Source organism: Castor canadensis, chromosome 2 (assembly GCF_047511655.1).
Source record: "Castor canadensis chromosome 2, mCasCan1.hap1v2, whole genome shotgun sequence".
NCBI lineage: Eukaryota > Metazoa > Chordata > Mammalia > Rodentia > Castoridae > Castor > Castor canadensis.
Genome location: NC_133387.1, coordinates 67,709,039 through 67,781,127, shown reverse-complemented (window position 1 = coordinate 67,781,127; position 72,089 = coordinate 67,709,039). Strand labels below are relative to the sequence as shown.

The 72,089-nt window shown below is 38.3% G+C and overlaps 2 pseudogenes; both read left to right on the top strand.

Annotated features, from left to right (window-relative positions):
- Nucleotides 1-23,158: 23,158 nt before the first annotated feature.
- On the top strand, nt 23,159-24,041 carry LOC109701059 (heterogeneous nuclear ribonucleoprotein A1-like 2; annotated as a pseudogene).
- A 7,554-nt stretch (nt 24,042-31,595) lies between these two features.
- On the top strand, nt 31,596-31,961 carry LOC109701056 (SRA stem-loop-interacting RNA-binding protein, mitochondrial pseudogene; annotated as a pseudogene).
- The last annotated feature ends 40,128 nt before the right edge of the window (nt 31,962-72,089 follow it).

The following is a 72,089-nucleotide window of genomic DNA, read 5'->3' as shown; positions in this document are numbered from 1 at the left end:
CCATTTTTATGGAATACATCTCAAATGGTTTTAGTTTGTGTTTCACTGATAACTAATATCATTTAGTACTTTTCTTGTACTTACTAACAGTCATAGATCTTTTGCAAATATATGTTTAAATTTCTTGCTCATTTTAAATGTTTTTATAGATTTATTTTAAGCATTAAATTATTCTGCATCTCATTTGTTTTTATATCAGTGGATGATTTGAAATAGACATTAAAATTGTTACCAAACATTGAACTTATCCCAGTAGGTTTTTACCCCTATCCTTTGTATTTCCATTGATTCAAAATGTTATCTTTACATTATATCAGATATATTAGGTTTTGTTTCAGCTCTTTCTTGCTTGCTCCATTCTAATACATATTCTTTTACTGGTATAATATAATTTTATTTATTAAATATTTAGAATACATATTAAAAGTTATCAGAATAAACCTACTCTCCTTTCTTTTTCAGTTTTATATATACATATATAATTCTTTCTCTTTCATTTTTCTAGCTAAATTTGAGAATCACTTAGCAAAGTCACATTCTTTTGTATCTGATGATTTGGACTGGAAATCCTGCAAGCTTACATAAGTTAATTTGAGGAAAGCTCTCCCTTTTACCTATTTTGCTTTACCATCAAAGAATATTGTATCTTTCTCCAATTATTCATGCTTTCTTTAATTTTATTGAGTAAAAATTAAGTTTGCTTTTTGGTGTTTTGTATTTGTCTTTGATATTGTGAGGCTTTCTGGTACTTGGACTTGTATTTCTCTTTCTCTTTGTAAATACTTTCTGGTCCTTAAGAGAAATAAGCAAACACTAAATACCCAGAAGGTATTTTCTTTCTTAATAGGCACATCTCAGAAACTGGTCATAATGATCTTTTTAGTTAATCATCACTCCACAGAGGAGCATCAGATAAATACAGTCACAGATGCCAGACAGAGTCTGATCATCGTTCTCTGTATAGGGATGGCCTGTTGTTTACCATTCACTCCACCCCCAGAGAAGAGTAATTCACCAAGACCAGCATAATGTGTATGATGTGGTGATCTTTAAGTCTTTGGAGTCTTTTAGTCTTGAAAAACCTTTCTACCTCTAAAGACAATGGTCCTATATCAGTGGTTCTCAACCCTCACTGTACAAAAACTTTTCCATCTCCAGAGATTCTGATTTTAATTGGTTTCAGATGGGACTGGTACATCAATGTTTTTAAAAATCTCTCCAGATAATTTAATTTGCTGCTACATTGAAAATCATTGTTTTAACTTTTCATCTAGAGAGCTGAGTAGAGAGTTTTCAGTAGTAATCATAACCTGTGGATGTTTTCCAGGAGGCTTTTTGATAAACCAGAGAAAGGGAGGAGGGAATATTAATCCTTCCCTTCAAAGGGTCAAATTCCCAAGCTGGCAATGTTGTACAAACAGGCATTCATACTCACACCGGATGAATAGGCTTGGGAGGTGGGCATAAGAAGGGACTAACTAAGAACCAACCTAAGAAACTGGAAGGTTCCATTGACATTAGCAAAATGGCAGAAGCTGGGGACTTCCTTCCATTATGAAAATCAACCAAAGTTGGGTGAGAGACATGGTGGCTGAGGGGCAATGAAGTTTCATTATCAGGCCACTAAATTCATCACAAAAGTGACTATAATTTGAATTTAAGAAAGATCAGGTGCTGAGGCTAGGCAGTCACTCTCTATGTAAATAAAATGGGCAGATGGGCCTCCTTAGAACTTGGAGTCATGGCCCACGCATGCTCTGCAGAGACCTGCCCATGCTCATGCTGTTCACGCTCGGGTTGCTTGCTGTCCTGGCATGGTTAGTCAGGCAATGGGACAGTCCATTTGGAAGGCAGTTGGAAGTGAGCATGGATTTATGCCAGTAGTTGCAAGCACTGCTTACATAGTGCTAGAGGCACTCGGTGTGCTTCTAGTAACCTGTTTTGGCATTACACAAGCCCTAGCTCAAGGTTCTTGACTGAACATATGACTCCATATCATTCCCAATGGGAAATTTGGGAAGAATAAGCAAAATTTGACTTGTTTTCTGCCCTAGGCAAAGCTAGCTGTGGCCTTAGTTACTTGGGACCTCAAAAGAAAAACATAATAATATTGTGATTTTCAAATGGGGCTTGTGTGGACAACTTGTAAAATGTTATTTAAAATTGCAAAACACAATAATGATCAGTTAGTGCAGTCCTTTCTATGTATCAGGCTTTGTTCTAAGTGCTTTCTGCTTATTGACAATTTATCTTTAATACCAATTTTAGGAGGGATGTAATAATACAACAAAAATGAAAACAAAATTACATTCTATGCCCACATCTTCCCAAACCCCTCACAAACAGAGGATGATAGCATCTACTTCATATGATTGTTCAAACAGTAAATAAGTTACTCAAGTGGTAGAGTGCTTGCCTAACAAGTATGAAGCCCTGAGTTCAATCCCCTGTACTACCAAAAAAAAGAGTAAAATTGTTTCTAAAACACTTAGAACACTTAGAGAACATTATTTAAATGTTTAACATTTATATCATCTGTGGTAATTTATATTATCATCAGTAGAATGGGCTAAGGAAAAGTTGATAATTGAGTATTATCTACAATTCCTATAGTAAAATTGAGTATAGGCTTATTAGTATTATTATGGATCAGTTTTATATTAATACTATAAAAATGGTAGTAGCCAAGAATGACTAAGGGCACAGATGGCAAGCCAGATCAGTTAAGTTCAAATTCCAGTTCTGCCACTTACAAGCTATAGAACTGGGGCAAGTTACTTAGCCCTCTGTGTTCACTAGGCTAGAATAGCACTAAGGATTATGATAAAAATACCCAACAGGGGTGTTTGGGGGCTTAAGTGAGGTAATCCACATGGGGTCATTAGAACATGGCTTGAGATATAATAAGTGCTGCATGAAAACAGCTATTCTATGAAGAAAGTTGCTTTAGTCATTAATTTTTTCTTTTATATACTTAGCTTTCTTCTTTTCCTGTTCCCCTGTATCAGCTAGTGCTCACACAACTCTTTCCTCGATGCTATTTAAAGTGGTCTCTTCAACATTTTTAAGCAGAGTCTTCTGAGGACAGTTTAGAAATACAAACTCTGCCTTCAGAGCACTTCTGACAGCTTAGGAAAGACTGCAACATGCACATTTGTGTCATAATTGGTATCTCAAACATCCCTCAAACGTCTGTGTGCTTGGTCCCCATGGTGACACTGTTGAGAGGTAATGGAATCTGTAAAAGGTAGGGCTCCTGGGAGGTCCTTAGGACATTAGGTGGGGATGAGCCTTTGAAGGGGATTGTGGGAACCTAGCCCCTCCCTTTCTCTTTTTTTTTTTTGCTCCCTGGCTCATGATTTGAGTGGTTTTTGCTCCACCATGTTCTCCCACCATGATGTGCTGCCTTGCTACAAGACCAAAGCAGCGAGGACAAATAATCATTGATTGGAATTTCCAAAAGTATGAGCCAAAATAAACCTTCTTCCCTACAAGTTAATTACTTCAGGTATTTTGTTATAGCTGACTAATTCGATCTGATAATAAATCACACTGTGATAGACATTCTAAGAGAAGTACCGTGATAAGAGTTCCTAGAGGCTGGGAACAGACATCCTGAGTAGAAAGGTAAGAAGGCTTTATAGCTTGAAGTATGAGTGAGCTTTTGTCAGGTCAGGTTGAGGTTAAAAATAGGGTCGGAAGATGCTGTCAACCTTTAGCAGAGCCTTAGAATTACCTGGAGGGCATATTAAGACACAGACTTCGCACCCTATTGCCAAGGTTCTATTTAGTGGATCTGGGATAGGGCTTGATTAGATTGAATTTATTCAATTTGTCAAATGACAGAAAAGATGTGCCCTGGATTCTCAGTGTGCCAGTGGGAAATGTGTATCATTTTGGGTGATGCTAACTTCTATTACTTGGCTAAAGTTGTGTCTGCTCCAAAGTTGTTATTTTCCTCTTTTAATTAATCAGTATCTTCTATGAAGACATGTTAAAGCTATGTGAACATTCTGATTTTTACCATGCTTTTGCCCACTAATTTTAGCATCCACATTAGCTTTGACCTGTGATGTTATTATTGAGGTATCTGTCTAATGTGGTTTTCCTTTTCCATCATTCTAGAAGAAAGATTTTATTCTTTCTACATTCTCTCTCTTAAGCTCCAGGCGATGACTTGAGGTCTAATTGATCACCTTCTCTAGTTGGTTTGTGTCACTTCAGTGGTTGTGCTTATCACACAGGTCCTGTCATTGGTCTCTATCTCCCTTCAGCTGCCAAAGGATGCTAGATAATAACTATTGGGTTTCAAGTAAGGAATTGTCACATTTTTACCTGCCTTTCCAGCAGTGCAGTGTCTCATGGTGTTAGTATGACCTGGAGCCATTTCAAGAGTCTTGAGCTCAAGAACCTGAACATAGTAGAGGGTGCTGAAGGATCCTGCGGGGCAGTCAGCAAGTCAGGTTGAAATATGGGAGGTTATGAGAACTGGCTTAGAATGAGGTGGGGAAGGACATTTGAATTTCCTCAGTTTTTTTGGGTCCATTCCAAGCTGAAGTGGGAAGTGTAGTACTGAGACCTGGTTATAGTTGTTCCCTCAAATTTGAAATGATCTGAGAGAACCAACCAGTCCTTGGCCCTGGGATAGATCCTATATTTGACAGGATGACAGACGAGTATGCATGTGTGTGTGTGTGTTTGTGTTTGTAGATAGATATAGAGAGGTATAGATATATATGTATGTGTGTGTATAAAGGTAGATATAAGGGGCCTAGATACATTCTAGGATATCTATATATAAATATTTATATATTTACATCATCTCTTATTATTTTTGTTTCTCTGTATCACCAAGAGATTTATTACATGGAATTGGCTCGCATGATTATGGAGGCTAAAAAATCACTTGATCTGCTACCTGCACCCTGGGGCCCAGGAAAGCCAGGGTGTAATTCCACTCTAAATCCAAAGGCCTTGGAATTAGTCAGGAGTGCTAACGTAAGTTCCAGTCTGAGGACAGAGAGGCCAATATTTCAACTCAAATGGTCAAGCTAAGAGAGAATTTTCTGTTTTTCCTTTGCCGTTCTGTTCTACTTGAGCCCTCAATGAGTAGAATGATACCACCCACACTGGGGAGTCTTACTACGATCTAGGCACCCCATGAACAATCCAAGTGACATAAAACTACCCATCACAGTTCCCAAGTTTGTTTTGCTCTCTCTGTTCCATACTGGTAACTACATATCTGTTTCTTCTAGAAGAAACATAACTGAAACAAGCCCACTGCTGGAGATGGGCATGAGGGAAAGGCCTGCTTTATCCACAGCCAACCCCAGTGGTCACCCAAGAGGTGTGACTTTGTATATGACCAGGAATTTCCTGGGGGTCCTAGAGAAGTGAATATTTTGATTCAGTAAATTTTGTTTGGGACCTGAAGTTCTGAATTCTAACAAACTCCCTGGTGATGCCTGTGTGGCTGGTTTCAGGATCACACTGAGTAGCAAGAATTAAGGACCACATAAAGTTCTGATTATTCAAAAACTCATTATCCATAAAGTATCTAAAACATTACCATCTGAAATGTCTTCTCTTTCTAGCATTCCTAGACCCACCAGAATACAAAGACTCCTGTCACTTTATGAAAGGAAGAAATATTGGGGACTAGGCCAAATGCACACTGTGATTGCATTGTTGGATATGGTAAAATGGGATGATCTGGCGGTTGGGTCTTTTCAATTTATCTGATATTTATCAAGAACCTGCTTTGTGTGAGAGATTGTGAAAAGTGCTGGATCCTGTTGGAAAAGCTTCATAGCTGTGTATTTGCTCCTGAAACTAAATATGGATGGCAGTGTTTATGTGAACATAAATACAACTTTTTTTCCTCCCTCTTCAGAAAGAATGTGAGAATGCAAGTGAATGAGATAGATAATCTTGAATCTTCTCGATAGACTGTGGTTATGATACTTTGAATCCTAATTACAGAATATCTCAGAACTGATCATGATGTGTCATGTATGCCATATGCATAAAATAACACTGGATTCTGAAAACTTAGTTTGAAAACATATTATAAAATAAGTCATTCATGATGTTGCCAAATGTGATTTATCCTTGGCATGATTTAGACTGAGGTGATTCTTTTTTTTTGGTAGGTTGTCCTGTGCTATAGGATGTTCAGAAAACCTCTGACCTCTACCCACTGGATGCCAGTAGCACCATCCCATTATAGGCAACCAAAATTGTTGAGTGTACTCTGGGGGACAAAAACAGCCCCAGGTAGAAACCACTTCTTTACAGAAACACTGCTTTTCATTTTTAAAATGGGATCGAGGAGATAGAGAGAAAGAAGTAGGTCCTAAATAAGTGAAATAGAACATTAAAATTTGGAGTTGTGATTAGACTGGGGCATGGCTAAAAAATAATTTTCGTCTTCTGATTATATGTTGAAATGACAATATTTTGATATATTGGTTAAATAAAATACATTAATTGTTCTTTAACCCTTTTAAACATTTTTAATGTGGTTACTAGAAAATGTACATTTTCATATGTGGCTGCCATTATGTTGGTCAGCTGGTCTATGTGGTCATTATGTGGTCTATGCTGGTCTTAGAGCATATGTCCTCTCCCTCTACTCCAGCACCTCATTCTGGTACACCTACTTCTGAGAAGCTTGGCACTGGTACCTATCTGGGCCTCAACCAAATTCTCAGGGTTCTCTGTGAGGAGTGACCTAGGCAGCTATTGTGACTTTTCTTCTTTTTTCTTCAGGTGCAGAGATTTGAAACCCATCCCATAGTATGGCTTACTTTTATCAGTTCCTTAATTTCAAGTATACATGTGTGTGTGTGTGTGTGTTCTTGAAAGTGCTTTTCAAGTCTACTAGGGCTTAGCAAAAGTATTGATAGTAATGGCATCCTAAACTCTGGGGGCCCTTTGAGCACCATGGCAACCATGGACACAGAGTTCAATACTTTTCTTGTTCTACCCATCTCCAAATTTAGTTTGGCTCTCTCCCGACTTTGATGACTTGGGGAGAGGGGTAGGCAGCACTTCCTGCTTAGGTGAGGTTTAGGGAATCTGGCTTGGCTTTGAATTTTCCAAGCTGTGTACTGAGCGGGGCCTCATCAAAGTTCAGAGGTACAGGGAGTCCATTTGGGCTCTAAGGCCTCTTTCATCTGTCTCCCTTTCAGTAAACCCCACAGGACTACTCTTAGCACCCAGGCTCTGGCTGCCACAGACTCAGCTCCAGAGTGCCTGGCCCCAGCTTGCTGTCCTCTGTCCTACCCTCCAGGTGTGAAGCACACCTGCCATTGCTCCTCACAATAGGTGTAGTTGATTCTTACAGTAATGAATGAATAACCAACCTTTTTAGGTAATATTCTTAAATTTGAGCGTTCCAATGAGGTAGGCCCAAGTTATCCCCTCCCACTAGAGGATACGATTTGGACAGACTTCGGGGGCTAATTCATGTCAGATGCTAGGTAGCACTAACTAAATGGCAGAACCCCTAAAAGCAGCAGGAAAGAATGAGACTGACCTTAGTGGCCAGGAGAGAAGGCTATGTGGGAATGATTTGAGAGTGTGGAAAGTTGTTCTGTCCCCAAAACACTTTCTCTCCCCTGCAGAAGCAAATAACTTTCTCAGAGCAGTAATGGGAGGGGACAGATTCATGGGATATGGAATGTTCAAGAAGAGGAGCCCAAGAGAGTGCAAATAGCATTTCACTCCCTCCAGATAAGAATGCACCTCCAGGATGGAATTTCCCTCTCTCCTCTGGAAGGCATGAGCATCACAGGTGCTCAGTACTCACCAAATGATCAACTGACCAAGTGACGAATAAAGGAATACATGAGAAAGGCATGGTTGATTTTGTAGTCTAACTGCCATAATCTCAGCAGACTCACAGACCTTGAGAAAAAATGGCATTGTGTGGCTTTTGCTGCCATTATGCATAACAGTGAAAAGTTCTTGTGCATGTAAACATCTCTGACAGGGACCTTCAGAAAGACTTAGGAATATGTGCAAGTGCTCCTTGCTAAATCACACAAGTCCAACACAGCAATCCTCATGATGTCAGTGAGGGCAGTGTGGGACAATGGCCACTCAAGAGGTTCACAGTTGCGTTCTCTGAGTTACAGAAGCTCATACTGAAAGGGTCATCAGTGAAGAATGGGAAGTGGCCCTTCTAAGTAGTTCTGTGCATAGGACACTGTGCAAGGCACCTTGTGAACCAAATAAAGCCCTCTACCTTTTGGCAATTCTCCACTGAGAGCTTACTCAGAAGAAATTATTTCAATAGAAATATATTTGGTCTTTCATCAGAATGTCTTAGCTAATTTCCCTCTTCTCTCCTACTCTTTTTTCCCCTTATATATAGACTCTAAAAACTCTTCCTTTTCACCTTGCTTTGGATCATAGATGGCTTTTTTGGATTTTCTTCTTTCTCATAGCAGAAGCTAGCTGAATTGCTTTTTCTAAATCACATGAGCATGTAATTTTTTTTGAGGTTTACTTGTTCCCCCACTTAACTCCAGGTTTAATGAAAATGCCTAGGTCTTAAGTCACTCAGTAATTTACCTCTTGCTTATGTTCTTTCTTTTAAACCAGTGGTTACCTGGCTTGTTTCTGGCTGGGTTCGAGAGAGTTTCTAATGCTATGACTCTACTCCTAACACTGCTCATCTATACCTGGATCTGGCTCAACAGAAGAGACAGACAGGGCTCTGCACAAGAAAGTAGGAACCAAACCAGGATTTGGTGGTATGATGTCTGGGGTTACCAGTGTCTGGGATCAGCAGTAAACTAGCCAAGAGGGATAAGCCTTTGACAAAGTCTTCAAATACAGAAAGAACTCATTGTGACTGAAGATATGTGTAAATCAGGGTCAGAACAGGGTGTATCTTGGGCCCAGGCTCCTGTGCTATCCATGGCAAGTACTGGTGCAGAACAGTGATGCTCAGGTATAGGCAGATCAGTCTGTACAGTGATTTCTCCTTTGTCTTGTAAGTCATCTGCTAATCTGAGGGTAGAAAAGGTCAACACTTTGGCAATCAGCAAAATTGGCTTTTGTTAAGTTTGCACCCAGGTGAGTGATGTTCGACTCTTATTTCCCCAACAATCTACCCCAGGACATACTTAGTTGTTTTCATTGCTGTTTGCCTACAAATGATGAGGAGCCATGCTTAGATTCCTTCCTAGACATCAATATCTTAAATAGAACAGATGGATAGGCCCAGCTACTGTAAGAAACAATGGTGTCAAGCAGTCGAGTGGCGAACAATTCTTTCATTTCTCTGACAGCTATTTTCTGAGTGTGCCTGAATGCTTACGCCTGCAATTAGAAATGCAATAGTGACTGCAGGAATGGTTCTTCCTTCCATGAATGTACATCTTACCAGAAAATACTGAAAACTCAAGGAGATTACATTATAAAAATATTAACTCATGATTAGGACCTTTTATATTTATTTTTAATCTATATGAATTCAATATATCATTGATTCACCTGGAATTATTTTGGCAAAGGAGTGAAGTAAAAACATGTTTTCCCTGAAACACTGGCCAGTTTTCCCAGTGTTATTTATTGAATGCACTCTGATTTTCACCACAGATTTAAAATGGCACACTTACCATATACTAACCTCTCATACCTCCATGGGGTTGTGTTCACACTCTATTCTGATCCATTCATCTGTCCCCCTATTTTAGGCTCGGTGTTTTTTAATTTCTGTAAGTTTATACAATATTAAAGCAGGCAGACAAGTCTTCCTTCTTTACTTTCTCCCCTCTTTCCCTATTCCCCTTCCTTTTTCGGTGATTCCCAAGTATGTATTTTTCTACATGACATTTAGATTTTTTTTTCAATTTTCCTTTTCCTCAAACTCTTTGGTGTTTCATAGGCTATATGAAGTCTTATTGACAAGACATCTACTGCAGATGTTTTTTTCACCTAAATAAGAAGTCTAGAAACTCAACATATATATGTTAAACTAAGATTATTCCTTGTGGAGAAAAATTCCTTCAGTACGTTATACTGAGTAGTAAAGCTTATAAAAGATGTTCCTTTAGAAAATTTTAAAATATAAAAATCAATTCCAGATGCAGTTTCTAGTTAATGCCTTCTGCTAACAATTCCCTGTTGTGCTATACATGTAATATAGCTAAGGTAAATTATCAACTGCCTACTCAAGTCTGAAAGAAAAATTTTCTTATAATATGTATCCTTTATGGGAAGATAATTAATATGGTTAACTGGAAAACAATGTTATTTCTTTAAGCATTTTCCTTAATGGTCATTTCTTTCATACACATTCAATAATATATCTCTGGTATGGAACTTTAGAATATTCTTTGAACAACCCAGAACAATAAATCAACGAAATATAGCACTGAAAATTCTGGTGGAAATGACACAATATCTTCTAGCATCTGTTGTAGCAGCTGGTTTAGGACATCATTTTCCAAGCTTGTGGTTGAATATGTAATCACATATACCAGGGCAGCATCCAGGGTGACATAATTAAGGTCTTAGGTTTACCCTTAAGTGGAGTCATAAAAGAGGCTTAAGATCATTAAAGGTGCACATACCTGTAATCCCAGTTGCTCAGAAGGCAGAGACAGGAAGATTGTGGATGGAGGCCCGCTCAGGCAAAAGAATTATCAAGGACTCTGTCTCAAAAAACAAGCTGGGCATTGTGGTATATATCTTTAATCCTAGCAATGTGGGAGGTAGAAAGATCACAGTCCAAGGTCACCCTAAACAAAAAGTGCAACACCAAAAAGCACAAGACCCTCTCTGAAAAATAAACAAAAGCAAAAAGGGCTAAGGGTATGGCTTAAGTAGTACAGCATCTGCCCACCAAGCACTGAGACCCTGAACTCAAACACTAGTACCACCAAAAAGTCCCAACATAATTAAAGACATAGAGAAATCATGGAACTTCTTGACTCACACACTAGCAAGGGAACTCACACACTAACTGGAAAGAATAGTACATTAAAAACCCAGTTCTTTGGCTTGAGCCCAGTACATGCTATTTAATATGACTACAACCTCAAGCAATATACTTAAACTCTCAGACCATCAACATAATAACTGCTGTGTGTAAATCATAGGGTTCTTCATGATGCACAGCAGAGACTGAGAAGCCAACACTTCTTGATGCTTTTACCCTGAGATTCTAGTACCCATCAAGTCAGGTAATAAGCTTTCTGTCTTTATGAAGAAAAGTGTCAGGAAATTGAATTTCTCTAAAAAAAATTTAAGATCTCTCTTTTAAGCTGATTTTAATAGATTCAAATTAAAAACTGAAAGCGTCTTAAAAAAGTGTAGTTTCTACTTAGGCTCATCATTTTGCCTTGGAGTAAACACTAGTGTTGGGGCATGTGTGGATTGTGCTGCCATTCCCAGTTATTCAAAAGGGATGTATTTCCTACCCTATTGATGGCGAGACACTCCTGACTCCACATCAGGACATCTGATCTGCTTTGGCCAGTGAAAGTGGCATGTGACCTTTTAGAACATGGTGCTAAGCGCCTGCATGAAGCTCGTTTCTTTTTTCCCTTCTATGCCCCTGCCACTTGAGGTTTATATCCCAAGATATGAAATACCTGCACTACACCTTGATCCTGGATTGAAACCGTGAAGCAGAGTTGTAGCTAAATTGTAGCTCATGTCTACTGTGATCATCTGTTCCTCTGCTATTACAAGTCTCATTTTTCTTACCAATAATTGTTTGAAAGAAGTAAATCTGTCCCGATTCTGTATGAGCACTTCCATCTGTGTTTGAATTTCTGACTGGAAAACTTATTTCCAGACCTGTTTAATGCAGAAGAAAAAACAACTGTATTGTCTGCCAATAAACTATCCAGAAAAAATCTTCTCTATATGGATCTTACGGTTTGTATAAGCAAGAGAATATCCCCCCTCTGTAGTGGTATGATAGTACAGTAGATAAATTGTTATAGAATATCAGAAAGAAAAAAAATCTGTATCTTTTAAAGGATAACAACCAATCCCTGGATAGATGACTATTTCAGGATTTCAACTGCATGTTAGTCCACAGAATTTCTCATAATCCTAAGCTAATTCATAAGAGAAAATATTGACTAATTATTTGTCATTCATCAAAAAAAATCTACCATGATAAAAAAAATTTTGGTGATTGTAAGTCTTAAAGATTTAAGGGCTATGTATTATCAAGCTTATTTAAGTTGACTAATACAAAGCATTATTCTAAAATGTTAGTTTTAATGTTAAATTTCTACTTCTTCATTTAGATATCTGATTTCTAAAAGCAGTATAGGATACTTTTATTATTTCCTGGATTTATCTTCTGTTTATTCCATAATTAGGACTTTGCTGAAATATGATGCTTGGGAATTCTAGACAGCTGCTTATGGAAAAAATCCAAAGAAGATACAAATTCATGTAGTAAGGTATTCATCTGTCATAATTCATAATTTTTTACCATTTACAGTAGTTTTACAAATAAAAAGCTGTTAAGTGTGTTAGCAGCTTTGTGTCACTTTAACAAAACAACTGAGAATCAATGAAGGAAAGATTTATCTTGGCTTGTAATTTTAGTCATTGGTTTCAGTCAATGGTTGGTTGGCCCTGTTGATTTTGCACCTTTGGTGATATCATGGCAGAAGGGTGTGGTGGAGCAAAACTGCTCACCTCATGGCCACCAAGAAGCAAAGAGTGACAGAAAGAGGCTGGGGTCCAATATCTCCTTCAAGGACACACCCCCAATGACCTACCTTCCAATTGGTCCCACCTCCTAAATGTTATACTACCTCTCAATAGTGCCACAGGCTGGTGACGAAGCCTTTAGCATATGGGCCTTTGGGGACATTAAGATCCAAACCATAACAGTAAGACTTCGCAAAAACAAATTTGAGAGCTTCTGGGTAGCAGAATACATGGAAATTTCTAGAGCGTAGTCTGCCTGGAGAAGGCACAGAAGCTCCACAACTCTTCTCCCAGTCCTCACCCTGTTCATCTGTACGCTTTGTAATGTTCTTTATAATACACTGAAACCAGAGACCTGACCAGAACCTCCCCGGGGGCCAATAGCATACTTGTTGCAAAAGAGGAAGAAGGATAGATTCTGGGGACTTACTTTTGTATCAAGTGCTTTTTTTTTTTTTTTTGTAATGCCTCTAAGGTGTGGAATGTCCCACTTGAGCTACTGTCCTGCACTAGTGAGTGGCAAGTTCAATTCTTTTTTTTTTTTTTAAGTTTTAGCAAGGATTTATTTTAGTGTAACAGGATAAGGTAGGGAGTAGTGGGGTAAGGAGAACGTTTCCTGTTCCTCAATTCTTTAGGGACTAGGAATATAAACGACCAAATCACGTCCAAGTGCTCGAGGGTGGCAACTGGAGTCTGTGCCCAGAGGACTGCACTAGGTGCCTACCTTTCCCACGCAGGAGAGAGACTGCAAGCCTCTTGGGAATCCAGCGCATGGCGATTTGAAGGAAGAGATTCCACTGCAGGATGTACTACTATCCATTGCTGTGAGGAGCGGAACCACTGAGCAGCACACAGGACCGGAACCACCTCGGTGGGGAGACGAGGAGTGCACTTCCGGTCCGGAAGTTCCCGAGCCTGCTCTCAGACTGGACTTGAGAAGGCGTTTGTTGCCTTTAGCAGAGTAAGGCCTTTTTCAAAGCCACACAGAACTTTATGGAAAAATTAAACAATTGTGACTTAACAGTGGAGGAACCAAAATGTCCTCTGAAGATCGAGCCGAGTTGGAGGCAAAAATGTTGAGGTAACATTGCAGCTGAGCAGACTGGTAATAGAAATACACAGATGAATACATTTTCCTCTTGGTTCTGAAATTAAAATGACAAAGTTCTCTTCTACTCCTATAAAATAGCCAACCAGTCTCTCCCTTGACCAAAGCAGGTGTCAGGGAACCAAGGATGAAAGTGGAAAGAACACCTTTCACTATTACTTCTAATGATTGACTTATGAAATGCTTGCTTCTCGTCCCCATGACACCGGCCTTGCCTGCTGGAGAGCCCTGACCCAAGGAGGGAAAGCTTCCGCTAGAGCACACAACAACAGCCCTACCAAATCGAAGCTGAGAGCCATGCAGTTTGGCCTTGTAATACCATTGGATAAACAGGCAAAAAATAAAAGGGGATTGGTTGGGGTGAGCTCTTCTTTTCTAAGGAAACTGGGGTAGGTCTGGTGCGGCTAGTTTTTCTGCTATTAATACTATGTTGGATCCTCTGTTGTACCCTCTAGTATCCCGTATCTTACAGTAAAAGTTATTGGAACACCATAACAACCTCAGACAGGCAGAGCTAGTGAGAGCTCAATCCTTTAGGAAAGATAATATGAGTCACCCTACCAACACCCCTCCCCTCAACCACCTGAAGTGCTGACCAAGGACAAGGGGACATGGAATGGACAGTGGGGAAAGTCATAAATACCAGCCATGACCTTGTAGAATAGTGTCTCCTCATAGCCACTTTCCTGCTGTAGTATTTAAATATATATTGAAATAATTTTCCCTTTCCTATTTTTAAAACTTTTTATTAGCATAAATTAAGTGTACAAAGGAGTTTCACTGTGATATTTATATATATGCATATAACGTACTTTAATCAAATCCACCCCATCTCTCTTCTTTCTTAACTCTCCTTTCTCTCCCCCTCCTTTTTAGTAGTTTTTAGTGGGATTCATTATGGATTCTTTGCCTTTATTGTTGTGGGGGTAGGAGTACATTGTGGCATTTACACAGGTTCTTACAATGTATCAAATACATCATGACTTCACCTCCTCAATAATGTACTTCCTCAGGTTTACCCCCTTACCCTCTCCTTCCCCTCTCACCCCTCCCACCAGTTCCTCCACGGAATAGTCCCTCTTTTACAATAATGTCATCATCGTAGTAGATGTCTAGATTCTGCATATGAGCAAAAAACATGTGATATTTGCTTTCAGAGCTTGGCTTATTTTGCTTAACCTGATCTACAGTTCTTTACATTTTCCTGCAAACACTGTAATTTCATTCTTCTTTATTGCTGAACAATACTTTATCCAACCATTGGTTTTTGGCTTGGCTATTGTAAACAGTACTGCCATAAACCTGTGTATCTCTATGGTATGTTGACTTACTTTCCTTTGGATATATGGCAGGAGTGGTATAGTTGGATCATATGGGAACTCTATTTTTAGTTTCTTGAGAACCTGCATAGTGATTTCCATAGTGGCTACACTAATATACATTCCCACCAACAGTGTATAAAGGTCACCCCCATTCACCCACATCCTCACCAGCCCTTTTTGTTTCTTTTCTCGATGATAGCCATTCTGACTGGGGTATGATGGAATCTCTGTCCTTTTGATTCACATGTTCTTTATGGTGAGTGGTGTTGAAAATTTCTCCATGTATTTATTAGTCATTTGTATTTCTTCTTTGGAGAAGTGCCTGTTCAACTCATTTGCCCATTTCTTAATTGAATTATTTGCTCTTTTGCTGTTTGTCTTTCTAAATTTTGTATTCTGAATATTAATCCTTTGAATGAAGAATAGATCACAAAGATTTCTTTCCCACTCTGTAGGTTGTCTCTTGATTCCAATAATAGTTTCTTTTGATGTACAGAAGCTTTTTAATTTGATATAATCCCTTTTGTCAAGTTTTGTTCTTATTTCCTGAGTAATTGGGGTCCTATTCAGAAATCCTTGCCTGTGCAAGAGTTTTCCATATGTTTTCCTCCTGTTGTTTCACAGTTTTAGGCCTACAATAAGATATTTGACCCATTTTAGTTGATTTTCTATGGGTGAAAGGTAGGGATCTGGTTTCAGTCTCGTGCATGTGGACATCCAATCATCCCAACATGTTTTGTTGAAGAGACTGCCTCTTCTACAATGTATGTTTTTGCTTCCTTTTCAAAAATCAGATGTCTGAAGCCATGGGTTTATTTCTGGATTCTATTCTATTCCATTGGCCTGCATGTCTATTTTTGTGTTAGAACCATGCTGTTTTTGCTGCTATGGTCTTATGGATAATTTGAAGACCAGTATTGTGATACCTCCAACATTGCTCTTTTTGCTCAAGATTACTTTTGCTATTCAGGGTCTTTTATGTTTCCATATGAATTGTAGAATTGATTCTTCTGTGTCTATAAAGAATGACATTGGGAATTTGATGGGCATTACATTGAATCTGTAGATTGCTTTTGGTAGTATAGCCATTTTCACAATATTAATTCTGCCAATCCATATACATGGGAACTCTTTCCATCCTCTAGTGTCTTCTTCAATTTCCTTCTTCAGTGTTTTGTAGTAGTCATTGCAGAACTCTTTCACATTCTTAGTTAAGCTTATTCCTAGATATTTTATTTAATTTTTGAGGCTGTTGTGAATGGGACTGTTTTCCTGATTTCTTTCTCAGCTTCTTCATTGTTAGTATATAGAAAAGTTACTAATTTTTGTTATGTTGATTTTGTATCCTACTACTGTGTCAAAATTATTTATCAAATTGGATATTCTGATAGTCTTTAGGGTCTTTTATGTATGGGTTTATATTATTTGTAAATAGGAATAATTCAACTTTTTTTCCTATTTGAATCACTTTTATTTTTTTCTCTTGCTTTATTTTTCTGACTAGGAATTCATGCACTACATTGAATAAGAGTGGAGAGAGTGGCCTCTCATTCATGGCCTTAGAGGAAATGGTTTCAGTTTTTCCCCATTTAGTAAAATGTTGGCTATAGGTTTACCATATATAGCCTTTATTTTATTGAAGAATGTTCCTTATACTCCTAGTTTCTTCAGAGCTTTTATCATGAAGGGATGTTGAATTTTGTCAAAGGTTGTTGTGTCTATTGAGATGACCATGTAATTTTTGTTCTTTGTTCTGTTAATGTGCTGTATTATGTTTATTGATTTGCATATGTTAAACCATCTTTGCATATCTGGAATAAAACCAACTTGATCATGATGTATGAGCTTTTTAATGTGTTGTTGATTAAATGGGCAATAATTTTATGGAGAATTTTTGCATCTATGTTCATCAAGGAAATTGGTCTTTAATTGTCTTTTTTGTTATGTCCCTATCTAGTCTGGATATTAGGGTAATGCTGACTTTATAGAATGAGTTTGGTAGAGTTCCTTCCTTTTCTATTTTATGAAATAGTTTGAGGAGCACTGGTGTTGGTTCTTCTTTAAAAGTTCTGGTAGAATTTAAGCAGTGAATCCATTCAGTCCTGGACTCTTCTTTGTTGAGAGACTCTTTACTTCTATTTCAAGATCTGTTTAAGTGGTTAATATCCTCTTGGGTCAATGTAGGCAGGTCATAAGCATACAGAAATTTATCCATTTCTTCTTGATTTTTCAGTTTGTTAGAACATAAGTTTTTCAAAGTATTCCCTAATGATTCTCCAAATTTTATTGGTATTTGTTGTGATGTCACTTTTTTCATCTCTAATTTTATTAATTTGCATCTTATTCTTCCTTCTTTAGTTTGCTAAGGATTTGTCAATCTTATTTATCATTTCAGGGAACCAATTTTCTTTGTTTTATTGATTCTTTACATTATTTTTTAGTCTCCATTTCATTAATTTCAGCTCTGAGCTGTATTATTTCTTCCCATCTACTCATTTGCAGTTTGGTTTGTTCTTGTTTTTCTAAGAGTATAGATGCATCATTAGATTATTTGAAATCTCTCTGATTTCTAAGAAACTCGTGGTTATAAACTTTCTTCTCATCACTGCCTTTTCTGTGTCCCAAAGATTCTGGTAAGTTGTGTTTTCATTTTCATTTGATTCTGGGTTTTTTTATTTTCAGTTTTCCTCCTTATTTCTTTAATGATCTACTGATCATTAGCAGTGTTTGTTTCTGTCTTCATACATTTGAATATTTTCTATGACTTTTTTTCTGTTGATATCTAGCTTTAGACCATGGTGGTTTGATAAGATATAGGAGGTTATTTCTATCTTATATTTGTTAAGACATACTTTATTTTCTAAAATATGATGTATTTTATAGAAAGTTCTATGGGTTGCAAAGAAAAGTTTGCATTCTGCAGCTGTTGAGTGGCATATTCTAGATGTCTGTTAAGTCCTTTCAATCTATAGTGTCGTTTAATTCTGAAATTTGTTATTTTTTGTCTGGATGACCTATTTGTGAGAGTGGAGTATTAAAGTCACCAACTATTATTGTTTAGGGGGTTATTTGTGCTTTTATCTCCAGTATCTCTGGTTTTATGAAGTTGGACAGACTGACATTTGGTGTGTATATGTTTACAGTTTTTATCTCTTACTGCTGGATTGTTCCCTTGAGCAATATGAAGTGAACTTCCTTGTCTCTTCTGAATAATTTTGTTTTGAAGTGGCTTCTCTTGCTTGCTTTCAAGGTCCATTTGCTTGGAAAATCTTTCTTCCATCCCTTCACTATAAGCTTATATTTGTCAGTGAAGTACATTTTCTGTAAGCAAAAAATGTTTGCATCTTGTTTTTTAATCAAATCAGCCAGTCTGTGTCTTTTGATTACTGAATTGAGACCATTAACATTTAGAATTATTATTGAAAAGTATGCAGTGATTCTTATCACTGCATAATATTAATATAATTTGATTATCTTAATATTATTTGATTATCAACTAATCTACTGAGATTTATTCTTTCCCACATTTTCCTAGCTGGATTTCTCTTCCTCTTATATTTATAGAATTTCTTTAAGTATTGTCTGCAGTGCTGGCTTAAATTGTTTTAGTTTTTGTTTATCATGGAATTTTGTTTAAATTGTTTTAGTTTTTATTTACCCTTCAATTATGAAGGATGGCTTTTCTGGATACAGTAATCTAGGTTGGCAGTTATTTTCTTTCAAGTCTTGAAAGAGTTCTGCATTTTAGTGACTCAGTTCTTTCAAGTAAATTGATATAATAGCTAGGTTCTGATGAAATGACTATAGATTTTCTTATAGGTCCCCAAATACACAAAATAGCATTATATTCTAGAATTATGACTGCCTTGAACACTGAATACCTACCATATGCTAGGCATTATATTCAGTGCTGGGAGAGTAAAGACAAATCCTTACTTTATGTAATTACAAGTCAAGTTTCCCTCAAAGCCAATTATTGCTGTCTAATAGAAAAGATGTAACTTTTTTGCTTATAATATATTTTATTAGCATATATTAACTATACAGAATAATGGGTTTCATTGTGATATTCATACATGTGTATAATGTACTTTCATTGTTCATATTCACCCAAAGATAACTATCTTAAAAACCTTGACAAAAAGCCCTGGAGAAGAAAATGTCTCAAGAAACATTTCTTCATCTATTATTACTACATTATAGCAGGAACTGATTTACCTCATATTTCTCAAATTTGACAAAGAACTATATCCAAGCTCACATTCAAAATCTTAGGAGTCATCATTTATATTTTGCTTTACTTCACTTTCCACATGTAATACATCAGCAAGCTTTGTGAACTTCACCTCTAAATCACATGAGACCATGCTGCTGTCACTGTCCAAGTCACTGTCATCTCACACAGACCACTGTGATGGTGCTGGTATTCCTGCTTCTATAGTGCACTGGCAAATGTTTGACAGCTGCCTGTCTAGGGGGGAAAAGTCTGCTTTCTTACCTACCAATTTATTTGTGTAAATCCTCCATAGTAGCCAATTTCCATCTACCCACATGGTTCCATGGAACTCAGAGGTGAGAAGATATGCATAGTGTTTCTACTATACAGACAAAAGGATATAAATAACTTCAAGAGCACAAATGTTGATAAAATGTAGTAATTATAAAGTGATATATTTTCATTATTCATAATCTTTTGCTATTATTTATTAAACATTTGTGTAGTTCAATTTTTCCTAATGTTTGTGTTTTACAACTGATTCACAAATCCTGAAAATTGGCCATTTGCTATTGTGCTCCAGCACACTCCTACTTCCTCTCTTAGGCTCCTTCAATCAAGAATTCCTAATGCTGCAGTCAGAGTAATTTTCAGTAAGCACAAATCTGATAACATCAATCCTCTCCCTATCCTTAGATTAAATCTAAACTCCTCATCATTATCTTCAGGGACCTTCAAAGTTCTAGCTTCACCTAGCTCTCAGTTCTCACTTTCTAAGCTTCCTTCCCTCACACAATACTCTTCAGTCACATCAGTCACATTGACCGTCCTGATGCGCCCTCAGACACACTGAGAATGTTTCATCCTTAGAAACTTTGCAATAGATATCTTCAGCTTCGAATGCTTTTCCATTAGAAATTCATGTGAATTGCTCCTGCCCTTCAAATAAGTCTCTTCCCTGACTACCCTGTAAGAGAAAGTCAACCTTTTCCTCCCTTGGCACATATACTCCATTCCTGAACTATCACTATACAGAACTTATTATCATCTATTCATTTGCTTACTTGTTATTGTCCATTAGATGTAAAACTCATGAGGACAGGAAATTTGTCTCTGGCTTAATGCTATATCCCTACAGCTAAGGGCAGCATCTGGTCTGTAGAGAGCACTTGCCTCCTCACTGCACAGTCTGAGACTCATGGATAAGTCAATGTTAAATCTTTAATGAACATGTGCTGTCTCCCAGCAATCCATTATAACTCCTTCACTTGTATTTTGAGCTCTAAGATTTTGAAAAGTCTGCCAGAGCTGGTCTTCTGGTCTTCAAGATCAGAAATCACAAGACAGAGAATAAAAGTTTGTTTTCTAAAAAGAGTCTTATTTCCAGGAATATTTTTAAGATAATTGTTTCATAAACTTCTGAGCCCTGGAGTATTTCTACATGACCCATGGCATTTGATCTGGCCCTGTCTAAAGCTCTCTATATTGCTAGTTTGGGCATTTTGGATCTTGAATTAGAGCCCTCCCTTTTTTTTCTCTTTTCCTTTTCTTTCTCACCTATTCTCTCTCTTTGTCTCTCCTTCTCCTCTCTCTCTCTTTCCTTCTCTTTACCCTCTTATTTCCTTCTCTCTCCCTACTGTGAACCTTATACCTCAAGTCCCCAATACCAGCAATTTTCTTTTGTCTGCCTTTGGTATCTGTTTTCATGTCCCGGTTCTAGCCATGATGTGTATCTGGCTGGCTTCAGTGTTTCTTCTAGAACCTATACCCCACCTTCTGCATCTGCTTTCCTCTTCCATATTATCAATTTCTGGGTAGATATTTCCTTAAACTCACCTCACATCTGTCCCTTTTGGAAGCTGTGAATTCACAAGCATGAACCTGACTATGTCTTGATTAGTTTAGCTTAGATTTAGGTACTAAGTCTAGGTCTGGATCAAGGCATGGTGCTGCATGTAATAGGCATTTTTTATGTAGTTTTGGACTTTGGCCAGCTTGGTAAAAAATATGAAGAAAATAAGAGAGACCAGAAAAGTTGGTGCTCTCTATAAAGAAGTGTGTGCTCTACAGGCTGTGTAGAGGATCCATTGGGATGCTAGAAGGAATTTTAGAGCCTCTCTTATAATTTTATTTCATTCTGTTTATTTCCATATTAGTCCATGATCAAAGCATCTTTATTGACAAGGATTGAGACCAGAAGAGTTTAGAGACTACTATTCTAGATAATGATCCTACCTGCATTTTAGGAGCATTAATGGCTCTGTCATTCATATGACATAAAGATAGTCACATATAGTGTGTGTATAATAGAAGATAAATCTTACTTACCCCCATGTTGGATCATTTTTATTGCTGCTGCCTGAGTAGCCATCAAATTCTTCATGCCTCTCTTAAATTGTAGGGTTTAATTAGACACAGTTCAATAAAAGTATGGCCAGGGCTGAGCAGTGAGGGCGTATTGTGTCATATTGACTCTGTGATCTTTTCAGAGACAGTATTCCTTGTGAAAAATTCATCCTACTTTGAAAGTTAGCCTTTGCAAATGTTACAATATTTGTAATGTCTCCAAGTGAAATAATATGCCATATCATTGAACCAGTTAAAATACGCTTTCTTTGAATCATACCCAAGATAATGTTAATATTATGTATCTTAAACTTGAACTTATTACAAATCACATACCATTTATTACTTAATAAAAGCAGTTTCTGTTTTTCTTTTGCACTGGGTTATTGTTTGTCAACTTGGCTTTATCCCTACCTCTTGCCAGGGATTTCTAGGTTAAATTCTGCCAATGAGAAGAATTTACATGACATTTGGAAGGTGACATAACAGGAAAAGTTATCATTCACAAACAGAAATGGGGACAGTTGGCAGATATGTTTGAAAACTTCCAGGGCAACTACTGCTTCAGTGCTACAGGTAAATATTCCCTGCAATTTCTGACATTTCCTGCTTCTTTGGTTTTCCTGAAAGCTAGTGAAGATTTTGCTTGATATTCACTCTTCTTCCAAGTATTGTGTAGACTTCTAATTGTCTGGATGAAATCCCTTCTTATTTGAAATGTATAAAGTGGCTTTTATTTTCTTAACCAAACTCTGATTGTTAGGCTACTTCATTCCAGGACTACATCTGATGGATAAAGGCAGGAGCAATTCCCCTTGTTTCATGGATGAAATGACTTAACACTTTAAATATATCAGTTAAACTCCCAAATTAATCTATAATTTCTTGGCAGTTCCAATCAAAATTTCAGTAGAGTTTTTTTGGGGGTGTGTAGGGTAGGAGTGGAGAGAGGGTAGGGGTCCCAATAGGTAAAATATTTCCAAAATATATAAGGAAGATACAGTGGAGACAACCCAAAATAGTGAGGAAAAGATAATGCTGCACATGACATGTAAAAAATATTGCCAATGGGTTAAGGACCTAAATGTGAAAGAGTAAAATGATAGAACTAATAGAAGGAGGATGGTAAAATAGGAGAATACTTGTGACTTTTTTGATGTTAGTGTGATTTGAATTCAGGGCTCCATACTTACTGAGAAAGTACTCTATAATTAAGCCATGCCCTCAGCTCAATATTTTGAGAGTTCTGAATTAGGAAGAGTTTATATTAAAAACCTGAAAAGTGGAGTACATAGGTTACCTTCCTTACTCCTTTCTGTCCATGGACCCATCCAAAGAAGCATCACTTAAGCCTCTCTTCCCACTGCTGTCATGTCTAAGTCAGTCTCCTGAAGAGCCTGAGCAGGTACAGAAGGCTTCATCAGAGGGCTGAGCTTTGAAATGACCCAAGAGAGTCTGAGGAGCCATTTTGAGCAGTGAGGAACACTCACATTCTGTGCAGTAATGAGCAATCCACACAAGTGTTCCAGGGACTTTGGCTTTGTCACTCATGCCACTGTGGAGGAGGTGAATGCAGCCATGAGTGCAAGGTCACACAAGATAGATGGCAGAGTTGTGGAACCAAAAAGAACTGTCATAAGAGAAGATTCTCAAAGACCAGCCCACTTAACTGTTAAAAAGACCTTCACTTGTGGCATTAAAGAATTCACTGAAGAATATCACCTCTGAGATTATGAACAATATGGAAAAATTGAAGTGACTGAAATCATGACAGATGGAGGCAGTGGAAAGAAGAGAGGCTTTGCTTTTGTAATCTTTGATGACCATGATTCCATGGATAAGATTGTCATTCAGAAATACCATACTGTGAATGGCCACAACTGTGAAGTAAGGACAGCCACAATGAAGGAAAAGACGGCTAGTGCTTCATTTAGCCAAAGAAGCTAAAGTGGTTCTGGAAACTTTAGTAGTAGTCATGGTGGTGGTTTTGGTGACAATAACGATTTTGGTCACAGAGGAAACTACAGTGGTTGAGGTGGCTTTGGTGGCAGCTATGTTGGTGGGGGATATAGTGGTAGCTATAGTGGTGGTTGATATGGTGGCCGTAGGAATGGCTACAATGGATTTGGTAATGATGGAAGCAATTTTGGAGGTGGTGAAAGCTACAGTGATATTTGTAATTACAACAATCAATCTTCAAATTTTGAACCATAAAGGGAGGAAATTTTGGAGGCAGAAGCCCTGGCCCCAAAGTATTGGTAGAGGCCAATACTTTGCTAAACCATGAAACCAATATGGCTATGGTGGTTCCAGCAACAGCAGTAGCTATGACAATGGTAGAAGGTTTTAATCAACTGCCAAAATGTGAATCTTAGCAGGAGAGGAGAGTCAGAGAAGTGACAGGAAAGCTACAGGTTACAACGAATTTGTGAGCTCATCCAAGCACAATGGTATAAAGAAGGCATGTTTTAGACAATACTCACATGTATGACCAAAATCTCAAGGACTGTACATTCTGACAAAGGATTTCAATGCGTACCTTTTTTTTTTTGCACCTTGCTGTTGATTGCTAAATGTAATAGTCTGATCATGATGCTGAGTAAATGTATCTTTTAAAAAACAAAAAGCAAAAACCTAAAAAACATAAAATTTGACAGCATCGAATTCAAGTTCTGAGCTTGATGAAAATCACCATAGACACAGTTAGCATCGCTTAGTTTGCGGTCCCCTTGGAAACGGTCTCCTTGGCACTGCAGGCTAGGTATAAAAAAGGGTACCCATTTGGGGAAGCATTCTTCTAGAACCTTACCCAGCACCACAGGAGACTAGGTGTTCATTACCATGTACTCAAATTACAGAGGAAACAACCCAGTGTCTATCACCAAAGCAGTGAATAAGTAAAATACAATAGATGCATCCTATGGGATATTAAGCTGCAGTTAAAAGCAATGAGATACATGAACATACAGAGCTGTAAATAAAAACATCCCTGTAAATGAAAAAAGAAAAAAAGGTCACAGAACATTAGCACAGTGCTATTCTAGAATCAGGATGATACATTGTTTAATATATGCCTCCTATATGCAAGTTTTAAAAGCAGAATTTCCAAGTAAATTTTATCTTATTGCTTCTTTTCCTAAAAGAATTAATTTTACTGCCAGTATATGCCTTTGTTGCTGGATTTTAAACCAAGTATGCATCTAGTTCTGGCATTGTGTAGAACACAGAGCAGGCCTTTAGTGAGAAACATCTCCAGAACCTGATACTACTCTAAATGATCCTCATAACATGTGCAGAAATGACATACCGTGTTCTCCAAAGACACAGGATTAGTAACTACCACCATATTGCTTCCTCATTTGTGCAATTGGCTGAATTCTTGAATGTTACCAGAAATGATTTATGAGATTAAGGATAACTGAAAGATATGTTTCATTTTTGTTGAGTTGTTAATCCTCTGATTTAGCTGCTGGTTAACCATGGTCAGCAGACCAAATCTGGGCTGCCTGTTTTTATATGGCTTGTGAGCTGAGAACGGTTTTCGCATTTTTAAATAGTTGTTATCTAAAGTACTTAAATAATATCCTTGTTTCTTGGCTTGCAAAGTCTAAAATATTTTCCATCTGAACCTTTACAGGAAATTTGTCCAATCTTTTGTGTGCTTCATTAACTCACTAAACACATATTTACTGAGACCAGTTGTGTACCAAGCACCATGCGAGGTGGAGACAGAGCAGTGAATAAAAGAGGTCACCTCCCTTTTCTCATGGTTGTCCCTCTTATAGAGGAAGACAAATAATAAAGATAAAAAACATAGCATGTCAGTTAAGTGCTATGAAGAAAACTAAAGCAGAGGAGGCTCAACTGAGATGATTTTTAGAAAACATGGCTATTATTTAGGAAACATTGCCATGTAGTAGTCCTGCCTTGTCCATGGGGATATGTTCTAGACACCCAGTGAATGCCAAAAGCCTGGATAGTGCTGAACCCTGTGATACCTGATGTTCCAGATGGCTACTAAATGACTAAATGGGAGGGTAGTTTATACCAAGTGGATACACAGAGGGATGATTCATGTCCAAGTCTGGATGGAATGGAACAATGTTAGATTTAATTACCCTACTTAGAATGGCATGCAGTTTGAAACTAATGAATTGTTTATTTCTGGACTTTTCTATCTAATATTTTAATACTACGGTCACTGAAACTACAGATGGGAGGGGGTTACTATACGTAACTTTGACTAAATGTCTTATATTATTTCTTGATTCAACACAAGTAGTTTGTTTTCTTGGTCTTTTGATGGTGCTTACACTTTTACATTCCTGAGACGCCATTAAAATAAATATGTATGTGTTCAGTCATCTCTGCCCTGGCTTAGGCTGTGCGGCATCCCACTCTTCTTATAAAACCTGGCTTTATCAGTCTTAATCGATTTTATTCTACCTACAGTTGCACTTTGATTACTGCTACTTTCTTATTAGTACTTGAGCTGCTCCTGGTGACTCTTTTTTTCTTCTTGTTTTGCTTTTCTTGCTTAAAAAAAGGTTGAAAACCTGATTTTATTTTTATTACACAACCAAAATAAGTATAGTAGGGAAGTTAAATAATATCTACAACAGTTATGAGAAACTTTAACATTTTGGAATATAATCTTAGAAATACTTTTTTTTGGTACATCAAACAATCATATAAGGGATTATATTGTAGATATGCTGTATCATGCCTTTTTAAAACTTAATGCAAAGCCATAACAATCAATAAACTTCTATATTTTTTGTGGTATTGGGATTGAACTCAGGGCTTCACACTTGCTAGGCAGATGCTCTACCACATGTCCCTAAAACTTTTTGCTATAGTTATTTTTCAGATAGTCTTGTGCTTTTTTCCCCCACTGGCATTAGACTGTAATCCTATTTCCACCTCCTGAACAGCTAGGATTACAGATGTGTACCATCATGTCTGGCCCTCTACCACATATCTTTATTGACTGCTATACTAGATTATAAAGGCTTTCAACTGTGAGCTGAAACAGATGTGATTAAAGTGACAAGCATGTAAGAAGTGCTTTTTATCTTTTATTTTTGTCTTTTTCATGAAACAGTAGATCTTCAAATAGGCAACTGCTAGCATTATTTCAGAGGCTCAAAGATATCAAGGCAAAGTCTTTATGCATCTCTTGACCTTCCCTCCCACCACCAAGTCTCAAAGTAGCTGCTGAGTTCCATCCATTTTATCCAGAGCCTACACAGAGGGAAGGAGAGAGGAGAAAGGAAACATGCTATGGTTTGAATATGGGTAGTCCACCCCAAGGTCCATATATTAAAGGCCTGGTCCCCAGGGTGGTGCTCTTTGGAAGTACTGGAACCTTTACAAGGTAGGGCCTAGTAGGGGGTTCATAGGCCTTTGGGGATATGCCCTTGTAGGGGCACTTTGGTCTCTCAGTCTCTCTCTGCTTCCTGGCTCATCATGTGGGCCATTTTTCTCTGACATGTGCTCTCTGCCGTGGCCTTCTGTTGCCCTCACTAGAGGCCCAAAATGATAGAGCCACCCACTCTTAGACTATAACCTCTAGAACCATGAGCTAAATCAAAATTTCTCTGTATAACTTAATTGCCTCAGGTGTTTCATTGTAGTAATATGAAGCTGACTAGTACAAAACTGTGTGAGTTTCCTGTTAATGCTAAAACAAATAACCACAAATATAGTGATTTAACATAACACAAATTTATTACCTTGCAGTTCTAGAGAACAGAAGTAAAAAATCGGTTTCACTGTGGCAAAACCAAGCTGTCAGCAGGGCTGTGTTCCTCAAGACTACTCTGGAAAATCCATTCTTGTCTTTTCCGGTTTCTAGTGGCTGTCCATATTCTTTGGGCCATGGCCTCTCCCTTTGTCTTCAAGACAGCAGTATAAATCTTCACACCATTCTCTCTGATTGCTCTTTGCTACTCTTGGCTTCCATCACTGCATCTCCTTCCCCCAATACCTTCCTGAATATCTGACCTTCCTGAATATCTTCTACAATGTGAACCTTTGTGACAATGTAGGGCCCTCCTGGACCATCCAGGACAACCTCCCCAATAGTCGTAATTTTATCACCTCTGCAAAGTCTTTTTGCCATGTAAAGTAATAGAGTCACAAGTTCCAGAGAGTGGGATGTAGATATCTTTGGGAGAGGGAAATCATTATTCTACAACAACAAAAACCAGCTAGAACAGGGCAATATTTCTATCAACAAAATTCACAGAAATTGTCATCAGAATTTTCCTGCCTTAGGTCAAAATTACCTAGCCATTGCTTCCTCACTGGGCTATCCCAGGAAGGGTATGATCCTAGGTGAGGTGGCAGTCTATGACTTGATCACACCCTGAAGTGTGTGGGAACTGGAAACTGATTGCAGGCAGATTTCCCAGGTTAGAGGCAGTAGATCTTTCCCTGGAGGGGGATCTGAATGGCACATCTCAGTGCTCACTATAATCACAGTTTAAAATGCTGAGGAAAATGCCCACATGACATAAGTAAAAGTAAAGAATGTCAGGAAGGTTTCCAATAGTACATGAGATGACATGGGTCCTTGGAATGCTAAATCCTTTCTCAGCCCTGCCACTCAGCCTTTCCTTGAAGTTCAGGAAGAAGAAAACCTCCAAGAAACATGTTCTCAGGTCAGATATGATTTTATTGTCATCCGCTTACAATTGATCTTCCAATGAAGAAATTCCTGGTTCACCGGGGTACATTATGAGAATTGGATTCAAGGTTAGTTATGGCCTTTCCTTCCCCAGAACCCTAAGTCTGACCATGTGTGATCCAAACAATAAATATATTGGAGCAAACAATTAAGAAAAACAGAAGAGAGCAAGACCCTTGGCTCACTCCAGGAGCCTAGTTCGAGGCTCTTACCACACAAAGAGAAGAAGCACAAAAGAGGTATCCAGAAAGTCACCCCTATGTATTTGACCTTTGACCCCATCAGTGTCACAGAATTTGATCTAATCAGATTAATATTCCTTTTCTTAGAATGTAGAGTTGGGGAAAGGAAAAACTGGACCAGCATATATAATATTATCCTTTTTTGTTTGCTTTTGGATATATTATTTATATGTACATAGAACAAAAATTTGAAAGAATATACACTAAATATTTTGAAATGCATTTCTCTGGGGCCGAATGTGATGGTTGAAGTACAGATCAAACCAGGTAGAACCAGAAGAAAGAATACCACTGGAATCGGTCAGAAATATAGTGATTGTTAACTCAGCCCTCCACACAGTACTCATGAAGCAAGTAGAGAAATATATAGTAGTATTCTGTCACCATGAGGAATAGTGTCTTTGGAACTAAGGTGAAGAATACTCTAAACACTTGTCACTGTCACCAAGCTACCCTTGCCAATGTACAGAGTATCAAGACATGAGAGGCTTGATCCCAGCCTGCCCAAGTGATAAACTGTCAGAATTGTACTGCATTTGGTTAAAACGACCTGGCCGTTACATTGACCTGTCTGTCTTGCTCTGCCTTGGATAAAGCAGTAACAGATTTCCTTTATCATCCATGCCCTCTTTTGTGTGGCAAGAGTGTTTTATAGAAAACAAGAATAATTTTCAGATTTAGTTGAAAACAAAGTTATTTTCCAAACAATAACAAAAACAAACATAACATTACAGATTCTCAGGTGCTTTCACCTGGAGGAGCGAACAGTGGCTTTTGTTCCAGAAGAAGCCTGGTTGGACAGATGCCTCTACTGAGGGAGCTCCCAGGTGGATTCCATTTCTTGAATCCTAGTACGGCTTCCTGTCTCCCTGTTTCCACATACTGCTGCATTTGGACTCCCATGACAGTGTGCTGCATCATGCTTGGACCAGTGCCTCTCACTGATCACCCTGCCTAGATCATGAAGTCCTGCCTCTGGTTAATTTGTGTAGCATGACCCAGTAAAGACTTCATGCCTGGCCTGTGGATCCTAAGGTTATAGTTTGTATCACAGCACAAGCTCTCTGAAGAACCTCAGTTCCCTTCTGTTCTTCGTGCTATGTCAAATCCCTAAGCAATACCTTTGAGTAAAACAGGCAAATGAAATCAAGGAGACAGGATATGTCCAGCCTGGGTAACAGAAAGCTGGCAGCAGTTTCAGATTCTGGTCTGCCACTGTGCCAGCAGATCTGTATTTCTTGGTGGTCTTCCCTGCATGGACACCTGCTTACACACATTGGGTAACAGAAGGAGATGTAATTTGATGGTTTGGTAAATGTTGGTACAAAACTTAGCAGAGACAGGCACTTCACCTTGAATGCCTTTGGCCTGGTGGTTCTTTGGGGCTCCCCAGGATTTATACTGCTGTTTGCCTTTCTAAAAGCACCTGAGCTTTTAACCCTTCATTATTCAAAGCAAGACAATTTGATGAGCTGTCAATATGAGTTGTGTTCTGACTGATGTAGAATAAAGGATTAGGAGATGCCTTTTCTGTCTCTCCAGTCACCCTCTTCCCTACACACCCCCACTAAAAGGGAGATTGAGAACTTTTAAAGGACTTTTCAAAGAATTAACTCCATAATGAGACAAGTAGGTTCTGAAGAGTTCCGGGGCAAGAGAAACATAGAGGTAAAGTCAACCTGGGAAGCTTCAGGAGCTTGGTGAGAAATTAGAAAAGACCAACTTGTGCTTGTGGGTGGGGTGTTTGTGACTAGCAGAAATACACCCCTGTGTTTTCCCAGTACCTCAGTACATTACAGGGTGATCCTCTACAATGTTCAGATCTGTGTAACTTTAATATGAACCTGGAGGGAGGAGAGAAACCACAATGATGACTGAGATGGAATTTCCTTCCTGTCTAATGGGATGGGGCCTCAGAGCAGATGAAATTTAATTGGAGAAATGTGAGAATTATGAAAAACTTCGAATCACAGGATGTACACCCAAACTGATGCTTGCTGGGCACAAGGTTAACACCTTTGCAATGTTAATGATCTTAGTGAACTCTATCCTCTGCTATATTTTCAAACTATTATTAATAATAATCATTATTATTTATGGTCTACAGAAATTTACTAAAATTAAAATATGTTTAATATTCTATCCCATGAACATACATCCAACTCCCTTTCAGGGGGTAAATTGCATGTTTCAACTTTCTAATTTTATCTCTGTTTTAAAAATATTTTCTATTTGGATTACATTACATGTGAGGGCATAAGACAGGAATATAAGAGTTCCCCTTATCCATGATTTCACTTTCTGTGGTTTCAGTTGTCCATGATTTGAAAATAAGAAATGGAAAAATTTCAGAAATGCACAACTCATACTTTTAAAATTGCACTCTATTCCCAGTAGTGTGATGAAATCTCATGCTGTTCTACTGCACCCAGACCAGGACTTGGGTCATCACTTTGTTGGCCTGTCTACTTTGTATGCACTTCCCACTGTCAGTCATTTAGTAGCTATCTCAGTTATCAGATCAACCTGATAAGGTATTACAGTACATGTGCTCAAGTAACCCTTATTTTACTTAAACTAACCCTAGAGAGCAAGAATAGGGATGTAAAGAAGGCATCAAACTTAGGAGGACATTCAATTCTGGTACTATGTGGCAATATTACAGGTCATGTAGAAAAAAAAATCATATAGTGTTTAGTACTATTCAAAATTTGCTACAACCATTGGGGGTCCTAGAATGTATCCTCATGGATAGGGGGAGCTACTGTAGAGTTCTCTCAAAGATAAGGGGGAGCTACAGGAGAGTTCTCGCTCATGTGTTGCTAGTAATTTTTATTTCCAAAGCTTCTTCTAAAGACCATCATGTGATAAGACATGGCAGAGGTTCAGTCAAGAAGAAATCAGTTGGGGACTCAAGGTTCTTCCAGGATCATGACCCCAGGTCACAGTGCCCCTTCTTTCTAAAGAAAAGATGGCAGCCTCAGCAGTGAGGAGTGCTATGGTGTTGAGAATGAGTATTGGTCGACCAGTTGCTTTTGTCAGAAAAATTCCTTGGACCATGGCACAAATGAGCTGAGAGAACACTTTGTTCAGTTTGGCCATATATGAAGGTGTACCGTACCTTTTGACAAAGAGACTAGCTTTCACAGAGGTCTGGGTTGGATTCAGTTTTCTTCAGAAGAAGAACTTAAAAATGCAATACAACAGGAAAATCACATTATTGATGGAGTAAAGCTCCACATTCAAGCTCAAAGACCAAAAAATTTGCTAAGTGATCAAATATCTGATGAATACAAAGATTTCTGAGATGATTACTGCTTGTGAAATAAAGAAAACATAACTGAGGAAAAAAGAAGAAATCAGTTGGGATTTAAATATACTATGTATATTTTAGTATAGTAAGTACTGGTACTACAGCTCTCTTGTTAGAGAAAAGATTTGGACTAAGCAACCAAAGATCAGAAAAGTTTTGAGGCCAAGCAGGAAGCCTGGTGTGACAGATTCCAAACTCTTAGGAATGAGGCTTCTAAGAGGAGAAATGGCTAGATCTTTTAAAGCCAAGATTCTGGGAAACAAATCTGTCTCATCAGCAAAGCAGAGTCTCTGAATGTCAGTGATTGGTGGGTGACCCCTAGGCTTGTCAATTATGTCAGCTGACCTGGTTGAGGTAGTGACCGCTGCCTCAGTGGAGCAGTAAGAGTCCCAATTTTCTTTTCCTTCAGGCCAGGTCAGGGTTTCTCACTATTCTTCCATAGAATTGTTATTAGTACAACAAATACCTCATGGTTGCTGAGCCTCATATAAACTTGAGGGGAAACAATTCAATCATACAAAACCACCCCCCATAGCATCTTTTAAATGTTTACTGGGAATGAAAATTTCATTGTATGGATATAACGTTATTTAACCATTTATCTATTACTTAACTTTCATTTCTTTTATTTTCTTATTATAATTGATGTGACTATGAATTTTTCAATGATTCTTAATGGGATCCCTTCCACTTCAACATGAATAAGTCCTTTGTTGCTATCCATCTAAACCTAGTGGCCAAAAACTCCTAAGAAATTCAAGTAGCAAAAACTACCTTCATTGTAGTTCCTATCATATACAGAGAAGAAGCAATTCTCTGTTTAAAACAGTGGCCTCCAAAGTTGGGAAAAATAAGACAATATTTAGGAGTATGGAAAAAATATTGGTATTACTATTTCAAGAGTCAGACTTAACTCAAGGTCTATTTTTATATACACCTTCTAATGTTAACAATGTGAAACCAGAGTAGCACATACATATAATTTATAAATAAATATTCATATAACATGGGCATTTTTTCAAAAATCTTTTCCTGACAAGACTACAAGTTTACCACATTTGGAGATCACCCATTTTGAATCTTCAGCCAAGGAAAATTTGCCTACAATTTATTTTATTTTAGTAAGAACAAAGCATAAGATTTACCCTTTTAACAAATGCTGTGTTGGCTGTAGGTAGAATGTGGTACAGCAGGTCTCTAGAGCTTATTCAGCTTGGTTGACTGAAAATTTATGGCCTACAATTCTGAATAGTTCAGTTTTAAATCTTTGGCCAGGACTTACTAAGCTGCACACTACTGGGTCATTGCTTCTGCAGCTAGCTTTAGGTCTCCATTCTCACTGTGACCCTAATCCCTTGACTGTTATCTATATGCCTTTGTCTTGGTTTTTATCTTGGGTTCAGAAGCAAGCACACAAGTGAGTAAATGAACAGATGGCTGGTGGTCCTGGAGAACAGAATGTACTAGGCAAGGGAGATGTGAAGGTATAGACTGTCAGGCAACCGCTGCTCTTGTACCTGTTGAGGCCTCCCATAATCTTCTTTACCATGAAGAAGAAGACTCAGTTCAGATCATCTCAAAGCTTACTAAGTGTTTTGCTTTTTTTAATTTTCTACTTACAGGTATTTTCCCCTTATCACATGGGCCCACTAGGTGGGCAGACTTTCAACGCTTGACAGTAGGTAAAACTTCCCTGAGCAGGTGAAACTTGGATTGAGATCTGAAATGAGTTGTCTCATTGATGCGTAATTGGTGCATTGGGTGTGTGCACTGAGCAGAGAATGTTTTGAGGGATTGCATGTAAAAAGGTCTAAAGAGGAGTTGCTTCTGACTGAGAAATGGGAAGAAGGCCAGTATGGCTGGAGCACTGAGATTAAAGTGGTAGGGAGCAAAAAACACTAGAGAGGGAACCAAGCATTGTGTAATGACATAGGTCTTTAGCCTAAAAGCAGTGGAGTAATGGAGTGTGTGTGTGTGTGTGTGTGTGTGTGTGTGTGTGTGTGTTCATTTTGGCAGCAGTGTGGACAGATTCTGACAGGGTGGCCAAAATAGTTATGTATCAACAGTTTGAAAGCATTTTCAGTGGGGTGAATGAGAATTCATGGCAGCTTGGACTAGGATAGGGAAGTAGAAATGGTGAGAAGAAAACAGATTCTAGAAATACTTTGGAGTTTGCTAATGGATTGGAGTTGGGAAGTGAGTTACACAGAAGATTTCTTAAACTTATAACTAAAATAGGAAATAGTACAAAAGGCCAGGAACTAGGAGGGAGATCCTGAGTTTGTTCTTAGATATGTTGAGTTTGGAATATCAAAGTGGAGATATTTAGATAAGCAGTCAGAAAAAGCACATCTACATCTCAATAGATGCAGAAAAAGCCTTTGATAAGATCAACACCATTTCCTGATAAAAGCTCTACGAAAACTAGGAATAGAAGGAAAGTTACTCAACATTATAAAAGCTATATATGACAAACCTACAGCCAGCATTATACTTAACAGAGAAAAACTGAAACCATTCCCTCTAAAATCAGGAACCAGACAAGGATGCCCACTATCTCCACTCCTATTCAACATAGTACTGGAATTCCTAGCCAGAGCAATTAGGCAAGAAGAAGGAATAAAAGGAATACAAATAGGTAAAGAAACTGTCAAAATATCCCTATTTGCAGACGACATGATCCTATACCTTAAAGACCCAAAAAACTCTACTCAGAAGCTTTTAGACATCATCAATAGCTATAGCAAGGTAGCAGGATATAAAATCAACATAGAAAAATCATTAGCATTTCTATACACTAACAATGAGCAAACTGAAAAAGAATGTATGAAAACAATTCCATTTACAATAGCCTCAAAAAAAAATCAAATACCTAGGTGTAAACCTAACAAAAGATGTGAAAGACCTCTACAAGGAAAGACCTCTACACTTCTGAAGAAAGAGATTGAGGAAAACTATAGAAAGTGGAGAGATCTCCCATGCTCATGGATTGGTAGAATCAACATAATAAAAATGTCAATACTCCCAAAAGTAATCTACATGTTTAATGCAATTCCCATCAAAATTCCAATGACATTCATTAAAGAGATTGAAAAATCTACTGTTAAATTTATATGGAAACACAAGAGGCCACGAATAGCCAAGGCAATACTCAGTCAAAAGAACAATGCTGGAGGTATCACAATACCTGACTTCAAACTATATTACAAAGCAATAACAATAAAAACAGCATGGTACTGGCACAAAAACAGACATGAAGACCAGTGGAACAGAATAGATTATCCAGATATGAAGCCACACAACTATAAGCAACTTATCTTTGACAAAGGAGCTAAAAATATATGATGGAGAAATAGCAGCCTCTTCAACAAAAACTGCTGGGAAAACTGGTTAGCAGTCTGCAAAAAACTGAAACTAGATCCATGTATATCACCCTATACCAAGATTAACTCAACATGGATCAAGGACCTTAATATCAGACCCCAAACTCTTAAGTTGATACAGGAAAGAGTAGGAAATACTCTGGAGTTAGTAGGTATAGGTAAGAATTTTCTCAATGAAACCCCAGCAGCACAGCAACTAAGAGATAGCATAGATAAATGGGACCTCATAAAACTAAAATGCTTCTGTTCATCAAAAGAAATGGTCTCTAAACTGAAGAGAACACCCACAGAGTGGGAGAAAATATTTGCCAACTATACATCAGACAAAGGACTGATAACCAGAAATACAGGGAACTTAAAAAACTAAATTCTCCCAAAACTAATGAACCAATAAAGAAATGGGCACGTGAACTAAACAGAACTTTCTCAAAAGAAGAAATTCAAATGGCCAGAAAACACATGAAAAAATGCTCACCATCTCTAGCAATAAAGGAAATGCAAATTAAAACCACGCTAAGATTCCACCTTACCCCTGTTAGAATAGCCATCATCAGCAACACCACCAACAACAGGTGTTGGCGAGGATGCGGGGAAAAAGGAACCCTCTTACACTGTTGGTGGGAATGTAAACTAGTACAACCACTCTGGAAAAAAATTTGGAGGCTACTTAAAAGGCTGGACATCGATCTACCATTTGATCCAGGAATACCACTCTTGGGGATATACCCAAAAGACTGTTACTCCAGAGGCACCTGCACATCATGTTTATTGCGGCACTATTCACAATAGCCAAGTTACGGAAACAGCCAAAATGCCCCAGCATTGATGAATGGATTAAGAAAATGTGGTATCTATACACAATGGAATTTTATGCAGCCATGAAGAAGAACGAAATGTTATCATTCACTGGTAAATGGATGGAATTGGAGAACATCATTCTGAGTGAGGTTAGCCTGGCCCAAAAGACCAAAAATCGTATGTTCTCCCTCATATGTGGACATTAGATCAAGGGCAAACACAACAAGGGGATTGGACTACGAGCACATGATAAAAGCGAGAGCACACAAGGGAGGGGTGAGGATAGGTAAGACACCTAAAAAACTAGCTAGCATTTGTTGCCCTTAATGCAGAGAAACTAAAGCAGATATCTTAAAGCAACTGAGGCCAATAGGAAAAGGGGAACAGGTAGTAGAGAAAAGGTTAGATCAAAAAGAATTAACCTAGAAGGTAACACCCACGCACAGGAAATCAATGTGAGCCAATGCCCTGTATAGTTATCCTTATCTCAACCAGCAAAAACCCTTGTTCTTTCCTATTATTGCTTATACTCTCTCTACAACAAAATTAGAAATAAGGGCAAAATAGTTTCTGCTGGGTATTGGGGGGGGAGAGGGAGGGGGCGGAGTGAGTGGTAAGGGAGGGGGTGGGGGCAGGGAGGAGAAATGAACCAAGCCTTGTATGCACATATGAATAATAAAAGAAAACTGAAAAAAAAAAAAAAAAGAAAAAGCACATCTAGAACTCACCAGAATAGTCTGAATTAAAGACACAAATTAGGGTCCTCAATATCTGGATTATTATTGAATAGTGTTGTGGGATGAGGTTTTAGAGTAAGAAAGGAAAGATCAGGAGAGGGTTGGGGACAAATCCTTGAGGAACTCCAATATTCCAAATAGGAAAGGATTAACTGAGTAAATCTAAGAAATAGCTTCCAGAATTTTAAAAAGTCAAAAAATGCCACAAAAAACCTCAGGGATTGTGATGTCATGTGAGCTGTGGGAAGGAGCTGCTGAACGGTACTGGGGGTCAGGCAAGATGATGAATGAAAATGCCTTCTGATTTACAAAAGTGGATATGCTACTGAGACTTGCAAGAGCTTTTGATGGCTTTGGTGGGAAAAGGAAGATGAAAAATGGAATCGTTCCACAGATTATTTCTGGGCTCTCTAAAAGTTAAAGGCACTGGTTTTGTTTGTTGTCTAATTTCTCTTTAAAGTGAGTTGCTTTCTTTCCCTTGATATCTTTGTGGCAGTACTTCTTATCAGCCACTATTAGTCTTATTTATTAACATTCAGAAAGAATAACTAAAGGAGGAAGAAAAAAACTAGAAAATAAGGTCAAAACCCAAACAAAAACGGGCATTTTCTTGTCACAAGAGTAACAAGAAAAAGGGAAAGAGTGAAAGTGATTTATGAAGAGGTGCCTATAATTAGTAGTGACAATAAAAATAACAATAAGTCAACATATTAGGGAATGATTAGAACACTGTTGTTCCAGGTAAAGAATGTTAAATAAGATAATTCATTCAATCCCTACCTCAGCTGTAAGATATGGTTATTATTATCACCATTCTGCAATCGAAGGAAAATGTCCAGGAGAGAAATTTGGGTGAGTTTCCCAAAGCCATCTAGATAAATTGTGGTGGAGATGGAGTGTATACTCAGATGCCCTGAATCTTCAGTCTTCATCACTAAATGGGTATGGGTTGAGGAAAAAGCAATTGAGTTCAGCATAGTAGGAAATACAGAAAGAGCAGGTGATGTGACAGGGGCTGAGTCTTTCTGAAGGAGACATAAATGGCAGCAGGTGAGAGATGAGCAAATATCCATTTGAAGATTGGATTACCCAATCCTTCTTTCCACATCTACCTCCAACCCTTCATAAGGTTTTTTTGAGAAGAGGGGTGGAAATAGTCACACCTCTCTGAGAGGCCAAGCATGCTCAGTCCTCTGTATATAGACTGTGTGGGAAGTAGGGTAGAGGTTGGTGGAAGACTTGGTTTTGAAGTGGCATCTCTGGGTGAGCCCCACTGAGAGGTGGCTCACTGCCAGTACCAAGTTACTTCTTGAACAAAAAAAAAAAAAAAAAAAAAAAGGAGGTGGAGGGGAATACTTAACTTGACTTCAGCTTTGAGGTCTTAGTTCCTGTTGTAGGATGACAGGAAAAAACCCACTTGAAAATATGTCACAAAAGTTTTTTTCTCTTTTGGTGCTGTGTCTGACTTTCAATAAAGAATGGTTATTATACCGTTTATTATTATAACTTCACAACTAAGAAGAGGTCACTATTCTGAGGCTATAATGATTGAGTGATATAGGAGGTTGCTGTGGTTTGGATATGGTCTGAGGTTGTCTCCTAAGTTTTCATATATTACAAGCTTGGTCCTCAGTGTAGTAATGTTAGGAGGTGCTGTGACCCTAAAGAGGTGGGTCATGAAAATGGTCCCTCCCCACTCTCTGGCTTCCTGTCTTGTGACCAATGTCTCCCATTCACACTCTATCCCCCCATGATGCTGCCCACCATATGACATAGCCAAGGGAGGCCTTACCAGAGACATTGCCCTGCCGTTTGAACTTTCAGTCTTCAAAGATGTGAATAAATAAACCATTTCTTTAATGAGGACCCAGACTTAGGTATTATATTATAGTAACAGAAAATAGACTAATGCAGAGATAATTCTGCTCTTCTCTTTGATGGGTAACTTGGCCAGAAATTATTTCTGGCTTTTCTAGCACATTTTAGGGGTTGGATTACGCTCAGATGAATATGATATAGTTCATAGTATTGTTATATGAGAAATGGTGGAGGGCTGAGATGATTCACTTGGTACAGCGAAAACTTGATGGGAGATGATAGACATCTTCAAATATTTGAAGGGTTACCCCCATGAAAAAGGAAGAAATAAGATTAGTGGGAAGAAATTATAGGACAGTATATTTTTGCCTCATAAGTAAGTGAATTCTAACAAAGCTTTCTAAAGTTTTAACAGACTGCCTTAAGGAATAATGAGCTCCTCAGCCTTATAGGCAGTCTTAGTTCATTTTCAGCTACTATTACAGAATACCCTAGAGTTTGTAATTTATTAAAAAAAGAAAAAAGAAATCAATTTCTTACAGTTCTGTGAGCTGGGAAGTCCAATACCAAGCTGCCGGCATCTGGTGAGGGTCTTCCTGCTACATCATCCAAGGCAGAAAGAAGGGCAAGTGAATCTGTGAGACAGAAAGGACAAGCACCCAACTTATCCTTTTGTCAAGCACGTCCTTCCATGACAACTAACCTATTCCTTCACTAGCAACATTAATCCCTCTGTGGGATTAATGCCTATCACCTCTTAAAACATTCTCCTCTTAATATCATCACAATGACAATTAGATTCAACATAAATTTTGGAAGAGGCATTCAAACCATAGCAGAGGTGTTCAAATTAAATGAGCATTCCATGAGAGAGAGATAAATTGTACATAAGTCATAAGTTTGGAAGTTTTAACGAATAGTTGACCATATGGTGGATATCTGAGAAAATGGGCACTCAAAATAGATCTATTAAATAGATAAATTAGTGAAGCTGTAAACAATACCAAAGGGACTCTTAATAATTCTTCAAATCTTGAGAAATCAGTCATGGTTCAGTGAGAGGGAAAAAATGATTTTGGATCCACATGAGGCATTTAGCTAAAAGGACAGGTCAAAGTAGGGACACTAGGCTTGGATGCAGATAGATGAGATAGTTTGGATGTTGAACATTCCCCAGTGGTTTATATGTTAAGGACTTTGTCCCCAGGGTGGCACTATTAGGTGTTGGAATCTTTAGGAGGTGAAGCCTAATGGGAGGTCCTTAAGTCACTGAGGGAGTGATAGTCAAAGGGACTGTGAGATCCTGACCTCTCTTCATTCTCGTTTGCTTCCTGACCATGAGGGCAGTTTGTTCTGCCACCTGTCCCCCACCATTGCTACTTGGTACCCCCATCAGAGATCTAAAGCAATAGGTCTATCTAATCTTGGGTTGGAAATTTCAAAACTTAAGGAAAAATAAACCTTCTCTCTTTATAAGTTCATTATCTTGGGTATTTTATTATAGTTACAGAAAACTGAATAACATAAGAGGTATGGTGACTAGAAGAGTGTTAAGTATAAAGTATGGGCATACAGGACAGTCCCTGAAGAAAATCTATTGGCACTGTTTTAGCTTGAACTACCCTAAACTCTTGGTGGCATAAATACTATGAGAACATCAAAAAAATACACCTTTATCTCCAAAGAAAATCACTATCAGAGGACAGAAGATTAGGAACCCCAGGTACACAGCCACCCATGAAAAGTACATCATGCATTCTGTCAAATGCATCATCACTCATATTAAAGAAAATGAAACTAATTAACTCTGATATCTACTTTGAAAGGATTTTCCTGGTTTTTTTTTTAAGTGAAAAATGAGGGGATTGAAGTACATACTTAATATCAGCAGTCCCAGCTATGGCCCCCAGGTAAATGCATCTCTCAGCTTCCCTCCTACCTTCTCCCTTCTCAAACTATTCCAGGGTTCCTGTGGAATTTATAAATTTTGATGTGGCTAGTTAAAAGGAGTTTTAACAAAAGCCTCATTGATAGAAATGTGATGGCTACTGGGCAAACTGTTGTTCTGAATTGTCAAAAAATGACAGTATAACCTGCTATAACATTACAAGCTGATAGGTCAATTCTTACCTCATTAGATGGGTTCCATTTTCTTCCCATGGATTTTCTTTGACATTAAATTGTCATAATTACAGAATACTAAATGTATTTGCAAAATGTATTTTCATGGCTGAAAAAAATCGATTGTTTTTTTGCAATTAAAAAAAAATGTAGAAAAACTTCAACTCTACATATCCAGAGCTGACATTGGGATATGACAAAGCAGTGTACTCCAAGTATACATATTCTTGTACAGCTGGCTACAGTGATGGAGAATTGTTACTATCTGGGTTTCATTCCTATCTCCCTACTTTCCTTCAAGGTCAAGAGTTAAGAGATAAAGAATTAAACAAGAAGTACTTTGTGTTTTATCATTCTAAAAAGGAAATATGAACAGCTCTCAAAGCAGTATGAAGATGAAAGTGAATATAAGACATGATAAAGGCTTCCTTTGCCACTTGTTGCTTTGTTTGCTCATGGCAACCTCCACAAGTCTGAGTCTTTCCACCTCATCGGGGTCCACTAACCAGAAGTAGGTGCCACTGGTTGGTAAGCCTTGCCTACTTCTCCTTCACATTTTATTCCAGAGATGCTAGGAGTTATTTCTGCTACTCATAGCTACTTCATCAGAGAATAGTGAACATAGAAGCTGAAAAATCATAAAGCTGTAAAATCATATAGTCCAAATTCTTTATTTCATCCATTAGAAAAAAACAAAGCTCATCAAAATTTGTGGGAATGATATTAGTATCTAGAAGAAATATCTACATCCCGCATCTATTACAGCATTATTCTCAATAGCCAAGGTATAGAAACAATTAGTGTCCAACAACGGATGAACGGATAAATGTGCAAGGCCCTGGATTTATTCCCAGCCCCAAAATCACACACACACACACACACACACACAGCCATTAAAAAGGAGATTTTGCTATTTGCAACAACCTGGATGAACTAGAGGGTATTATGCTGTTTGAAATAAATCAGAAGCCGAAAGAAATAAAGGACTTGATCTCACTAGTAGGTTGCATCTAAAACAGTCAAACTTGTCAAAACAGAAAGTAGAATGGTGATTGCCAGGAGTGGGAAAATGGGGAGATGTTAATCAAAGCATATAAACTTTCGGTTATAAGGTTCTGCAGAGCTAATGTACACTATGAGTTGTATTGATTTGATAACTGTTACAAATGTGTACATTTATCAAGTCATCACATTTTACATTTTGAATATATATATATAGCCAATTAAGTATTTCAAAATAATAAATAAAAATAAAAAGTAAAGATTCAGAGGTTGTCCCTACTGCTCACACATGCTGCTCATGTGTGTCAACATGAGCAGCAGCCTAACACTTGCTAAAACTGAGTCTTGCTTTGAATGCATCAAGTAGTTTAATCCCTCAACAATATTGTGAAAGTAACTAATAGCTCCTCGATTTACAGATAAGGTGAGTTTGAGTTACTTATTCCAGGTAAAAGCCAGGAAGTAGCTGAGCAAAGACTGAAACCCAGGTGTCTATGATGGAGAAAGTCACAGGGTTTTTGAAGATAAATTTATGCTGCAATTCTTGAGTCAGCACTTACAAGCTCTAAGGCCTTGAGCTGTTGATTAAATCTCTTAAAGCCTCATGCCTGTCATCTATAAAAGAGGATAATATAACTTCTATGTAGGATCATTATAAAGATTAATTGAAGGGACATGTTTTAGCACAAAACCCAACACTGAGTCAATGCTCAGTAAACAGTAGTCATTATTATTGTTAAAACTGAGTCTTACTCAAATATTTTTATTTATTTTTAAAATATGCTTATTATTGTTATCATTTTATTATATTTATATCTCAGCTTTCTGGAGTCTACCTGAGACTCATCATTAAATTATCAAATGTCTTTCAAACACTTCTATATATGTAATGTTTTTAAAGTGTTGAGTCATATTTTTGAGCATGAAATTGGGCTATGAATTAGGATAAAAAAAACTGATTGATAAAAGTAATTTAAAAATTTTTAGTCTTCTCTGCTTTTGTTCTTAGTTTTTGACCATTATTAGGATATACATACCTTCCATATTTTAAGCTCACTTTATTCTGCTCCTGTTCCTGAAAGCAGTTTCTATTAGTAGCTCTCACATTGTTCCTCTCATTCCTTTTATATATAATCATAGTAATTTATCTAATCAAATTTCAGAGCCTATAGTTTTTTTGCAAATTGGTGCTAGAAGTATGCTTAGTAGGAGAGTGCTTACCTAGCATTCATGAGGCTTTGGGTTCAATCCCCAGCATCAGGAAAAAAAAAAAAGGAAGAATCATGTAGCCAATATTTTTGGGGAGAGGATACAAGTTAAGGGAAATAGACATAGATTAGGATTTATAATTTTAAGTTATACCCTAAATAACAACTATCATTCCAGATGACAGAATAACTTATCCTACACTCAAATTTCTTACCTTTCCTGAATAGCCAATTTGTCTCTACCAGTCCTGTCAAGGCCAGCAACTGTCTAGATTTAGAAATGTTAGCCTATTTTAGCTTATTTCTAATAGGAAGAATTCATCAGGATATAGAAATCTTTATTATAAATGATTTCCAGGTAAAGTAAGATGTAATAAAAATATCAACATTTTTTGTATCAATTATCCTAAAATTTCAGTGACCCACTCTTCCTATAGATTCTGAATCACATTAAGGTTGTAAGTGTATGCAGAGTTATTCCAAAACAGACAAGTCTCTACTGCAGGAGGTCTTGGCTCAGGTTAGGATAGAAGATGGTTTAAGAGCTTAGATGTAGTGATACAAGATAGGTATGCATCAAGAGAGAATGGAAATAATTGTTAAACAGTGATTACAGTGACTACAGATTTTAATTTTCATGAGAATAGGAATAGTTTATTATGCACAGTTCCTGTAATATTCCTTTAAACTCTGATTTTATGGTGTTAATGACCAATGGTTTTACATTTTTTCTTATACAAAAGATTTGGTTAGTGAGTCAACCACTCTTTAGCCTTGGTTTAAATAGGATAATTTGATTCCATAATACCATGGAATCAAAAGTAGATCATAATTTTATCTTCCAAGATATAAAACTCATTTACTCATTCATCCACTTGGACAAATACTTGCTGAGCACATATTATGATCCACCAAGAAACATGATTAGGAAATATTAGACATGGAGGCATGGCCCGGGAGAGGAAGAGTTCCCAGTTTGCTGGGCCTTGTATGACTGTGGTCTTGTTAGCAATCTACCCATCTCAGAAGACTGAGGTGGCTGAATGTGAACTTGTTCTGTGAGCAGAAGCTGAGAGGGGAAGGGGTAAGTGGCTGGAGGTCAACATCACAGGCTGGGCCAGTGTGAGACTAGACTTTCCCAGTGAGAGAGAAATGCTGGCCCATGGATGAAATGCACAGATTCTATTGACCTGGGCAAATAAAAATGCAAAGCCAATAGGGAGGACTCAAGAAAGAGAGAATATCAAGAGTAAAATTTAAGATGAAAAAGTATAATCGAATATAAAATCAGATTGAAACAATTGCTTTTTAACATTATATAGGAGAATATTATATAATTAATAAGAAGTATGTAAAATCATATTCATTGTCTTATTATTGTAAATATAAAATATTAGTAAGACAAAATAGTTATAAAATAGTATAACGTGTATGATTCCAAACTATAAGGAAAATGTATGTATAGATGGGTGGTTATAACATGTTACTACTGGTTTTCACTGAGAAATAAGATTACAAATGACTTAATTTCTTTTTTATACATATTTGTATTTTCTGAAATGCATATATATTATTTTTATTTTTTCAAACGATTTTAAACAGTGGAACTTAAAACAAAAGCCAAGAATTTTGTCAGCAGTTCTAAACTAAGAGTCTGAAGCAATTCATAGCTGCTAATATTTGGCCACTAATGACGTGGGTTATTTTGGTTTTACTCAGGACAGATGTTTATAGAACAGGGTGTCCCTGACTCTCCTAAGTCAGATCTGCTGACTTTGTGCTTAGCACACTGTAGTCTATTACAAGCATGAAGAAATCCAAAGCTGAAAAGGAATTTAATGTCTCCTGTTTTGTTGGACCTGGGGAAGAAGCAGAGTGGGCACAGGGTCAGCACGACTGTCAACAACTTCTCTGGGGTTTTTTCAGCTCCCACACTGTGTACAGCATAAAATTTCTTGCAAAATCCTTGTTTTCCACCTATACCATACTTTTTCCCTATCATGCTGTACTGAGCACGGTCAACAGTGAAAGCTAACAACAAAGAAAAGGCAGATCATTTACTTAAAAAAAAAAAAAAAAAAAAGAAAGAAAGAAAAAGAAAAAAAAGGGCTCAAGACCGCTACAGTAGGGCCATCTAAGACTGTTTCAGCCTGAGGAATATTTGCTCCGAGCCTGCTGTGTGCCCAGAATTCGTTCCACCTTAACAGAAGGCATCATTGTAGTATGGAAACATTTATCTTTGTAGTCATAAGCCTGGGTTATTAATAATATTGCCCAATTTATGAGAAACCTTCCATTTGTCAGGATAGTTGTTAGGGCTTTATATATTTGTAATTTTCTCAGATAATGTGTTCATTTTCTGTTTAAGAAGGCATGGGGCCATGGAATATATTTTAAAATAATTTCTATTGAAAACATTTTTTTTCCCTTTGTCACATAAAAGTGAGCCATCTCAGCCACTTAGAATCACAATAAAAATGAAGATCCTGTCCTCATTTTCTGCTTCCCTCTTAATCATTTTGTAGTAATCAAGAGAACATTAAGCTAAGTTTGGAAAGGCAAAATGAAATGAGAAGCTGTTTCATATTTTTGTGACTGGAAAGATCCTTCCACCAACTGAAACATCTAGGACTACGATTGTATCTGCTCATTCTTTTCCTTTCCTTTTGTTGGTTCCCTTATGGAAACAACCAGGGTACCTGGAAGGGGCATGGTGAGGCATTGTTCACAGCTTCTGCCTGTACCTCCCACCAGCTTGGATTTATCCTGTTCTGTGCTGGAAGTTCTAACCTCACCCTTCCATCACTCTTCTCTTTCATTTCCTCCCTCCCCTTGGCCTCATTCTGCCCCAGTCCTTTCCCTACCCTCAGTCTCCTGTCCCATTGGTCAAAGTAAAACATTTTGCCCAGGCTTCTCTCTCCCGTTTTTTTTTTCTTTTTTTAATTGTTGTGCTGGGGATACATTGTGGCATTTACAAAAGTTCTTAAATTATATCAAGTATTTCATACTGTGTATACAGTATTTGCACTATATTCAACCTCCTACAATCTTTCCCCATATGCTCCCCTCCTACTGGTACCAACTCCCAGACAGAACCTATGCTGCTCTCCTCAGATTTTGTAAAAGAAAAAAACTGACATTGTTTCTTTAAGATAGCTACACAGGGAGTTTCCTTGTAACATTTCCATGTAATATGTATTATAACCCAAATTGGGTTGATCTTTTTTTCTATCTTAGTTCCCTTCTTATTGTGGTTTCAACAGGTTTAAAAATTCTACAGTGCTTCTATGGTTTCCTTTATTTCTTCTTTTGCTTTTTCAAATTCTCTATTTTTATTGTCTTGGAATTTCTTGAGTGTCTCCTGTACATTTTGGTTGACCCTATCCAGTATCATCTCTATAAAATTCTCATTTAGTACTTGTAGTATGTCTTCTTTTAAATTATTCTTGTGGGCTTCATTGGTTCCTTTGGCATAGTTTATCTTCATTTTGTTGGAGTCTGGATCTGAGTTTCTGTTCTCTTCATTCCCCCCTGGTTCCTGTACTAATTTTTTGCTGTGGGGAAACTGGTTTCCCTGTTTTTTCTGTCTTCCCGTCATTGTCGTTGGTGTTGTTACTGTCCCTGTACTGTGTGCAATTAAGTATTTTCTAGCTTGTAATAATAACAATGGTAATATTTAGAATGGAAGAGTGAGCTGAGATGGAAAGCAAGAAGTTAAAGAAAAGGGGAAAACAAATCTACAGACAAGAGGGAGAAAGCAGAACAAGGTATCAGACAAGAGAGTTTCAAAGGTATAAACAGGGAGTGTTAGTGTACTAATCGACAGTAAGCTGAACAGACATTAGAGAGACAGAGAGAGGATTGAAAATCAAAGATAAAAAAATAAAAAGTAAATGAAAGTAATATCTATATATAAAAATGAATTAAAATAAAATGGAAAATAGAAAATTAAAAAAAAAAAAAACAAAAAACTTCCAAGTTTATATGCAATGCAGTTTCAGTCTTAATAATTTGGGTGTCCGTCTCAATCTCCAGTCCTGGAGTTGGTGCCTCAGATGTTGTTCTGTAGTTGTCTCATCAAAGGGGATGCATAAAGTAGAACAAAACTACACACACACACACACACACACACACACACACACACACACACACACACAAAAGAAAGCCCCTCCAAGTGTCCCCAGTTCAAATGCAATACAGTTTCAGTAAGTTTTTCAGCTTGCAGGTGTAATTCAGTTGTTCTCTCATCAAAGGTAGGGAGAAAAAGAAAAAAAAGCTTCTGGAGACAGTTCTGAGAGTGGTATCTGCAACTGTGGCTTGCCTGCCTGCTGCTCTCAGCCTGTAGCTGGCGGCGTTATTTATGCAGATCTCTGGAGTGAGCTAGCACTCACCTGGTCCCACAAGCTTTGTTTGCTCAGAGTTCTCCTGTGCGGGAGCCTCTGCTACAGGCTTTCCCCTTTCCAACCACTGGGAAAGGTGACACTGCCCCCGCGTTGTTAGGCCTGCGTGTTTATTTGCAGTTCATGTGGGAGGTGGGTCTTCCCCCCTCTCCTCTGAAGTTTTCCTCCCACTGCCACTTTCAGAAGCTTTCCTGCTCCTGCTTACTGGGCGGTGCTGCTGCTCCTGCCGGATGCCATGTTTATTTACAGTTCGCGTGGGAAGTGGGTCTTCCCTCCTCTCACAAGCGTCCCCGCTCCTGGTTGCTGGGCGCGTGCCCCGCTCCCGCCAGAGCCTCTCCGGCCACCCGGCTTGTTTATTTACAGTCCCGGGAAGGATTCCCTTCCCCCAATCTTCAGCGCTCAGGGCGCCCCACCCTCTTTCCAGCGTGTGTCAACTGTTCTTATTGCTTATTCTCAGTTTCTCTTTTTTTTTTCCTGGGTGGAGGTCAGTCTGTCCAGGGGGCTATGCTGCTCTGGCCCAGGTTTGTCTGTGGGGCTACCGCGGTACCACGAAGCTCACCTTGTCCGCGTCTTCCCAAGCTGTATGGGCGCCGGCCACTGGTGGCCCGGGGGCCCTCCTCGTTTCTCCATTTAACGTGAAGTGGAGATTCTCTGCACCGGCTGGAGATGTGGAGGGTTCAAAGTTATGCCTTTTCTCAGTGATTATGCCTGCAAAGTGTGTCTCCAGCGTCTCTCCAAGATTTCACTATAGGAGGCTCGCTTTCTGCTTCCTACCTCTAGCCGCCATCTTGGAATTCCCTAAAAATTCTATATTCATTCTTGTATAGAGAGTACATCAACCATATTCACCTTCTTTTTTTTTTTTAATTTTATTATTCATATGTGCATACAAGGCTTGGGTCACTTCTCCCCCCTGCCCCCACCCTCTCCCTTACCACCCACTCCTCCCCCTCCCTCTCCCCCCTACCCCCTCAATACCCAGGAGAAACTATTTTGCCCTTATTTCTAATTTTGTTGTAGAGAGAGTATAAGCAATAATAGGAAAGAACAAAGGTTTTTGCTGGTTGAGATAAGGATAGCTATACAGGGCATTGACTCACATTGATTTCCTGTGTGTGTGTGTTACTGTCTAGGTTAATTCTTTTTGATCTAACCTTTTCTCTAGTTCCTGGTCCCCTGTTCCTATTGGCCTCAGTTTCTCTGCATTGAGGGCAACAAATGCTAGCTAGTTTTTTAGGTGTCTTGCCTATCCTCACCCCTCCCTTGTGTGCTCTCGCTTTTATCATGTGCTCAAAGTCCAATCCCATTATTGTGTTTGCCCTTGATTTAATGTCCACATATGAGGGAGAACATACGATTTTGGTCTTTTGGGCCAGGCTAACCTCACTCAGAATGATGTTCTCCAATTCCATCCATTTACCAGCGAATGATAACATTTCGTTCTTCTTCATGGCTGCATAAAATTCCATTGTGTATAGATACCACGTTTTCTTAATCCATTCGTCAGTGGTGGGGCATCTTGGCTGTTTCCATAACTTGGCTATTGTGAATAGTGCCGCAATAAACATGGGTGTGCAGGTGCCTCTGGAGTAACCTGTGTCACAGTCTTTTGGGTATATCCCCAAGAATGGTATTGCTGGATCAAATGGTAGATCAATGTCTAGCTTTTTAAGTAGCCTCCAAATTTTTTTCCAGAGTGGTTGTACTAGTTTACATTACTACCAACAGTGTAAGAAGGTTCCTTTTTCCCCACATCCTTGCCAACACCTGTTGTTGGTGGTGTTGCTGATGATGGCTATTCTAACAGGGGTGAGGTGGAATCTTAGTGTGGTTTTAATTTGCATTTCCTTTATTGCTAGAGATGGTGAGCATTTTTTCATATGTTTTTTGGCCATTCGAATTTCTTCTTTTGAGAAAGTTCTGTTTAGTTCACTTGCCCATTTCTTTATTGGTTCATTAGTTTTGGGAGAATTTACTTTTTTAAGTTCCCTGTATATTCTGGTTATCAGTCCTTTGTCTGATGTGTAGCTGGCAAATATTTTCTCCCACTCTGTGGGTGTTCTCTTCAGTTTAGAGACTATTTCTTTTGATGAACAGAAGCTTTTTAGTTTTATGAGGTCCCATTTATCTATGCTATCTCTTAGTTGCTGTGCTGCTGGGGTTTTTCCAGAGTATTTCCTACTCTTTCCTGTATCAACTTTAGAGTTTGGGGTCTGATATTAAGATCCTTGATCCATTTTGAGTTAATCTTGGTATAGCGTGATATACATGGATCTAGTTTCAGTTTTTTGCAGACTGCTAACCAGTTTTCTCAGCAGTTTTTGTTGAAGAGGCTGCTATTTCTCCATCATATATTTTTAGCTCCTTTGTCAAAGACAAGTTGGTTATAGTTGTGTGGCTTCATATCTGGGTCCTCTATTCTGTTCCACTGGTCTTCATGTCTGTTTTTGTGCCAGTACTATGCTGTTTTTATTGCTACTGCTTTGTAATATAGTTTGAAGTCAGGTATCGTGATACCTCCTGCATTGTTCTTTTGACTGAGTATTGCCTTGGCTATTCGTGGCTTCCTGTGTTTCCATATAAATTTAACGGTAGATTTTTCGATCCCTTTAATGAATGTCATTGGAATTTTGATGGGAATTGCATTAAACATGTAGATTACTTTAGGGAGTATCGACATTTTTACTATGTTGATTCTACCAATCCATGAGCATGGGAGATCTCTCCACTTTCTATAGTCTTCCTCAATCTCTTTCTTCAGAAGTGTATAGTTTTCCTTGTAGAGGTCTTTTACATCTTTTGTTAGGTTTACACCTAGGTATTTGATTTTTTTTGAGGCTATTGTAAATGGAATTGTTTTCATGTATTCTTTTTCAGTTTGCTCATTATTAGTGTATAGAAATGCTAATGATTTTTCTATGTTGATTTTATATCCTGCTACCTTGCTACAGCTATTGATGATGTCTAGAAGCTTCTGAGTAGAGTTTTTTGGGTCTTTAAGGTATAGGATCATGTCATCTGCAAATAGGGATATTTTGACAGTTTCTTTACCTATTTGTATTCCTTTTATTCCTTCTTCTTGCCTAATAGCTCTGGCTAGGAATTCCAGTACTATGTTGAATAGGAGTGGAGATAGTGGGCATCCTTGTCTGGTTCCTGATTTTAGAGGGAATGGTTTCAGTTTTTCTCCGTTAAGTATAATGCTGGCTGTAGGTTTGTCATATATAGCTTTTATAATGTTGAGGTACTTTCCTTCTAGTCCTAGTTTTCTTAGAGCTTTTATCATGAAATGGTGTTGATCTTATCAAAGGCTTTTTCTGCATCTATTGAGATGATCAAGTGGTTTTTGTCTTTGCTTCTGTTAATGTGGTTTATTACGTTTATTGATTTTCCTATGTTGAACCACCCCTGCATCCCTGGGATGAAGCCTACTTGGTCGTGGTGAATAATCTTTTTGATGTGTTGTTGAATTCGGTTTGCCATTATTTTGTTGAGGATTTTTGCATCAATGTTCATTAAGGAGATTGGCCTATAGTTCTCTTTTTTGGAGGTGTCTTTGCCTGGTTTTGGGATAAGTGTAATACTGGCTTCATAAAATGTGTTAGGCAGTTTTCCTTCCCTTTCTATTTCATGGAACAGTTTAAGGAGGGTTGGTATCAGTTCTTCTTTAAAGGTCTGATAGAATTCAGCAGAGAATCCATCAGGTCCTGGACTTTTCTTTTTGGGGAGACTCTTGATTGCTGCTTCAATTTCACTTTGTGTTATAGATCTATTCAGGTGATTAATTTCCTCTTGGTTCAGTTTTGGATGATCATATGTATCTAGAAATCTGTCCATTTCATTAAAATTTTCAAATTTATTTGAATAAAGGTTCTCAAAGTAGTCTCTGATGATTTCCTGGACTTCCATGGTGTTTGTTGTCATCTCCTCTTTTGCATTCCTGATTCTACTAATTTGGGTTTTTTCTCTCCTCAGTTTAGTCAGCTTTGCCAGGGGTCTATCGATCTTGTTTATTTTTTCAAAGAACCAACTTTTTGTTTCATTAATTCTTTGTATGGTTTTTTTTGGTTTCTATTTCGTTGATTTCAGCTCTTATTTTTATTATTTCTCTCCTTTTATTTGTTTTGGGATTTGCTAGTTTTTGTTTTTCTAGGAGTTTGAGATGTATCATTAGGTCATTGATTTGGGATCTTTCAGTCTTTTTAATATATGCACTCATGGCTATAAACTTTCCTCTCAGGACTGCCTTAGCTGTGTCCCATAGGTTCCGGTAGGTTGTGTTTTCATTTTCATTGACTTCCAGGAACTTTTTAATTTCCTCTTTTATTTCATCAATGATCCATTCTTCATTCATATTCACCTTCTTAACTTCCTTCTTGTACCCTCCCTCTCTTCTATGTGACCTCCTCTTAGTGTGACCTGTTTTTCATAATATTGCTGTATTTGTATTTGATCTACATTCCACATATGAGTGAACATGCAGCTTTTGCTTTCTGAACATGGCTAACTTCACTTATGTGCTCCAGTTCCATCCATTTACCTGCAAACGTTGGCCAGGCTTCTCTTAAGGTCATGGTTATTAACATGTAAAAACACTGATTTTTTAAAAAAGCTTTTAAAAAATTATTATTGTACTGGGGTACATTGTGACATTTACCAAAGTTCTTACAATATATCATAGTTGAATTCACCCCTCCATAATTCTCCTTTATCCTCCTTCCCCCTATTCCTGGAATAGTTTCTATAGGGCTCATTTTTTTTCCATTTTCATACATGAGTACCTGGTATTTCCACTACTTTCACCCTCCTACACCCTTTTCTTGTATCTTCCCACTGGTACCAACCCCCAGACAGGATCTATTTTACTTTACTATTCTTTGTTTTTGAAAAAAAGACATTTTTTGTTTGTATAATATAGCTATATAAGGTGTTTCATTGTCACATTTCCATGTATATATGTATTATAACCCAAACTGGTTCATCCTCTCCATTTTTATCCTTTCTACTTTAGTCCCCATCTTCTGGTGATTTCAACAAAACACTGATTTTTAATTGCTCTTTTTCCCACAGGTGCCATGGTCCCATCCAATCCCTGTTTAATCACTGAGCTTCACCCCAGTTTCGACCACCTGGAGATCTGTCTTCCTCCACAAGTGTTACCTTTGGAGGAGATATTGAGTCTGTTTCCTCCTCTGTCACTGGTCTAGTTCACATCCTTTGAAATGTCACTTGTCTCTTCCATTGACTTTGATTTCCTTGCCTTCAACTCCACTTCCTCTCTGTTCTCCATTCGCCTGCCAAAGTTGTCTTATAAAGACAAGTGCCCACTCCTCTCATCCCGACCAGGACCTAATACTCTGGTATTCTATAGGTAGTCCCAATTCCTATGCATGCCCTCAAGTTATCCTGCGATGTCTTCATCTCTGCTAGCCTCCTACAGACTAGTCCATGCACTCAGTTCCACCAGACCAGTTCTGTCCGCTCCAGAAGGAATATGTCCCATTCCTCTGTGCTTTGCCTGGAATAATCCTTGCCCTTCTTAGCCTGAAAAACCCTTTTGATCTTTGAAGCCTCAGCTCAGTTGTTACTTCCTCCTTGAAACAATAACCTTGGCTACTGAATTTATAAGTTTTCATCTTTGCTCTCAGAGCACTTTGTTCATCTCTCTGGCATAACTTTTATCATTATTGCATAATAATTTTGTGGCCTTAAATCTGTAAAATAGAGGTAATGATACTATTTGTCTCATAGTGCTGAATTGAAGATCAAATGAGTTAATCTCTATACAGCAACAAACCAGTGACCAACACTTAGCTTGTTATACAACATGTTATTGATTGTTATTGGCACTGATTTTGTCTTCATAGAGATGGTGATAGCCACGAGAATAGAGGCAAGCCTTATTCACCTGTGGAACCCAAGCACCCAGCCCAATAGCTGCAGATGAAATTGAACTGCAATATTTAATGTCCTCCTTACTCTCATGCGCAGAGATGTTTGAGGGACTAGAAATGAGCTGTTTCTGCTCTTCAGGTGCTTTTAAAACCTATGATAACCTATGGGAAGGGGAGAACAAGGCGATTCCCATCCAATAATCAATGAGTGGGGAGAGGTATAGGTGGTTCCCAGCCAGGTGAGGGTGGTTCCTGAGCCAAAGCTTGGTTAATCTAAGATGTAATGTTTCTTTTTATGAGTCCTGAAGTTAGCCTGCCTCATAAATGGTCACTTAACTGTAACTCCACAGCCTAGTAACCTGTGACTGACCCCCTTCTCCCTCTGCCACTGCTAACAGATCCATGGGTGAAGCATGAATAGCAGATTCGAAGGCAAACATGGGAACTTTGCCCAACAGGGATTTGGCTAAATTGGACCAATCATGTTCTCTAATAGGTAGTTTAATATGAGCTAAAGGAATTGCTGCAGTTAGCAGAAGCAGACAGCAGAGGCCGTGAGGCAGCAGGCTCTTGAGAGTTTATTGGTGAACAAAGTCCATAATTAGGCAAAGCTCACAAGATACCTCAGTGAGATAATTAATTCACAATGGCAGGAACAGTGGGTGGTCATAGAGGAAGCCAAGATCATGAGAACAATTATCTTATTCTGATAGATCCTGAACCTACTTTCCTGACCCTGTAAATCCCATTGAAAAATGGGCCCAGTGAAACACTCAAGTGCAAGCTTTCTTGTTCAAAGATTAAGAATTTCAAGAATGGCAACTTGACCTCAAGTGAAGCAAATGAGTTCTATAAAAGTTTGAGCAACTATCACAGTTTAACTAAACCCTTCCTCCAGCAAGTCTTGAGCTCCTTCATTTGCAAATAATCTGTCTATGAAGGGAGGACAACTTGTGGCTTCTTAGCCATTTTGTGGTATTATATTTGTAACCTGAGCACTGCTTTAGCACTTTCTACAGTGCCCTGGTGATTCCTGAGACTCCGGCCTTATCTCCCCCACCTCAGGGCTGAGTTCTTCCAAAAGTAGGACTGTGGGGTGGTGGAGTGGCTCAAGTGGTAGAGTGCCTGTCTAGCAAGCACAAGGCCTTAAGTTCAAGCCCCAGTTCCACCAAAAGAAAAAAAAATGTACTAGAAACTCCCCACCTGGCCTAGAAGGAATGACTCATCTTTAAGCCATTATCTCAGGAGGATCAAAGAGCCATTGAGGATTATCCCACCCAGTGATCTTCCTGGGATTTCTCCACCCACCTCATAAATACCCCTAGTCTGTAAGCAGCTATGGGCTCCAGCTCTCCTGCTGGGGACCCTCTCTGCAGGGTTACTTCAATAAACTCTGTGTTAACATTTGAAAAATAATAATAACAACAACAACAAAATAAAAGGACTGTAGCCTCACACCTGCAGCTCACCAGCAAAGGGGTCATTTTCTCTCCTCTGTTGAAGCAGGTTACCAATATGACCAAAGACTGAACTGCCCAGTTTGGGATAATCTCATGCATAAAATATGTGCCTGGTGTTCTTAGTATGACCTCAGCAGGGTGTGTGCTCCATGATAAGGAAGAAGTAATTACCACTCTAGTGATCACAGAATCAGTGACATTAGTTTCAGAATTTGCAAAGGAAAAAAAAAGGCTTTTGAGTTCTCTAGTTGGTAAAGTAGGCTTTATAGATTATATCACATTTATTACACACTTACCTTTGTTTCGGAGATTATGTTAAATATTTTGCCTAATTATCTTTCTTGATTCTCACCACAAACACAATAAAGAGGTACTCTGATGCCCCATTGCAATGGAAAGAACCAAGGCCTAGCTTTTGAAGGGGGATAAAAACAGGAGTCATGGCCAAGTCTGTTTGAGACAAAAGTCCATCTTTTAGCCTCTACTCTCTATTGCCTCGTCAGTAGGGGATTTACCAAATTCAGAGAGCAGCCCTAGACAAATTGTGTCTGCCACTGCCCTCACTCCTCACCAGAGACATTTAGTCAACTACATGGGGATCACTACCTCTCCCACAGGGGCCATGGCTGGCTCCTCTATTACTCCTGTTATTCCAAGAGAAAAATTCTTTGCTAAACTGAGTAAGAATTCCTTATATTTGTTTATTTAGTTATTTGGTTTTGGTGATACTTATGCTTGGTAGGTGTGTGCTTGACTACTTGAGCAATGCCCCCTAGCCTTTTTTTGCTTTCATATTTTCAAACAGGGTCTTGTGTTTTTGCCCAGGTTTAGCCTCAGACCACCTCATATACATAGCTGAGATTACAGATATGCATCACCACACCCTGCTTGTTTTTTGAGATAGGCTCTCACTAATATTTTTGCCTAGGCTGGCCTGGATCAATGATCCTCCTCCCACTTAGCAGGAGTACAGGTGTGTGTCACCATACCCAGACCATAATATTTACATTTTAAAAAAAAGAGTCCAGAATTTATATTTAAATTAGAGCATGATGCTTCTAAACCTTTTCTACACCAGTAACTCCAAAGAGAGTGGAAGATAACCCATCAGCCACCCAAAAGGAAGCTTTCCTCAAGTCTTGCATTTTTATTTGTAAAATCCATGAGAATATTATATTATCTCAATATCATGCTTATACTGATGTTAAAATACTATTTTAAATTACTTTCATTAAATTTAATTTGAGTATAAGTCTTATTAATATATTTAATCTTACATCCCCAGCCAAGCCAATTCTTGTAGTAGAAATGAATCTCTTGAAACAAGGGTCAAATTTGTCAGTCACAGTTCATCTCTGAATCTTGTACCCCAAGTAGCTTAACAGAAGTAAATTAAGAAAAAAGTTTAAAGGCAGAATTTGGGCAGGTGAGAGTGAGTGGATGGTAAGGGGCCCAATGCATACCCTGCTGGCCCAGTTTCTGAAGATTGCCCAGGTATCAGTCTATACAGCAGCATGGAGAGAAACCAGAAGGAGATGGATACTAGGTCTACTATCTGGGCTGTTCAGAAGGAACTTGGCATATGGATGGATTGGGGTTGGTATTTCCTGCTCAAAAGGACCATAGCAAATGTCTAAAGAAAGGACTCAAAGCCATGACAGCACTATTAGAATAATAAAATACAATAGACAGTATTCTAAGATACTCTTATTTATTTATTTATTTTTATTTTATTACTTCTTTTGGTAGTGCTGGGGTTTGGACTCAGGGCTTCACGCTTGCTAGGCAAGCGCTCTACCACTTGAGCCACTCCGCCAGCCCAAGATACTGTTTTATTGACTACATATGCTTCTTGAGGTACTATTACCATCTAAATTTTATAGATGAGAAAGTTGTGATTCAAAGAGATGAAATAGATTGCCCCATTTCCTCCTTTCTTACTAATAGAGCCATGATTCAGTTAACCCTCTTCTGAGAGAACAAGTCTCTCAAATGAGGCCAGATCTCTGTCTAGCCTCATTGGAAGTAAAGAGGACTGAACTATAATTGATTTGATCCATTTATGAAGAATCTCAATATCCTTGTCAAATGACTGGCTTAGGCATGAGCAAAGAGATGGGAACAGAAGTAGGCTGGGAAGCCTGGCCATGGGAAACCTTTCTTTGTTCTTTAAGAGGAGAACAAAAAAGGAACCCTCTTACACTGTTGGTGGGAATGTAAACTAGTACAACCACTCTGGAAAAAAATTTGGAGGCTACTTAAAAAGCTAGACATTGATCTACCTTTGATCCAGTAATACCACTCTTGGAGATATACCCAAAAGACTGTGACACAGGTTACTCCAGAGGCACCTGCACACCCATGTTTATTGCAGCACTATTCACAATAGCCAAGTTATGGAAACAGCCAAGATGCCCCACCACTGACGAATGGATTAAGAAAATGTGGTATCTATACACAATGGAATTTTATGCAGCCATGAAGAAGAACAAAATGTTATCATTTGCTGGTAAATGGATGGAATTGGAGAACATCATTCTGAGTGAGGTTAGCCTGGCCCAAAAGACCAAAAATCGTATGTTCTCCCTCATATGTGGACATTAGATCAAGGGCAAACACAACAATGGGATTGGACTTTGAGCACATGATAAAAGCTTTAGCACACAAGGGAGGGGTGAGGATAGGTAAGACACCTAAAAAATTAGTTAGCATTTGTTGCCCTTAACGCAGAGAAACTAAAGCAGATACCTTAAAAGCAACTGAGGCCAATAGGAAAAGGGGACCAGGAACTAGAATTAACCTAGAAGGTAACACACACACACAGGAAATTAATGTGAGTCAACTCCTTGTATAGCTATTCTTATCTCAACCAGCAAAAACCCTTGTTCCTTCCTATTATGGCTTATACTCTCTCTACAACAAAATTAGAAATAAGGGCAAAATAGTTTCTGCTGGGTATTGAGGGGGTAGGGAGGAGATGGAGGGGGAGGAGTGGGTGGTAAGGGAGGGGGTGGGAGCGGGGGGCGGGGGAGAAATGACCCAAGCCTGTATGCACATATGAATAATTAAAAAAAAAAGAGGAGAACAAAAAAGGAATGTGTCTCTTTTTTTGCTTCTGGACATTGATCTCCTCAGATGGCACTTAATCCTGAGGTGCTCCTTGTGAAGGGTCCAGATGACAACAATGTCCCCCAGAGAGAATTTCCCCTTCTGATTAGCAGAGGAAAACTGGTCCCTTTGAACCAATAGGGACTGGGCAGAGTTGAGGCTGGTTGTAGTTTTTGAAAGGTTCTACTGATTCTGCCTGTGATCTGCTTCTGTGCCTATAGTATGGTTTTCACAATCTGTTGACTGAGACCCTGCTGTGTCCATAGGGTACCTGCCCCTGCTAGCCCCACACTATAATCCTCATCTATACCACTGTGAACTTCAGGAAACCACTCAGCTTTTCAGAGTTTTTCTCCTTAGCTGTTTGGCCTAAGGCTCTATGTAGCTTCAGAATCCATTAAAGTCTTGAGGAGAAAATAGTAAGTGAGTGTTATGCTCAGTTTTCTACCCTTCCCTTCCTGCCTAGACATCAACTTTTCCATTTTTAGTTTTGCCTCTCAGCCCCAAGTCCACCAAAGTTTCTTTGGTTTCTCTGTGGCCAAGTAGTGACCGTGTGCTCAGGCAAAGTCCAGGTGCTCAGCCTCTTGTCCTGAGCCTAGATTTGGCTAGTATCCCTAAGGACAGGCTGCAGAAGTCAGCACATCCCTCCACATTTCTCCTAGAATCCTCTGTCCTCTAGTCTCTATGGAATCACAGCTTTTGATACCTTTAAACAGAAGATTTTAAAATTTTGTCCAGTTTGTTTAATTTTTCTCAGTGGGACCATTGGTCAGTAGCAAGATATACTGTGTCTAAGGAGCTTCTGTTACATGTAAAATAAAGCAAATGATATAAAATGACAGATCAGTCTTATAACATTAAAATCTATGCAAGAAGATGAAAGAATAGTGAATCAATATCAGATATCTGCCACCTACGTTTTAAAGAATCATTACCATTTTGCTATATTTGCTTATCTAACTTCTGCCTAACCATTTCAAAATAATTTGCAAACATCACATCCTTCATTAGGAGTAATTCATCCTGCATCTTTGAAACATTCCCTTATGCCATGATACCATTATTGCACCTAAGATGAATAATTTCCTTATTTGATAACTGACTCATAGTCAAATTTTCTACTTAGTCCCAAAGTAGCATCTATATATAGCAGTTTCTTCTAAGATAAAATTATGCCTTTTTCTTTTAACTGGGAACTCTTACTTTCTTATGACATTAACAATTGAAGGTAAAAGAGCAGTCAAGTAAGATGCAATGTTTTCGGCACAGATGCTACAGAGGTGCTGCAGCATAGCTCATATGGTATTTTCATCTCATCTCTTCACTATTCATCATGCTAAATTTGATCATGAGGATATGGTCATGTTTTCCTTTTGTCATTGCTAAATCGTTGCCACTGTGCAAATGTCCTGTCTCTCATTACTCTGTCAATTACCATTTTTAGTATTTTGGGGAATAATTTTTGCCTTAATAAATTATTTTATTGGAGATTACAATATGGGTAATTTCCTAATTCTATCATTCCTTTAATATTCCTATCAAGCATTCTTCTTTTATTAAAACAGTGAAATAAATTCCCCCTTTATTAACAACAGGTGAACTAAAATTCCTCCCCAAAATGGCAAGCAAATTTCAGTTCCCATTAATTACTAGTTTCTTAATAAGGAGATGATTTATTGCCCTTAGTGGTGGCAAATAAGTTTGTTTTCTTTGTTTATTTTTAGTATGGTCATAGATTTGTGAGGGTTTTATTCAATAAGCTCAATATCATTTGAACCATACCAAATATTACTCCTCTTAGTTTCTGAAATTTGAGCACTTCCGTGTGGTCTGGAATGACAAGATATTCTAGTGTCACCTCATACAAATGGTCATTCTCCAGGAAGTCCACTTGCTTCAACTTGGGAATAGTATATGGAAATTAAGAAAATTACTGTAGTCTCTTACAGTTAGTTCCTAGTGTACAAGATGGTGGTTATGTGGGCTGAGAGGATGGCCATTCAAGGGTCAGTTGTGAGCTTCAGGGCTGCATTACAATAGAAGCTTCTCTTCTTTGTGTACTAGGATCCAATGTTGGCTGCAAGGAGCTTTTCAGCCTGTGGTCTTGGCAGGTTCCCACTCACTCCACAGGCCCCTCAGTCTGTTCTTCCAGGTGCAGCAAGTGCCTAAGCCTAGAGATGTCCCACAAATGTGTCAGAGAGTAAAGGAAGCAAACAGTTATGCAGTGGATGAGGAGAACCAAAGAAACCCAGCACTCTGCCTGCCAGTATTAGGGCTTTCAGACCTAGCCAGCAGTTAACCATCCTGTGGGAGGGAGGAGCCTGGGAAAATCAAGTGATCTGTGGGACCTGGGCTCAGAGCTTTCAGTCCCATCCTGCAGCAAACGATATACAGCTGGAAGGCAGATTCCCAGAGCTCAGCAATCCATCAGCCATGTGTTTGAAGTTCTGTTTCCACGGTGATCCTCAGGCGATGGGGCTCTTCCCTTGCCACATGGGCAGGACCACCAGCCACTACATTTGTTACTTCCTAAGCACTGCTGCTTAAACTTCTCAGCAGATCCATATCAGACCCTTCTCCTCTCCACAACCAGCTCTCCTGGCCATTTCCCATCCAGATACTCTGGCAGGGTATCCCCATGCTCCCTGGGCTGCAATTGTTCCTGTTTTCAGACGCTCAGAGTAGCTCAGTCTCAAACAATAGGCCCCCTTCTCAAGATGGCACCTGGCTATCACATTCTGAGATATGGGGAATGGCAAAATGGCTTTCTTTTCCAATGCAAGCCTGCCACAGAGGAGGAGTCACTATCAAATCAAATCCCCAAAGTGGATTGAAGGCTGTGGAAAGTGTGGGTTAATTTTGAGGAAATGGCTGCCAGTCTGTGTCACCAGTTTTAATTGGCTTACCCTGCATTTGTGGTTTCAGCTTCCTTTCCCTCTCAGGGAGCCAGGCTGGAGCTTCAGACTATTTCCTACTTTTCTGCATTGTCTTTCTGGTTCTCAACCATCCTGTCACCTCTTTTGTGATTCCTGATGCTCTTCTTTCTTGCTTGCTTTGGAATATAATCTTTTGATTGTTGTCCTAACTCTTCCCATTCACAGAGCTCAACAAAGAAGCTTCTAGTCTGCCATCTTGCCCCCACCAATCAGTGATTTCGCTTTTATCATTTCTTATTTTGTGCAATTGTGCTTTCTCCTTTTCTTTTGAACAATTTAACTAATAGTTTGCCTGCTTTGTTGACTTTTGCAAAGAATAAGCTTTTTTGAAAAAAATTCTCATTTTCTGTATTTTAACTTACTAGTTTCTCAAATCAGTCTTTTTCAAAAAATACCTTAAGTAACTAACCAAAGCCTTGTCAAAATACAGAAGAGACTGAAACTGATCACTACTCTTTCCTCAAGCTGAGCTTTTATGATTTTCTTCATCTATTTGTTGGACTCTTAAAAGCCTGCTGGTCCACAGAGCTGAATAATAGATAGTCCCTTTTTCTAAGCCTCCTCCAGTTTCTACTGACTTCTCCCTGATGAAAGGCACAATTAATGTATACTTGCTTCACAGGCAAATAAGGCAGCAACTCCAGAGGCCGTGGTCTGAGATACACATCCCTCTTGTGATGAGGGAGGGAAGAGCCACACCCCAAGAACAGAATTTGCTTTCTACACTAATAGTGGAAAATTGTCTTCTCTAATCCCAAATCTGGGGTAGCTCACTGAGTCTTAGCAGTAAACTCCAGTGGGCCTTGGAAGAAATGGACCCAGACTGGAAAGATGGGCCATGCACTCTCCCTGGTTTCCCACCTCCCTTCCCAGGTCCTCCCTCCTTTTTGTCCACATTTAATGCACCAGATTGTTTGAAACCCAAACCCAGAGAAGCCCTGTTTTTAGATTTTTTGCTGATAAAACTTATGAGTTTCTCTTTAATTTTTGTATTATGAAAAGTTTTAATTATTCACACAAGTTCAAGAGGTTATAGAATGAACCGACCATCAATACTCTGTCAGTCTTGTCTTAGCCTCTACTTTATGTCTCATGATATGATCTGTAAATTCTTCAGGGGCAGCCTTAGAAAAACAACTCCAAATGCAATTTCACATTTAATAAAACAATTCTTAACGGCACATTTCCCAGTATAAGATCATATCATAGAATTGTCTCAAAAATATCATCCTATGGTTATTTTAATTCAATCATGGCCCAAACTTTTGATGATTTAGAAAATGCAAACTAGTTTGGAATTTGGTCTAAGATGGCCCAAAGTCTGATTAATGAAATCATTTATAACTTCTGTAACTTTCAGGTACATGCAGCCATGCAAATCAAACCAATAAATTACTTCTGTTTTTTTCACAAATAAATGAGAACATTTTTATTATGTACTATTGTAACTTATGAATGGCTGCATTGAAAGTGCTAGAGGTGTCTGAAAGCAATTTACTCTGAGCTCTAAAATAATAATACTTATTATTTGTTTTTCTGGCTTTATAAGCAATGTAATTTCATTGCTGAAATTTAGAAAATAAATTTAGCAAGAAGAAGAAATAGCACTTAATTCTATCATTCTGAAATAAATAATTGAAATTTTTGTCATATTTTCTTGAGGTGCCTCCATGTGTATATATACATATATATATATATATATATATATATTTATTTATTTATTTATTTTCTTTTAAAGTGAAATATTTCTTTATAAACAGTTTTATATCTTTTATATCATATTTAATAGCACAGTTAATGACCATAATATCATGCCTTTAAATATTATTCAAAAATATTATTTTTAATAGCTATGCAACAGTCCATAGCACACACTTTATTTATCTAGTTCTAAGGTTGAATGTTAATCATATTTTCATATAGTTGTAAATAAATTCTCCTTGTACACAAATCTGAGCTTTCATTTTTATTATTTCAGAAATTGGGCTTACTAAACTTAGGAGAGTGAATAATTTAAAGTTTATTTATACCGACTTCCAAATCATTCTCAGCAAAAACTCTAACAGTTAGCATGTGGTTTATTGGTGTGGTTATGAATAACACAAGGGTCTTTATAGAGCTGAGGCACAGTGTGAGATAGGCCTTGAAGCTTAGAAGGAACAATGTAACTCTGGATCCTTTAAGTTTATTCCCATATGGTCCCTACTATGAAAACTTGGTTCTTTCTGGTGGAGAAGTTCCATGAGACATGCTCTGAGAAAATGTCCTGAACTGGATTGGGATTAAATGTCCTGAAAAAGAATTCGATTGGGATTAAAGAGAATGAAACTCATCCTGTTGCTTGTTAGGGCATCAGAACCACGTTATAAGGCTGGTATTGGATGGGATAAGATCCTAAGCAGAATTCTAAGTCCTCCAAGATCCACAATGCTCATTTATATTTTCTAAATAGTCTCTGAGACTGTGAACATGATGGATTCATGTGGCACAGCTAGATTTAGAAAATATTAGTTATCTGGGTAGGCCTGACATGATCACATAAGCCCTTTAAACCTAGGTCTAGTGGTCACAGACAGGAGAAATTGGGCTGATTTGAAATGCAAGATGGATTTGAACTGGGGAAGTTTCTTCATCACTGTCTTTGGAGATAAATGAGTCTGAATGACCATGCAGTCTATAGGAGTCTAGAACAACCCTCAAACAGGACACAGTGCCCTCAGTCACACACTGCAATAGGTAAAGTCTGCCAACAACCTAAGGGAGCTTGGCAGCAGATCTTTCCCCCAGTTCAGTCTCCAAATGAGGATGCAGCCACCTGACCTCTCAGTCTCTGTCTTATAAGACACTTAGCAGAGAATCCAGTCCCTGGAGTGGTTTCTGTGGGCCTCTTACATGGGGGCTACTGGTAGGTGTCCCATCTCAGTGGACACTTCTAGCATCGTCAGGGAAGAAAAACAATGAATGTGACAAGTTGCAAATTTTCTGTCTACATTAACAAATGTCATGTCTGCTCACATTTTACTGGCCAAAGCAAATCACATGGCCACATCTAATTTCAGAACAAGTAGGGAAGTACAATTATGCAAGGAAAAAAATGAACGTTTTTATGAACACCGAATGAGAAGCACACTATGCTGAAATGGTCACTGGGCCCTAGTCAAGCCAGCTGTGTGAGCAGTGTTCCGTGGATAAGTCCACAGATGGTTCTATATCTGGTTCTGTGCTATCTGATGTGGTATAGACTGGCTTTCTCATCCACTAGTGGCCCCAAAGGGAATCTTTTCTTCTCTACTCCTCTGACCAGTACTGGGGAAGCAGCGCTTTTGTTCACAGATTCATCAAATATTATATCTAAGATACTATAGATTGTATGTTGTCTCTGAAGATCTCCTCCAGTAAGTCCTCCTATCAAGACATGGAGTCTCTCTCTCTCCTCTTTTTAAAACTGGACTGGTTTTATGCCTCAGTTTGACTAATAGAATGAGGCAGAAGTGACATTGTTTAGAGCTCTCTGGAAAGCTAGCTCCTATGCAGGAGGTCTCTGTTGTACTACTGGAGAAGACACATGGAGAGGGACCCTGGGAAATGACAAGGCACCTGGATAACCATACCTTCACCAAGTGGTCAGTGACATGCAGCAAGATAAGGACTGCTAGCCAAGTGAATTGGCCCCGCTGTACTCTGACCAAATTATAAAATTGTGAGCAAATAAATGCTTAATTTCAGCCATAAAATTTAGAGTCATTTTTTTGAGGGTTTTTATTTTGTTTTGTTTTTTGGGTTTTTTTAGTATTAGGGTTTGAGCTCAGAGCCTCACATTTACTAGGCAAGTACTCAAACACTTAAGCCATGACCCCAGCCCTTTTTCCTTTTTCAGATAGGATTTGGTACTTTTGCCAGGCATCAGCCTCAGACCACAATCCTTCTATGTAGCTGGGATTCCAGATAGGAACCACCTCACACGGCTTGTTTTTTGTGAACTTTCTCCCCCTACCACCTGGGCTGACATAGAACTGCTATCCTCCTATCCCTTCCTCCCAAGTAGCTGAACTTACAAGTGTGAGCAACTGGCCTGGCTCTGGGGGGGTGTTTTCTTATGCAACAATAGATATTTGATCCATTATGCATGAGCCCCTGATCTATTACATTTATAATAAAATTCATTTTGTGATAACTGGCACAGAAAAGGTACAAAGAACTACTGGAGATTAGAGCAGAGAGATTACTTACAGTCAAAAGTACTGGGGACTGTATCACAGAGAAGATGGTGACTGAAACAGGTTTTAAAGATTCTTGACCCAGATGCACTGCCTCACTATTAACCTCTATCTCCATGTCTGTGGACAAGCGTATAAGAATAGATAAATACACAGTTGTATACTCTCATATAGCGACTAGAATGAGCTAGAATATATGTATTAATATCTGTCTTCTTCAGGACATTTAACATATACTACCACCACCAAAATTTCCTTTATATTAAGATTTAAATAAAATAATACATCTTGGTAATTTGCCTGAACCCTCCTGTCCCACTGTTTGCATTTTAATGGAGAACTACATGAAATGAATAAATGGAAGTTTTGGGAACAACCATAGAGAAAGTGCTTGGGAAGATGCATGTGGCACTAACCAACTCACATCATAACTTACATTCCTTCACTACCCTCCAGGAGGGCCGCCTCTCTTTGCACTGTTAAGAGACAATGTCCCTCCCCTACTATGTCCACAGGATAACTCAAAGGGGTAATCTCCCTATCAGAAGATATATGTGGTGATTCTCCCTTTGAAGTTTACCATAGGCCTCAATAAATTACCCAGCTCAATACAAAGATTTCTGTCTCCTTGCAATTCCAAACAGTGCATATGCAAACTAGTCCTGCATCTTCCATTTTTTGTAGGCCACTATATGTGACAAGCTTTTCCATCATTAAAAACTCAAACTTACACTTAGTGGAAAAGTTAGCAGCATAGCAAGTAAGCAGATAGATTCACAATACCAAAATCAATGAATTTAGAGGGTCTAGAACCAACATTAGAATCTAGCAAATTAAAACATATGTATAGCATTTGACAAAGCAATTTCACTAGAATATATCCTCAATGTGCCCAAGGTGACAGAATATAAATCTTCATGAAAGACAAAAAACTTGGAATCTATACACCTATGAACAAGAAATATAAGAATAAGTAAATATATGGTTTTATTCTTATAATATATAGCAACAAAATGAGCTAGAATATATGTATCAATGTCCATAAATCTCAAAAATAGGTTGAGTGCAAAAAGCAAGGTACAGAATAATATATATAGCATAATACCATTTATAACTTTAAAACATGCAAAATAATACTATATTTATAGACATATATAAATGTACAAACGTTTAAAATATTCATGACAATGATAAATAGCAATTTCAAGACACTGGTTACCTCTTAGGAGGGATGTAGAAGGAAGGAATTAAAAAGGGATACAGAAAGGACTTTAATTGTGACTGTTAAGATTTTATTTCTTAAAATACTGGGTAACTGAGTTTCAATATATGATTGATTCTTGGTATTTTTTGTTTGGTGTGTCTGAAGTATTTTTCTTAATGAAATGAAAATAGATGAAATACCAGTCTTAGAATGAATCAACTCAGATCTATCTTGCAGACCATGAAAGCAATGTGGGTAATAAAAAGTACATTGAACTAGGAATACAAAGATCCAAGTTGTTGTTCCCACTCTGCCACTGATTAGATCAGTTGTTGTAAATAAATCATATACCACATTAGCTCTTGGCCATGTGTGCTCTTCCTCTGAAATGAAGAATTTGAACTAGGAGATCTCTAAAGATCCTTTAAAAGCCAAAAAGCAATTAAATTTTCTTTCAACATCACATTTTTCCAAATACACACAGCATTTCTCAAGGGCAGGAACAATGTCTTAACCACTTTACATTTTCCATATCTTTTCCACACTCTAAAAAGTCTCAGTAAATTTTAAGGCCCTAATTCAAAAACTTATAATGATGGAATAAAAATTAAAAACCAGCTATAACAAAAACAACAAAACTTCACGCCTAAGTCAACTAGCTGGTTAGAAGTGACTGTGCTAAGTTTTGGGTTCTGTACACAAAGCAGTCCTGGAGAAAAGCTGCTGTCCTAGCCCATCCACACCTGTAGCCAAGAGACTGAGGGTTAAGTGCCATATGTTAGTTAATCAATCCGTATAGCCAGAGAAGAATCACAAAAAGATGCCTCCTTATCCTTGAGGAGTAAGTGGTAAGAGCTTCCTAGGATGGGAAGTTCCAAATGTCAATTAGACTTTCCCTCCTGGTACAGCACATGGAAGCAGATAATTTGAGGAGCATATACCCTCCTTCTCTCTCATTTAACTGTTCACCTCTCTCCCCTCACTCTTCCTTAAGCACTACCTGAGAGTCCCTGTGGGTGTCACTTTGTCCAGAAATCTCCAGGCAATTTCTCATCATTTTTACTTTGGAAGCCTGCTGGACAAACAGCAGGGAGACTTTACCAAGAACTGGAGGTGACAAAACAGCTTGACAAAAGGTGAGAGGATCAAGGCCAAGTTCTTGCTTAATGCCTGGGTATGGAGTAGATGAGTCCTCACGCCTAGGATGTAATGATGCTTAGAAGAGAAACCACGCTGGGAAAAAATTCACAGTTCTCACATAGACTACTAATGCTTGACAATACTTAGAAGTCTCAACTAAAAATTGTAGTTTAGCTGTAGGAAGTTATTCAATTGGATGTAATATAATGAAATTTTGTTGTTTGCAGGTAACTGGATGGAACTAGAGAATATCATCTTAAGTGAAGTTAGCCAGGCTCAGAAAGCCAAAGGCCATTATTATGTACACGTAGAACTATATACAGAACATGTGCCCAAAGTGGGAACTTAGCTTCCCCGACAAGGAACAGATCAGAGATAGTGTGACAAATCAGAGATAAAGTGAGGGAGATGATGAGGTGGGTCACTGGAAGGAGTAGAGAATTTGGCGGCAAGTGATATTGGTGTGCACACTGGATAACGTTTATCTTGGGAAGAAATTGATAGAAGTCTGAGGTACAGTTGGAAAGGTTTTAGAGAGGAATGACTTTAAATAGCTGTGCGGTACACACAGTTTGTGCCGCCCAGATCACCCTTCAATGAAAACTCATTGGCCTATCTGCAGAGAGACACCTCCCCTCCAAGGCCACACCCTTCCCTAGTCCCACGTCCAATGACTGACTGGTGTGGGGAGTTCAGTTAGCAAATGAGCTGCCATATGATATACGGCCTTAAAAGCTTCAGGCGCAACTTCTGCATTACATTCTTCAGTGGTTATGGACCTCTGGAGTGGCAACTGCACAGAGCTTAGGTCTGAGTTATTTGGAGCTGGAAAGGAGGACGTGTGTGACAGAAGCTACTTCTGGAAGCCCATCAGTGTGCCAGGAGCTTTCTCAGTGACTTTCCACTTCGAGTAGAGAATGAGTCTGGAATTGCTTATGCTTGAGAAGGGACTTAGAGTGAAAAGGCTATGACACTCCTTACTGTCCAATCTACCTTTAAATTTTGAAGCAAATCAATATTTTATGACAGGATGCTGATTTTAGCTTTATGTATGTATTTGCTTAGTGTGTAAATGTGGTCATTTATTCGAATTATTAATGTAGTACCCAGTAGCACTTAGGAAAGAAACAGTAAGTCAGACGTATGTGTCCTGAGCAATTAATTTATTTGAAACCAAAGGCATAGGAACAGGTTGGTCTTAAAGTTGTGCCAACATTTTCTTCTGGTTTGTAATCACATTTGTGCCTAAACAGTAATGCTTGGAACCACTCCCCAAGGTGTTGCAGGTTTTAAGACATTATGCCTTCATAATCCAACTTTTGTCAATTACTAAAGAATATAAATTGTCCATGCCCAGGCAACCTGAATTTTATCACCACTGCCAGGGCATCTGCAGATAAACATCTTGACACTCATGGCTCAAGGTCCTAAAAGACTTTTCTCTAGGCAGAGCCCTTTTTGCCAGCTTCACTCCCTATCATGAGTAGCTGCAAAAAGTTGATGATAAATTACAGAACTAGTGACTTGGAGTCTGGCCACAACCAACCCCAAAGTACAACTCTCTTAGCTGTCACCTTCATTTCTATCTGACTTCTTCTCTTAACTGGTGCTGTGATGATCAGGAGGGACTAGAAGAGACAAGATAATGGAAAAATTAAAACCAGGGCTCATTGCTTTCTAATTGCACTGGAACTTTAGTAAGTAGAAAAATCCTTCTTTTGGTCTTCATCTAACATTTCTTGAGTTCTATTTGATTTTTTTCAAAGTGCTTTATTAATCAGGCAAAGGGAGAAAGAAAGGGAAGAAGGGAAGGTAGTAGGGGAGGAGAGAATTTCTCCATACTTCACCAAGTAGATGCTGAATGTCTGAGTGAGGAGGAATGAGGAAACCAAGAATAAGATTTTGAAGGGTATGAATCAATGAGTGTGGCAAACACAGGTGCTGCTCTTCAGTATTTCTGGTTCTCCTCTCCTGGATACTTGGGCAGGTAGCAGTTTCTTACTCAGAAATTAGATGTGGACTTGTGATATGCTTTAGGCAATGAAATGTGAGTGGAGTCAATGTGTGTTATTTCAGAGTAGAAGCATTCAAGAGCCAATGTACAATTTTCTCTTCTGCCATGACAATGTATCTGGGTGAAAAGATGACATTATAAGATGATTTAGAGTAATTCTGTACCTAGAGCAGAGCCCACCACCAATCCTGTTAGACATACAGTACTTGCTAAGCTACTGAGGGGTATTTTTGTTTCCCTGAAACTAGTCTATCCTAGCTAAATATTATAATACTGACTAACCCTAGAGAAAGGAACTATATTAATACTTCAGTATCATATAATGAAAAAGTCTTCTTGCTATTCAGTCAACAAACTCTACCCTTTCTGAATTTTGTGGTATTGATTTTTTATGTGTGTGGTGCTGGGGATTGAATTCAGGACATTGAGCATGCTAAGTAAGCACTCTACCATTGAATTACAGACTCCAGTTTAAGAAACTTAATACAAAGCAATCAGGGGTGGCCAGCAAGGGCCAGGGAAGGAGCTAAGGAAAAAAATAAAATACACAATTCATGGAGCGGGAGAAAAATTCTATTATTTGCACCTTTAGAATGATAAAAGATATCTCATTCATGAAACAAAGCAGAAAGTTATATGAAGAGGAAACAGAAAATGAAAAATGAGCTCTCAAAAATGAAAGACATGATGGCAGAAATTTCAAAATAGTTCAATAGAAGTTGTACATGAAAATTCACCAGAATGATGAACTCATGCATAAGGAGAGATGGTGGAAGTGGAAAAATAATATAACTATTGGATGAATTATGTCCCTCAAATAGAAATATTGAAGCCTTAACTCTCAAAATGACAGTATGTTGATATGTGGAGAGAAAGAAAGAGAGAGAGGTGAGACAGAGAGAGCTGTTAAAAATAGGGGAAGGGGAAGAGGGAGAGAGATTAAGCCCCCACACAACTTATACATGCTAATTTAAATGTTCAAAAATTAATAGAGGAATTAAAATGATGCCAATACTATGTTCTCTATAAGATACACACTTTACTGACACAAACATGTTGAAAGGAAAAAGATATACTATGCAAGTAGTAAGCATAAGAAAACCAGGGTGCCAATATTAATATCAACTAGATAGACTTAAAAACAATATTAGAAGTGAAGAAGGTTATTTGTCGGTAAAATAGAAAGATGGATACATGAAGAACACGTAACAATTATAAACATTTGCACACTGAACAAGAGTTTCAAAACACATATGGCAAAAAACACCTAAATAACTCATGAGTCTGTGAAGAAACATGATGGAAATTAGGGGGGAAATCTCTATGATATTAAAAAGAACAAAGACTGAAAATAAGTGAACAAGGCACTAGAATAACTTTGATACCAAAACCAAGTAAGATAAATATAAGGACATCAGGAAAATAAAGCAACATCATAAAAGGAAGACAAAATATAGACCATCACACTTATGATTAAGGATGCAAATCACAAGTGAAGAATTAATAAATAAAACCAGGTGATGGAGCTTACCTATAATCCCAGAACTTGAGGATTGAGTAGTTCAAGGTTTTTCACCTTCCCTACCACCTGTTTTACCTTTGTGAAGCACTATTTCTGGTCCTGGTACTATGCCTGGTTTGCTTGGACCCTCATTCTTGAGAGAACTGGACCCTAGGTGCCATACATTTGTCAAATTGGAATCCCTGTGCTTGTTCTTTTACAGTTAAAATTAAGCAAAAGAGTGCCAAGAGATGACCCAATGTATTGTCTGAACATCAAAACTATTCTTTCATTTCCCTCAATTATACAGAGTCCTATTTTCACATAGTAATAAGGGCTGATTATCCTTGCCAGTATGATAATTGCTTTTTTTTTTTTTTTTTTTTTTTTTTTTGCATTAAGGGCCTTGTGCTGGCTAGGAAAGCACTCTACCCCTTGAGCCACACCTCTAGCCCTTTTTTGCTTTAGGTTATTTTGTTTTAGCTAGGTATTCATTTTTTACCTGGGCCAGCCTGGAACTGCAGTCCTCCTATCTATGCATACTTTGCAGCTGGGATTACAGTATGAACTGCCATGTCAAGCTCATTTGTTGAGATAAGGGTCTCACTATTTTTTTTGCCTAACCTGGTGTTGAATCACGATCCTCTTTATCTTCACCTCATGAGTAGCTGAGATTAAAGATGTAAGCCACCACTCTTGGCTTGATAACTGCTTTTTATGAGTGCTGATCTATAAGCATAAACAGCCTAAAGTGACCATGTAGCCTCCTAATTTTAAATGTAGTGAGATGGTACCCTTTGGTAGAAGCAGGTGCTTCTGGGAACCAGTACCTCTAAGACCCACAGGGGCTAATATGTGGAATAGGAAGTACCAATTCCCCAAGTGAGCCAATGGGGGTGGTGATAAATATAGCTGCTCCTACTTCTACTCCTTTGTCTTAGATCCACATATTGTACTTGATGGGAATGATACTATCCATATCTATAGCTCTTGGTTTAAGATATTACCCTACATTCTGAAACAGTGTCCTAGGGAGCATCATTTTTAGATAATCATTTTTTCAAGATAGTTTGTAAATGAGAAGAAAATTGTTATGTTTGTTTATATTCTTAACATTTTAAACCTTTGTGTAGGTTAAATTTCCATCTGGGGTTTACTTTTCTTCTGGGAAAGAAGAATTGTTAACCAGTAAATGAAGCAGACACCTTTGG